The sequence below is a fragment of the Budorcas taxicolor genome, chromosome 25, assembly GCF_023091745.1.
Source record: "Budorcas taxicolor isolate Tak-1 chromosome 25, Takin1.1, whole genome shotgun sequence".
NCBI classification, from domain to species: Eukaryota; Metazoa; Chordata; class Mammalia; order Artiodactyla; family Bovidae; genus Budorcas; species Budorcas taxicolor.
The window spans coordinates 38,052,265-38,124,353 of NC_068934.1; the positions used below are offsets into that span (position 1 = coordinate 38,052,265).

Genomic DNA, 72,089 nt, shown 5'->3' on the forward strand with positions numbered 1-72,089 from the left:
AAGCAGGGGATATGAGAGTTCATCCAAAACCAAAGAGGGCCAAGATATGAGGTTGCCATGAGCAAGCGTGTGGGGTAGGCGAGGACTGGGAGTTGGGGAAACAGAGGAATGAAAAACAACAAAGTCCTCCTGTAGGGCATAAGGAACTATATTCAATATTAAGTGATAAATCCCATGAAAAAGAATATATATATTTTTTATGTTTATAACTGAGTCACATTGCTGTGCAGCAAACTTAACATGACATTGAAAATTAGCCACGCTTCATTATAATTTTTTCGAAAAGAACAAGTGTGTCCATAGCTCTCCTCACTCCCTGTTTTTTTCCTTCTGATTCCTGCTTCTTGTTTTCTCTGAAGAGAATGCTGGTTTTCCTCTTGCATCGCACAATCCATACTTTATTAAAAAAATTATTTTGTATTGGAGTATAACTGATTAACAGTATTCTGAGTTTCAGGAGGACAATCAAAGGACTCAACTGTATGTATCCGGGTATCCTGGTCCCAAAGACGCCCCTCCCATGCAGGCTGTCATATAACTGAGTGGAGTTCCCTGTGCTATACAGCACCTCATTGTTGGTTATCCATCTTAAATATAGCAGTGCCCACAACACTTTATTGAAGACTTAACTCTGGAACCTGCAAAGCCTCCTTTAGCCCACACTCACTCTCTTAGGCCACTCCAGGCTTGGTTGGGTAAAGTACTCTTTTCCCCATCCCCACTGGTCAGGTCATAGACCTCATCACTCCTAGTAAGTCCCCAGTGCTCCAATGCAGAGCACCTTGGGATTCCATTTGCATGGAATCTAGTGCAGTTTTGCCTAGAACCTAGCAACCCTCCATATGGTTCAATGAGTTTGTCAATTTAGAATTCCTGAAATTCCCTCTCTTCCTCAAAGCCTTCTTTGAGTCCATCAGCCTGCCCTGAACTCCTGCTGGGAGCTGACATGAAGCCTCCACCCAGTGCCGGGGTGAGCAGTCACAGTGCACCCTTTATTCACATTGGCATCCATCCTCCCCACAGAGGGGTCGGGTACCCCAACTCACAAAGGAGTCACCTGGCTGAAGCAAGGGGAAGATGCAGCTGAGAACTAGGCTAACCATGTAATTTATCATCCAAATCAGGAAAACTTTGAGAAGGGAAGGGAGACTGTTAACTTATGCTGGGACATCACACTGGGAGTGTCCCCAGCCATTCTCCTTGTAACATGGCATATTTCAGGGACTGCTAGTGCTGAGTTTCATGTTCATGCACCTAAGGGTTCAGATTGAATTGAAGCTCTTTGAGGACTGAGGACCTTAGTGTTCCCCTCTCCTTGATTCACACCATGCCATATGGTGTGGCCTCTCCACATGTATTTCAGGAAGATCAGTGTCCCACACGGCCCTTTACTCTCAAGTGATTGGTTTTGTGGGAGGCACTGGCCCAGCCACAGGGCCCAGCAGCATCTGTAATGGTTTGACATGGCCTCCAGAGGGCGCACCCTCCCAGCAGCAGCCCAAAGGTTCCTGCAAGCTCCAGTTTGAGAACCAACCCTCAGTATTGTCCCCTCACCTTGAGAATGTAGCCTCAAGCTGGGAGTGGGTAGTTGATGCCATTGATGGTGAAGATAATAGAGGGCAGAGTACTGACCACAGAACATGAAATGTAGTGCTGTTAGAGAGAAAGGGTGAGAGATTGGCCCTGGTTATCCTTGTTGTGTGTGTAGACTGGGAGTGACCCCGGGGCATGACCCTTTACCTTGGAACCCCGTGGCGTGGCGCCGATGAGATTCTGTATGTTATTGATCACTGTTCTTAGGCCTTCGATGCATGTTGCCCTGGTGTCAACTATGGCCTTTCAGCCTCCAGAACAAGCAATAACCTTTCTTTTCATGGTGATGCTGAGAGAGAAAGGAAGAAAGTAGGCATCAAGGTCACTGTGAGTCTCCCCAGACTTGTCCCCTTCCCGACTGTCTCCTAAATAGCCTTTTGTCTCTCACCCTCTTTTCCTTTGCTCTTGACACAGCACCTTTCTTGACAACCTCGAATGCATTATTTGAATACACCAGGATCTTTTGTACCTTGACACAAGCTGGTCTTCCTTCCTAAAAGGCTCCACTCCACTTTGACAAGCAAATTTCTTGTCATCTCCCAGATTCCACCTTAATAGAATTGTTTTTGGGAAGTCTCTCCCGCGGTGTTTATCAGTCTCCTGTCTTGGTCACTCCCTGTAGACCCTTCCTCATGTCCACTGCTGCTGCTGCTGCTGCTGCTAACTCACTTCAGTAGTGTCCGACTCTGTGTGACCTCACAGAGGGCAACCCACCAGGTTCCACCGTCCCTGGGATTGTCCAGGCAAGAGTACTGGAGTGGGTTGCCAGTGCCTTCTCTTCTTCATGTCTAGCATGTACCAAAGTCACAATTCACTATGTGGGCAAGTTACTTCATGTACATCTGCCTTCTTAGATGTGAGAGCGAGTTTTATTCTCCTTGCCCCCTTAAAGTGCCTGGCACACAGCAGATGCCCAATGCTTGTCTGTTCAATGAGTGAATGAAAACTTAGAAAACAAAAAGAAACCTCCAGAGAGCTGTATCCGATGAGGAACAAATAACGGGTCACACACAAAGTGAAGATGGAGATTCGCAGGGGCAGCAGATTCTCATAGTAGGGGGAGAGAGGGTCTCCTCTGGGAGAGGGTGTCTCCCAGCACTGCTCCTACAACCAGCTCAGACCCTGAGACCATGGCCAGGAAATACATGACTAGCCCATAGAAACTCCAAAGGACAAGTCAGCTTTTGTCTGAGGATATCACACAGAATCCTATCAATTATGCCTCTTGTCCTCTGGTCACTGCTGTATCCCACCTTCCTGATTCTCTGTAATAGCCCCTGTCCCACTGTGTGCTCAAGAACTTGGCGTGTCTTTTTTTTAGTTGCTTTCACATCTTAAGACTACAGCAAACCTCTCTTCACTGCTGGGTAGCTGCTCCCTAAGAAGAACAGTTTTCCCCATTTTCTCAGGACTGTCCCTGTTCTTAAATTGACATTTATCTGTACTGAGAACTTCCTATGTCCTTGGTAGCCCTGGACAGTCGGTCATCTTATCATAAGTCTGTTCAGGCTGGAGAAATTCTCCCTGATTCTTGGTTCACCACACTGTAGAGTCCTCTAACCATGCTCCCCACCTCAAAGGGCAGTGGGTGCAGCATTCTCCCAGCAGCAAAGAACTCTCTGGTGCCTTTTAGGACACTGGTCAGAGCCATGCTCAGAAGGCCTGGGGATTAATATCCCATGGGGTTTTTGTGTATCTATGTGCTTGTTTCTTTGTTTGTATGTGTGTTTGCTTGTGTCTCTGTGTGTGCTTGTGTTTCTCTGACTAGCTATGCATGTTTTTTATGTGTTAATGAGTATGTTAATCTGTGCCGGCTTGTGTGTTTCCACGTGTTTGTTTGTCTGTCTCTGTCACTGAAGGTGGTGTATGTCTGTGTGACTGTGTGTCTGAGAATGCATATGTGTGTGTCTGCTGTGTCCACATACAGTAGTGGGAGCATCACTTGGGCTGACCCTTAGAGGGAGAGGCTTACCAGTCCATATGTGCAATCTAGTCACCCTCTTGGATCTATGGTACCCAGTTGAGCTCTCCCTTGTAGTAGCGGTGGCCCACCCCACCAAACATCACCACACTGCCCTCCCACTTGTCTGTGTAGAGAGAAGTGAGGGGGGGAATCTTTGGAGGACAGTAACAACAGCACTGTTTGAGAGCTGTGCTTGTCCAACCATCAACGCCCTAAACGTCCCCATGTACATATGCAGAAATAGCGTCTAGGAGAGATAGAGATCCAGACTGAGGTCTGTTACTGTCTCATGAGTGGCACAGAGGAGGTTAGAAGCTGAAATACTTGTCTGAGCTCCACCCACTATGTCTTCTGAAGATTCCCTGGACCTTCAGTGACCTGAGTGCTCAGACGTCCTCAGAGGACATGGTGCTGAAGTATTTGGCTTTCCCATTGTCCATCTTGTCAGTTTTCAGGAAAATCAAAGCCTGGGACTTCTAATGGTGTGGGTTCATGCTGGGAGCCAGCATGAGGAAATCCACCCTTGGCAAAGGTCATGAGGAAGTCCACCCTTGGCAAAGGTCATGAGGAAGGAGGCTCGGTATATGCAAAGGCAGGATCAAGCCTCAGGAAACCCCCTGATCCCGAGCATCTACTCCCAAAACCAGAGTCTATTTTATGCTCTCACCTATACCTCTGACTTTACAGGGGGCTCTCCCCCATCACCATTTCTCTCAGAGAAGGAGTTAACTTATAGCTCCAGTTAATAAAAATTTCTGGGCGTGACAAGAGTGTTTCAACTTACAAACTCTTTAAAAGGTTTTCTAGCCTACCTGAACAGGTTCATCCAGCCACATGTGATTGTTTACAGCCTTCCAACCATGAGAGGCATGAGATGCTTTGAACTTTCTAAATATAGACTCTTTTGAGAAGTTAGAAAATTATTAGTATAGTATAGTACATTGATTAGAAATTATATTGATAATGGGTTTTTCATTTGTTGAGCCAATATTTGCTGCTAAATCTCCATATTCCCTGCCCTTAAAATGAATATAACTAGCATATAGGAGAAATAAGTATTACCCTTTAAGATTAATCATGTTAAACCTTAGGCTAAGTAAATTCCTTTCTTGATTGTAACACAATACCCCCTCACCCTATAGGAATGCAACTTTATTTGGAGCATGGCGTGTGGTTTAAGAAAAAAATCATAACTGGAAAAAATAAGTGTTCTGGTTGACTGACCATTATCAGAAAGGACCATAAAATGTCAGCAGGCCTCATGGCCAGAAGATGATGTAAAACCCCTAAGACCTTTGTGTAATTTCATATGAAGCACCTGATTGTGACAAGGGTCAGGTCTGCTGACCCCCACGTGACTCTGTATTCATCCCTATGTATAACAAAAAGTATATAAGCAAATCTGAAAAATAAAGAAATAGGATCAGTTTCTGGAAAGACTGATTCCCCTGTGTCATTCTTTCTTGCTCCCCAGTTTTCTGGCTGAATTCCCATTTGATACGAGGGTATTCACCAAGCCTGTTAATTTTGCCTAGGCTTCTAAGATCGGACCGGGGAGGCCTCAGTGCCTCCTCTCCTTCGGGATAATGGAAAGACGCCTGTGGCTTACATAGGTGGTGATTGGTATTCCACATAAACCAAGTTATTCAGCCTCTTTTTCTCCACTTATTTTCCTACTACACTATCCGTTTCTAACCTCTCTCTATCTGTGATTAAATAAGTTTTTTTCCTAGGATGCCTACTCCATCTCCCCTTTGAATTACCCTGGATCCACCGGGGCTGTACCCTGAAAGGTTCAGGTCACCCAGAGTTGGCTCCACTGGCCTGTGACCTCCACTGTCCAAAGGGCTCCACACTCAGAAGGGACCCCACCTCTGCTCTCCGCGCCTTCATATGCCTAATATTTCCTGAACGAGGGGGTCCCACACTTTTCTGTCCCACACTTTCATTTTTCACTGGCTCCAAAAATGGGGTAGCTGTTCCTGGGCTCTGTTTTAAATGCTAATGAGGAAGGAAAGATATCCACCATCCGTCTCCTTCCTTCCTTATCAAATTCATAAGCAAATTGTATTGTTTTTTCCTCCAACTTATTTCCTGTTGCCTTCCATTAGCCTCCCTCATAACTAACCCAGGTAGACTAAGTTACTGGTCTTGAGCCCAGGAGTAGGGTTGTGTTTCAATAAAATTTTATTTATAAAAGCCAGTGGTGAAGCCAGGTAAGGCCCTGGGGCCATAGTTATCCTTGCTTATATTACTCTCAGGATACTTCTTTATCAAGTGTTCTATAATTTTTGTGCAACTGAAAGCATCTTACAGCTAATTTGGAGAGAGGAATTGTCCATCTCAGACTTACTTGCTCAAGTAGAAGACAAAAACAGGCTCAGAAATGGCACCTTCATTCTTCAGCTTGCCAAAGACGGGGATGGCTCCAGAGAAGGATATGTTGTGATAGTTCAAGCACAAGGCACCATCAAATCGTCTGTCTTCAAACTTGTATTCTGCCACGCTTAGACTGAACGGCTGGTCAGTATTTACAAGGTCCCCAATCTGTGGGAGGGAAGAGTGTTCCCACTTACAGATACATGAAGTGGGGCTAGGACTGGGCTGGGTTGCATTGCCATTAGATCTTCAGAGAAGAATTGAGGCTGGGCTCTGTCTTTGTTTGCCCACAGACGATTAGAGCAAGGTGGAAAGGGAATTTGGGTTTCATTTGAGACAGAGTGTGAATTTTAAAACATTTGCCCCTCTGAAAAACACCACCTGAGTGAGTCAAATTGGCCTCGTGGCTTCTGTCCAGGTGGGGCAACCAAGAGTCAGGCCAGGTCCCATTGGTGCCACCTTATGGACAAAACAATTGAGAGCAAGATAGCCTTCTCTTTGGCATCACTGTGACTTAATGACAGGAATGAACTATATTCTCTGTAATATACTGCAGATTCTCCATCTATCCAAGAAGACAAGCCGAAAATACAATTTGCTTGCAGGGTTCTATGAAATTACTGCCTGGGGAATTCATTTTTGGGGATATGTGTATATTTCTATGAGTAAGTATGAGAGAGCAAGAGAGAGAGGGGAAATACTCAAGTATTTTGGGGGAGACAGGACATAGGTTCATTAGACTCTGAAGTATCCTCTAGAGTGAGAACTCATTTATCAGGCCCCTTGACTTCTCAGGCCTCCAGTTTCCCTCTCTGGATACCTGAAGCCCTCATCTGCCCCCAGGGTCCCCAGATCAGTTTTACCCTGTCCCCAAACACCCCACAGCAACTTCAGTCCACAAAAGCCAGCCTAATTCCACCCTTTGCCACATGTATGCTCTCAGCAATGCCCTTGCTGTCTGAACCTCAGTTTCCTCATATGTCTCATGAGCTAATCAGAGTAACTGCTTTGTGGGGTTGTTGCAGAATTAAACCAGTTATTACCTGAAAATGGCTGGAACAGTCTGTGAATATAAAAGTGGATGCTTTTTTCCTGTCTTCTTGCTCCCAGCAAAATGAATCTTGAACTGCTCATGGGCAAAGGAGCTGCAAGTCTACACCTCTAGCCACTCCCTGGGTTAGCCAATACATTTGCTCGTGTGTCACTGCAGGCACTGCCTCCCCAGGGACAGGATCCTGTGGGTAAGATGGTCAATGTCTATGTCAGTTAGGCCTGGATGGGTCCTGCCAATTGGTCCTGCATCTGTTTTGCAAGCAGGGGTCACTCCATGGCCAGTCCTAACTCAGCTTCTCTTTACACAATAACCAAATGTTGTCATAAGCAAGATATCCCTTCATGCTCCCAGATCCATAGGTGATCCTGAAGGTCTTTTGGGTAGGCTGGAAGGTGGAAGACTTGTAATGTCTGAATCTAACTTGTGTAGCTCCAGACCCAAGAGATGAGTGTCATCAGGTGCCAAAGGTGGAAACAGGGTGGCAGGGCAAGTGAAGGACGGTCCGGGTACGGGGTGTCTGTACTCACAATAGGCTGGAAGGGTCAAAAGAGGGAGGGCACACACAAGTCAGATGAGCCTGTGTCAAAGATAACCTGGAATTCCGGAGGGGGTTCCAGTGGTGATGTTACCCACGTAGAGCATCTACATGGAGAAGGAGGGAGTGGGTTAATGCAGAACTGGTTACCCTCTGTTCCCACACTGATGTCTCCCTCTGGGTTCATATATCTCTTGAGATCACTTTCCAACCACTGTGAAGCTCACAGCCTTTGATCACAGAGGTGCTTGCATTTGATTTTTTTTTTTTTTCCTGTGCTACATTATATGCAGGATATTGATTCTATGACCAGGCGTTGAAATGGTACCTCCTGCATTGGAAGCACAAAGGCATAACCACTGGACCTCCAGGAACATTGGACAGCCAGGGAAGTCCTGGTGCCTTCATTTGAGAAATTTTGTAGTCTTTTCAAATGCAGCCTTAGCACCCCCTTCTCCAGGTGGTCCTTCTTGGTAAACCCCAGGCACTAACTCTAAAATCAGACCACATTCAAGCAACACCACATAAGTGACGCTTTCATTTGACATGTATTTACTGTTTGCCTATCTCTCAGGCTGACATGGGCATTCTTGAAGACAAATAAGCCCCCTTTCTAATCTAAAAACAGTAAGCATTGTGTTAGATTCTTATGGCCTTACACAGAATACGGGTTCAGTAACTTTTTCCTGCTGTGGTTCTTGCATCTGTGGAAACTGAATTCCTCTACCTGGTTGCTTTGCAGTTAGTTCTACCTTCTGATAAGAGAGGGTTCATTCTTCCACTGTAACTAGTTGACTCCCTTAGTTCAGAAGGAGCTGCTGCTGCTGCTGCTGCTAAGTCACTTCAGTCATGTCCGATTCTGTGCAACCCCATAAACAGCAACTGACCATGCTTCACTGTCCCTGGGATTCTCCAGGGAAGAACACTTGAGTGGGTTGCCATTTTCTTCTCCAATTCAGGAAAGTGAAAAGTGAAAGTGAAGTTGCTCAGTCGTGTCCGACTCTTAGTGACCCCATGGACTACAGCCTACCAGGCCTCTCCGTTTTGGGGTTTTTCCAGGCAAGAGAACTGTAGTGGGTCATCATTGCCTTCTGCTCAGAAGGAACAGTCTCCCTTAAACTAATGACACATATTTGACACAGAAATGGATGTTAACCTGCCACCTGGTAATTTCTGGGCCCAGTCACCAAAACCAACAGTTGGAGATGAGACTGTCCTCCTCTGTGTGGGGCCCCTTTTGCCCAGTGTTTCTGCCTCCTGCAGGAGCCCCAACCCCAACATCGCACGTGGCATCTCCAGATGAGCCCCAGTGCTAGGCTAGAGCATCAGGTGGCACTGTGGATTACCATCCTCCCAAAACACTCACATCCATGATATTCCTCAGGGGGTGAATACCTTAGAGATATTCTTTCACCGAACATTTGAGAAAGAAAACAAGAAAGAGATGCTACAATTAGCTGTCAGTGTTAAGGTATAACTGTCTTACTAATGGCACTGTGTACTTTCCACTCATTTTTATGAGTCACCTTATTATAAGAATTTTATGCATATTCCATGGCAAAGATGTAGGTTTGAATAAAGCTTCTGTTCTGTAATGTTGGGTAAGCCATATGACCACGTGTGGTCTCAGTCTCCTCTTCGGTATAATGGTGGAATGTAATGATTCGAACACTTCAAATAAGTGAAGGGGATAAGTGAAATGATCGATATAAGGTGCCTGATAAATAGGAAGTCTCAACAATGACAACCACTAGCATTGCTGTTGCCACCCCACTGTACCCTTCTCATAGAAGCTCAGGGAATGAGGTAGAAGGGGGATTCCTATCCTCTTTTACAAGGGAGGAATTTGAAATGCAAGAGGCTTGTGAATTGGCTGTGGTCACACTGCTTGTCAGATATAAAACAGTGTATAAATAGCTCTCCCTATCTTTCTCCAAGTTGAAAGAGAAGGAGAGTTGAAAGAAGAATCCAGGAGATAGGGCACAAGTTCAGGAAATGTAGAAAATTAAAAGAAAAATTAAAAGAAAACACCACAGAGAGAAATACACTCACAGAGACTTCCAAAGGGATGGAGAGATAAACGATAGTGATACAGACATGCAGACATAGAGATATACACACGGAAGTAGAGAGGGAACAAAGAATATGCTAAATAAAACCTAGAAAAGTTCTATTCCCCAGGACCACACCTACATCTGACTGACTGTGCACTGAACAATTGCAAGGAGTTCCAAGTTCAATAGGTCATGACATGACTGGACCCCAGAGTTGTGCAACTATGCAAATCTACACCAAGACCTTGGATCCCACAGTTCCTATAGCAAGGTACTTATCAATATTTAAGGGCTGAACTTTAAGATTGTCAGGGAAATATTCCATTCTGTTCTAAACCTGATGAGTAGAAGAATAATCAGATGAAAAGAAAAATCATAGAAAGAAAGATGATGTGACTTACAGTCTCCATACTTACATGAGTCTGCAATCTGAGAAGGCCACCAGGTCGAGGAGCACAAGCCACTTCATGCTTCTTTCCTGGTTCCAAGTATTCAGGGAAGTTCATGTTCTTAGCATCTAGTGGTGACCGGGAGCCCCTAGTGATATATATGCTCTGACATGCCCTAGTTTAGTCCTTTGGGCCAAGAGTAGGTCTGAAAAAAACACAAAGGTCTTGATAAAATCTTTAACTTCATCAGCGTCCTTGCTGAGTGGATTTTGAAGCTTCACAGAATACAGAGAATTGAACTGTAATCTCTTCCTTGAAGGTTGACTGGAAAATCATACTGATCTGCATGGACATCTCAGATGATGGAGAACCTTGCCTAGTTGGAGAAAATGCTGCTAAGAACATCATAAAAATGGATATTAAGGGCCAAGCTCGACATTCGTGGTTTCATGTCATCTTCCTAGCCACTTCATGAGATATGCATTGCTGTCTTCTTTGGCGAGGAGATTGCTAGGAGGATAAGTTGTCAAATGGCAAAGTGAAGACTTCAGGGACAGCCCAGGGACATACAACTGGCTTTAGGTAGTGGGTTAACGGCAGACATCATGGGCGCCTATGATGCCAGGCTGCATCAAAGATTTAGGACAGAACAGTACTTCAATTGCATGGCTTCAATATTGGAAGAAATGTCATATGCATCCACAAGATATTTTATAGCATCCAACAAACGTACAAGGAAGAACTGTGTGCTAGGTTCTGGGTTAAAGGCTTCAAAGTCAAAGTTGATGAAGAGAAAAGTAGTCTTTATCTTAAGAGAGGTAGCAGTTTAGCTCTCACAAAGTCATGGCCCCTGGGGGCAGGAGATATGATACTAGGACTAGGTTGCCATGTTGAACCCTGGGCCACACAGGCCTTAGCACTGGGAGCAGCCTTTCCTCCACTTAACCCATGCTGAAAAGCAGGCTACTTGGCCATGTTTTCAAGAGAACTGGAAGTTTGGATATTTATCTACAGTCTACTGATTTTAATGTTAGCAACTAATTTTTTCCCCAAAAAACAGTGGAACAATCTCCACAGCGATGTGCTGGAATCAGCCTTCAGTCTCTGCAGGTTTTTATTTCTCACCTAGTGTTGGGGAGTGCAGTGGGGACAGAGAGGAATTTAATTCATGTCTATTGATTTAAAAAGAGACTGAATGCATACTGAACATGTGTGTTTCCTTTCTATTTATAAAGATCATCAGGGACATACAAACCAACAAAATTTTACTGCTGAAGATAAATGGATATATTTCTGATATAATTTCCCTGTAGGGTCTATGTTATGAAAAATTTTGTGTGCCAAACCAAACATACAAAAAATAATTTTGAAATGGCTTCCCAATCAAAGAAGACAAAACTACTGTGGCAGCCAAAGTAAAGACAATCGTGTTTAATGATTCAGCCAACCCTCCAGGGCCTATTCCTGCATGAGATCTATCCATGCCTGTCCTTTGAGTAAAACAAGAGCCTCTCCGTTTGCCAGGTGTGTTTAGATGGGGCACTGTGACTTAATCCTCATTTTTGCATGTTGTTTAAATTCAGTTCTGGTGGTTAAATCCCAACAGGGGGAATGTGACGTCACTGACAAATAACACACATATGTGCCCTTTGATCTATGGTTTTGGAGAAGACTCTTGAGAGTCCCTTGGACTGCAAGGAGATCAAAGCAGTCCATCCCCAAAAAAAATCAGTCCTGAATATTCACTGGATGAACTGATAGTGAAGCTGAAGCTCCAGTTATTTGCTGAACTGATAGGAACAACTGACTCATTGGAAAAGACCCTGAAGTTAGGAAAGATTGAAGGCAGGAAGAGAAGTGGAAGACAGAATGAGATGGTTGGATGGTATCACCAAGTCGATGGACATGAGCTTGAGTAAGCTCCGAGAGTTGGTGATGGATAGGGAAGCCTGGCATGCTGCAGTCCATGGCATTGCAAAGAGACGGACACCACTGAAAGGACCGAACTGAACTGAACAAATGAGAACAAAGAGACTGATAAATCTAATTGCAGCAAGTTGGTGGCTTGCTGCCCATATCAACACATTACTTAAGTAGCTTTAAAATTCAGAATTATGACTATATTCAGAGTGGAATATCTTCTAAAGAAAAATAAAAATACTGCCCATCCAAAACAAAACCAAAGAAAATTAAAAGAAAAACAGGAAAGAAATCTGAAACTTTATTCAACAACTAATTGTTTCTCATAACTTCTGTTATTGTGACAGAATAATATGCATGTTAACAGGTAAAAGCAAGACAATAATTAAAACTAATGGTATGAAGTAAGCCTTTCAGTGGCTAGAAAAAGAGGTTCACAGGTAATGGAAAAAAGTTTAATTCAAACCCTGCTGTCTTAAATCTAGAACTGAAAGCATAAGTTTGTACCAACTAATTATATTCCTTTTTACTTTATTTTTTTAAGGAAAATGTGTACTTTCTACTCTGACCAATGTAAAGCCTACAATCAATGACAACTTGATATCAGTGACTATTCTGAGGTCTATCATGTATCTTCTAAATACATTTCCCGTCCAACAATGCATGGATTCTTAAAGAGACGGCTGATTTCAGGACTGTGTAAAGAAATACACAAATGATCTTGGGAATCGTGAAGGACCAGAAAGCTAAGGCACTTCGAAGCCCAATGGGGACTGGACAGAAAGTTTAAGAATCCAAATGAAAAGACTAAACATCTAACAGTTTGTTGGGCAGAGTGATGTTTCTGCTTCTCAACACACTGTTTATGTTTCTCATAGCTTTCCTGCCAAGAAGCAAACATCCTCCGATTTCATGGCTGCAGGCACCATCCACAGTGGTTTTGGAAGACAAGATGAAGAAATCTGTCACTGCTTCCACGTTTTCTCCTTCTGTTTATCATGAAGGATGGGGCTGGATCCCATGATCTTAGTTTTTTTAATATTGAATTTTAAGCTGGCCAAGTGTTTGTTAATAGGCAACATTTTATTTGGCTCTGTGATAGATTGCTAGGGCACCAACTCACCATTCTGAGTGCTGATAAAGGAAAATAATCATCAATATTTATGTTATTTTGTTCCTATTAAGCATAGGTTATGTAACTACAGACAGTTCCAGGAAAACAAGCTAGACTGTCGATTCTGGGAGTGATGAGAGTGATTGGGAGCGGCTACAATACAGATGAAGCCTCACTCACTGGCCTGCAGCTCACTTCCTTCTGTAGAGGTCTGGTTCCTAATAGACCAAGGACTGGTACTGGTCCTGACCCACTGTGCTGATATTGTGGACTCCTGCTCTAAACCCAATAGTGGGACATTCTGTAAGACAATCCACCCTGCTTCCACCCAGTTTCTGAACAAATGAATGGCATTAAAATTGAGAGAGGAACAGTTATTTCATCTTAAAGGAGAACAACCAAGTGCAACATATGACTACATTCTTTCAATAAACTGTGAAAACTGCTTTTTGAGCATCAGGGAAATTTGTACATGGACTGGATATTAGATGTTAATTTTATTGGGAACAAAGTGCATTTTTTTAAACATCCTATTATTTTACCCCAAATACTCATTATGTACATTTTGTGAATTTTTCATCTAGTCCCTAAAATACTTCAGGAAAAATGAATAAGAAGTAAAAGAGAGAATGAAATGAGTGTCTGTCTTGATTTAAAAACAGATCTGCGTAGCTGCTATGGGTTGAATTGTGTCCACTCTTTATTCCCAATGTGATGGTATTAGGAAGTAGGGCATTTGGGAGGTACCCAGGTTGATATGGGTTTTTGATGGTGGCCCCTCATGATGGGATTAGCCTCTCCCTATTTTTCTCTCTTATTCTCCCTCTTCCTCCTTTCCTTCAACCACCACATGTGAGAAGATAGCAAGAAGAGAAAGACTGATGCATGTCAAAAATGTCTCCGCTGGGAACTCAATTGGCCACCACCTTGATGTTGCATAGTCTCCAGTCAATGACAACCGGTGGGACTAAGAGGTTAGTTTTGTCCTTATTGATGCCAAAATGATAAAATATAGCCTTTATGACACTCTTCTTTATTATATTTGCTATGTTTTAAATAATTTTGTAGTAAGTTTATAGAAAGCCCATTTTGAAATTTCTGTCTTAGAGATAGCCTGAGGAGTACAAGAAAGCAGATTCAGGAAGGTCCCCAGTGAATGAGTGGTTGAAGGACCACATCCTCCTTACTCCAACTCATCTCTTGTCATCTGAAAACCGTCCCCCACACCTGACAATCTTACCACCCCCACCCCCGCCATCTGCATTTCCATTACCCTGCTAAGCTGAGTCATCTAGCTGGAGATGTTAGTGATTCAGAACAGGGTCTAGAAGCAGAAGGAATGCGAGCATTTTTAGAAAGAATGAGCTGGGCAGACCCGTCCTTGGTTTTCCCTTCTTTAGTGCCATCTGCATGTGAGGGATTGGGCCTGGGTAGAGAGGAAGCCACAAGTGGGACTGCATGGATATTTGCAAGAGAAGGGAGGAGGAATTGAGGACCCAGGAATCTGGATGTGGGCAGCTTGCACAGGACGCAGAAGGGAAGGAAGAAGCACTGGGAAAAAAATAGTGCTTACCTGAGGGCCAGACCTACCTGAGTCTTCCGGTTAAACTTGGAGGTCACGTCCATCCTGCTGGAATTCCTGCTCCAGATGTGGAAGGGAGAGAGCCGTACTCACTCCTACTGAGTCACAGGGAGAGGTACAGCCTCCCACAGGAGCCCTTTGATTCCACTCTAACTGTGGGTATCATCCCAAGCCAGAGACCAAATGGCAGGTCATCCAAAAGATGACCTACTTTAAATAATATTTAAAATACTACAAAAAAATTTGTCTAAGAGTTCTGGCATATCTAGGTCTCCGAGTTTTTTAGCAGAGATGATTCATCAGCCTAATTTGGGTTTCTGCTGAGGAATCTACAAACATCCCTATGGGTAACTTCTGACTTTTAGGTACCTGATCTCATCCCACAGAACCTAAATGATGGTAAGTTCCAGTGGGCAATGCCTCTAAGGTCGTCGGTGTCACAGCAGCTGTGTGCCAAGTGATCTACCACTCCCAGTTCTGATCCCAGGACCCTTGAACATCACCAGACAGTTACAGCCCCCTGCCCACAAGAGGCAGCCTCAGCATCCTCAGCAACAGGCACCTTTGAGCCTCTTGTCCACTGATTGGCACTGAGCTTCAGCCTGGAACAAGTGTTCTGGAGCAAGTCCAGTCTCCCTCATCCAAGAGGTGGGAAACTGAACCCTGGGTTGTATGACTCACTCTAAAGCTGCAGGTATGTTAGTGAAGACTTGGGACCCAGGAACTCCGGTTCTCAGACTAGGAGACTTCCAGGAAGGGAAAGATGAGAGAAAACTCCGTTGCATCCACTGTTGGGCAGCTCTCAGATATCTGTAGGCACCAGAATGGAAATCCTTTCCCATTGGCCCTCAAGTCTGGTTCTGAATTTATCAGCAAACCTACCTTCTTGTAGCAGCAAGAAAGCAATACTGCATGCTGTTTCTTCTGTGTTCCAGGCACAGTGGGGGAGCCCCAGCTGTAGTGACCCTAGGAGGCCGTCGTGCAGGTGGTGACTGACTCACTCCCAACTCAGAATCCCCAGAGCTCCCTATCCTCATTCAGACAACACAGACCTTTTGGTGACTGGATAACATGAATCTGGATTCACAGTGAGAAGCTTTCTCTTCTCAGCCTTCTGGCAACTTAGATAAGTGTCTTATGTTTCCTCAGGGAACCCCTGGCTGAGGGAGGCTGAGGTCTGAGACTAGCCTGGATGCAGGGGAATATGTTCTGTCTTTGATAGGCCAAATAGACCTTGGAGATTCAAAGACCTTGAGAGAACTACCATCACCCTTATGTTTTTTAGGGACTTTGCTTTATGAATCTGGTTGAAGAAAAAGGACAGAAACTCAGGACAAGGCTGGGCATCTCTGGGTCCCAGCTGATTGTGAGTTGAGTTCTAGCCACCAGGCTTCACAGTCAGGTGCTGATGTTATTCACAAGCCACCTTTGAGGAAGCAAAAGAGGAAAGAGTTTTTGGGCAGAGAGCAGTGTGGTCAAAGGGCCATGGGAATCACACGGGGTCAGATAAAACAAGAGGCATTATTTGTTTCTTTGCTCTATCAGTTCCTTGGCATTTCTACTTCTGAGAACAAGTACATGAAGATAGTCAGAGGCATTGGTGGTGCCCCTGGCACCTGATGCTCCTTCTGATAACCAGTTTGTGGACACATCCTTGAGTCCAGAGCATATTCAGCCTCGTGATAACCCAGGTTCTCCCTTCTTGGGAAAGCTGGCATGGCTCATTGCTGCTAACTCACAACTGAAGCACAGGATGAGGTCATGGTGGTTGACCTGTAGGCCAAGTTCCAAGGATGGAAGGAAGGTTGGCAGTGGAACAGTAGCCATTCATTAAACTTGGTTACATTGGTCCTTAGCAGGGGCTACTTCCCACATCTAGAATGTTTTTCTCCCAGCTTTTTGCATGGCGAGGTCCTTCTCAACATTTAGCATCATCTCAAAGGAGTCTCTCTCAGGCTTGCTTTCCCTGGCTACTCCACTCTCACAAGCACAGACCCTGAACCAAAAAGTGCCTAGACACTTCCCTCCATCAAAACAATAATTATAGTTCCTAATGTGGAAAGGTGGGAGAGGGATAAATTGAGAGTTTCAGATTAATATATGTATACTTCTTTATTTAATAGGTAGTCAACAAAGACCTACTGTTTGCACAGGAATTCTGTTCAGTAGTCTGTAATATCCTGTATGGAGAGAATGGATACATGTGTATGTATAAGGGAATTAATTTCTCATACAACAAATATTAATACAATGCTGTAAATCAACTATACTACTATATAGATTAAAAGCTGATTAATTTCTCATACAACTAATATTAATACAATGCTGTAAATCAATTATACTATTATATAGATTAAAAGCTAATTTTTTTTTTAATGCTTACATGTAGAGACCCATGGATTTATTTAGACTGCAGGATTTAGATATGATGCTGGATATGGGTGAACTCCGGGAGTTGGTAATGGACAGGTAGGCCTGGCGTGCTGTGATTCACAGGGTCACAAAGAGTCGGACACGACTGAGCGACTGAACTGAACTGAACTGAACTGATGCCAGAATGAGTGCAGAAATCTAGACGTTTTCTGAGGTTATATTTTCCTGAGCTTTGGTGTCTTTTGCCTCTAGTGTCACCTTTGATTTGTCTTTGGAGGATCTAATACAAGGGCTTGGAGACACCGACAGGGTGTTAGTTGAAGGATGAGAGGGAGGTGCTAGTGGGAGAGTGAAATCCCAGCTCCCTAGCCTTAGGTTGGGACTACGTTTGAGGCACAACTTACATCCCAAGTTCCCTGTGAAAACAGGCTCTTGCTTCCCTCTCCATCGCTTGCATGATATCTGACCCAGACTGGTTTCATCCTTTCTCATGTCCTGCTTTCCCTGAGACCTCACTGGTTTCTCAGCAAGAAATTTTTTTTTTTTTTAAGTTTGGGTGGCAGTAGGTCTTCATTGCTGCTCAGGACTTCTATATTTACAGGGAGCAGGGGCTCCTCTGTAATTGCAGTGCACTGGTTTTCTTTTTCCTTTTTCCTTTTTTTTTTAAATTTAATTTTTATTTTTACTTTATTTTACTTTACAATACTGTATTGGTTTTGCCATACATTGACATGAATCCACCACGGGTGTACATGCGATCACAAACATGAACCCCTCTCCCACCTCCCTCCCCATAACATCCCTCTGGGTCATCCCCTTGCACCAGCCCCAAGCATGCTGTATCCTGCATTGGACATAGACTGGTGATTTGATTCTTACATGATAGTATACATGTTTCAATGCCATTCTCCCAAATCATCCCACCCTCTCCCTCTCCCTCTGAGTCCAAAAGTCCGCTATACACATCTGTGTCTTTATGCTGTCTTGCATACAGGGTCATCATTGCCATCTTTCTAAATTCCATATATATGTGTTAGTATACTGTATTGGTGTTTTTCTTTCTGGCTTACTTCACTCTGTATAATTGGCTCCAGTTTCATCCATCTCATCAGAACTGATCCAAATGTATTCTTTTTAACGGCTGAGTAATACTCCTTTGAGTGCACTGGTTTTCAGTCCTGTGATTCTCCTGATGTAGATCAGTCTCTAGGGCACTCAGGCTCAGTAGTTTTGGCCCTCCGGGTTAGTTGCCCTGGGGCATTTGCGATCTTCCCAAAGCAGGTCTCAAACGCATATCTTAAGCACTGGATCAGAAGGGAAAACACTCTGGAAGGAATTTGAAATAACTTACTTTTACATGAAACTTGGCTCCATGGCCTATTTATGAGGAGACTGAGAGAGGGTTGTCCCTGCTTCAAGCAACATCCTGAGATCAGGACTGATTGAGGTTCCCCTCCCAAGGGTTCCTACAGGATCTTGAAACTGTCCTGCCATGTGGCTTTGTTCTTTCTTCAGTTTCTGAATCCCACACTAGAGCACAGCTTCCAGAGGGCAGGGCTGTCACTTGACCCACTTCTAAGTATACATCAGTAGATACTGTCTCATTCAGATCCTAATGTCAAGACAAGGCTAACACAAAGATCAGTTATTCTAATATGACTGTTAGGTTACAGGTTCAATGACTGTAATCAAACCCTAAATAACATTATCTTAAATACAATACCATTTCAACTGTCTTTCATATAATGTTAGTGCAGGTCTCTCCACAGAGATGAGGGTCCACTTCCTGTCATATCTTCCACCTGTGCTACTTACTTCTGGTCTAACATGGCTGCTCCAGGTGCTGTCATTACATCTGCATTCCAGCTAGTGGGACAGAAAAAAATACTTCAGTTTGGAAGTGACATATCACCTCTACTCAAATTCCACTGGTCAAAGTATCTTCCATGTTCATGGAAAACTTGGGGGTTGTGAGCACACAGAAGAGCAGGGGAATGTGATCCTACTTCAGAACAGTCATGAGGAGTAACCAGGGCCACCACCCTTCATTCATATCCCTGTATTCATTCTTGTTTGGTTCTCCCCACAGAGCTCTTGGTCTGTTTTGGCCTGCAGATATGGATATGGATGAGGTTAACAGAGAGGACATGATCCAGGCTGTACCAATATGGAGAAAAGAAGAAAGGAAAGAAGATAAGAAAGTATAAAAATTCAAATTCTAAAAGAGAGCATGCTTATAATCATAATTTTGCATTTATACAATTTAGGTATAATGGTTGATGAATCAATTTATTAAATAAAAAATAGAGAAATGTAAAACATAAATTTATTCACTAAACCCAACAAAATAATAAGGCTATATCGTATTAAACACATAGTAGTATCAGGATAAAGTTTGGATGCACATTGCAAAAAACTAAAAGAACTATAACTTTTGCAAGATAAACTTGATTTTTCTCTCCCACTGAAGCAAACCTGGAGGTGAGCCAGCCAGAGCTTGGGTGGTATCCATCTCCTAGGTTACATGATTGTCCAGTACAACTGCAGGAGTTTCAGCCATCACAACTAAAATCCAGATAACAGATAGGAAGAAAGTAGGGAAGAGAAGAGTCCCATCTCTCAGCTAAATCAGCTCCTTGAAAGAAGTCTTTAAAGAAATCCCTCTTAAAGATCTGCTTGCCTTTTAGTCAGCAGTCATTACTAAGAGCCTGGCTGGGTAGGAAATGCAGTCCTGTAGTTACTGAGCTCATGGCTATATAACAAACTATTTTCAGTTTTGAAAGAGAAGCAGAGAATAGATCATTTTGTAGGTAGCCTGCATCACCTGCCTAAAAGAACAAACCTTTTCTGAATGGATTAGGCTGAACGGCTGGGCACAGTGTGGAAGCCAGGAGAAAGGAACAGCAATGAGAAACAGCTAGATGGACCTGAACTGTGCCTCAGAAAAAAAGAGGCAGACTGGTCAGTAGAGATCTTCTAAGGACTGAAGTGAGGATTGTACACACCACACGACCCAATTTAATTTGAAAACTTCTTTTCCAACTGAGGTCCCAAATCTCTCCCAATTTTTCAGCTTCTAAATACCTTGTCTTTGTTACCTCACATTCTGACCTACCTGTCTCACCTTCCTTATTTCTATTCACATCACTTCTCCATCTAGTCCACCAGCATTGCCACCTCCAGAACTGAGGAGTTAGCAATACTTTCTCAAAGTGGGTAGAAACACAATGACTATTTCTCCTTTAATATTTGTCCTTATCAAGGTCTTTTGAAGGACTGAGATGGCTAGAATTATGGAGATCTCACGTTTGAGGCCTGGTAAAAGACATTTATTGTTATATTGGTTGTTGGTGGTGATGCAGTCTCATAGTTGATATACATCTGAGAATGCATTTTATCTTGTTTTTGATATGTATTTTTCTTGGGTATGGAATTCTGAGTCAATTATATTTCTCTCAGCATTTTAAGATGTGGTGCCAGTGCTCTCTGGCTAACATTGTCTCATTTGCCTAATTTTCTGTCTTTTCCATTTTTGTTCTATTGTATCTGTTTTTCCTTCTGGTTACATTTCTTTGGTTGATTGTTTGAAACAATGAATTATCATGCACCTTTGAATAGTTGTCCTATTTCTTGTCCTTGCATTAATTGAACTTCTGTGTTAATGGGTTTAAAGCTTTCATCATATCTGGAAAATTTTCAGCCAGTAATTAGGAAGTTCTTTTCTCTATTCTCCTTCTTTCACTTCCTGTGGGATTCCATTTACATATATTTCAGTATTCCTAAAGTTGTTTCAAATCTCTGTGATGCACAATTAATTGTTTCCCACAGTCTTTTCATTCCTATTTTCCATGTCTCTATTTAACATACTCAATGTTCAAAACTCTAAATATTATTATTCTAGGAAGCATTTTAATGTCCTTCCCTGCTAATTATGTAATGTCTATTTTAACAGTGATTTTACTAATTGATTTTCCCCTCATTTTGAATATTTTCTTGCTTCTTTAAACATTGGAATTTTTTTTTACTTCTTTAATTTATTTATTTATCTTAATTAGAAAATAATTAATTTACAATATTTTGATTGATGTAGGACAAATATTTTCACAATTGATATGGAAATTTTAAGTTGGATATTGGATATGGCAATTTTTACCCTTTGGATGCTGGATATTCTTAATTTTTATAAATTGTTCATGGCACTGTTTGCAGACACTGTTAATTTCTTGGAAACAACTGTATTTATTGAAGGCTTGCTGTTCAGGTTTTTTAGCTGATATAAGACCAGCCTTTAGACCAGGTTTACTATTCCCCACTAGTAAGGCAGTATTGTCTTCAGGGCTATATTGATGTCATGGGAATTATGAGTAATTTCCATGCTGGTGGGTGGGGACACCATTAGACTTGGTGCAATTTGAGACTCAAGGATTGTTCCCTATAATCCTGACCAGTACTATCAACTCTCTGCTGTAAACTGGAAGGGTATCACCTGTACACTCACACAGTTATCTGTATGTAGCTCTCTCCAGTGAACTCTAACTATCTAGAGTCTCAAATCTTTCTTCTTGGGAGACTGTTTGTCTCTGCCTAGATAGTCCTTGCATGTATGTGTTAGAAACTATTTCTAGAGTTGTGGCAATTGTAGAACTCACCTTGCTTGCTCCCCGCCTCAGGAATCCATACTCTGCTGCCTGACATTGGATGTAAAAAACTGCTTTCATTTATCTCTTCTATTTTCAAGTTGTTTGAGACAGGAGGATAAATGTGTCCTTTGCTCCTCTATGTCCACCAAAATGGAGGTCCCCCTGCAATCAGAACTCACTGAATGCCTTATGAAAGCTAGGCAGTGACTTCTGTGCATGGGTGCAGACAAACTATGGATATGGGGAGCCCCATCTTGCTGGAGAAATCTGACAGTTACAAGTAGCATTTGCTATGGGGTATGTTCAGTTCAGTTCAGTCGCTCAGTCATGTTTGACTCTTTGTAACCCCATGGACTGCAGCACGCTAGCCTTCTCTGTCCTTCATCAACTCCTAGATCTTGCTCAAACTCATGTCATCGAGTTGGTGATGCCATCCAACCATCTCATCCTCTGTCATCCTCTTTTCCTCTTGCCTTAAATCTTTCCCAGTAATAGGGTATTTTCTAATGAGTAAGTTCTTCACATCAGTTGGCCAAAGTATTGGAGTTTCAGCTTCAGCATCTGTCCTTCCAATGAATATTCAAGATTGATTTCCTTTAGGATGGGCTTGTTGGATCTCCTTGTAGTCCAAGGGACTCTGAAGAGTCTTGTCCAACACCACATTTCAAAACCTTCAATTCTTCATTACTCACCATTCTTCATGCCTCAACTGTCACATCTATACATGACAACTGGAAAAATAGCTTTGATTATACTGAAATTTTGCAGCAAAGTAATGTCTTTGTTTTTAAAAGTCCGGCTGGCTTGTCATAACTTTTCTTCAAACAAGCAAGCATCTTTTAATTTCATGATGGCAGGCATCATCTGCGGTGATTTTGGAGCCCCTAAAAATAAAGTCTCTTACTGTTTCCATTGTTTCCCCATCTATTTGCCATGAAGTGATGAGACGAAATGCAAAGATCTTCATTTTTTGAATGTGGAATTTAAGCCAGATGTTTCACTCTCCCCTTTCACTTTCATCAAGAGGCTCATTAGTTTCTCTTCACGTTCTTCCATGAGAGTGGTCTCTTCTGCATATCTGAGGTTATTGATATTTCTCCCACCAACCGTGATTCCAGCTTGTGTTTCATTCAGTTGGGCTCTTCACATGATGTACTCAGCATATAATTTAAATAAGCAGGGTGACAATATACAGCCTTTACTTACTTCTTTCCTGATTTGGAACCAGTCTGCTCTTCCATGTTCAGTTCTAACTATTGCTTCCTGACCTGCATACAGATTTCTCAGAAGGCAGGCACGATGGTCTGGTATGCCAATCTCAGTAAGTTTTCCACAGTTTGTTGTGATCTGCACTGTCAAAGACTTTTATACGGTCAATAAAGCAGAAGTAGTATATTTCTGGAATTCTCTCGCTTTTTCTATGATCCAATGGATGATGGCAATTTGATCTCTGGTTCCTCTGCCTTTTCTAAATCCAGCTTGAACATATGGGATTTCACAGTTCATGTACTGTTGAAGACTTGCTTGGAGAAATTACTTTGGTAGTATGTGAGATGAGGGCAAGTGTTTGTAGTTGAACATTCTTTGAAATCGCCTTTCTTTGGGATTGCAATGAAAACAACCCTTCCAATCCCGTGGCCACTACTGAGTTTTCCAAATTTGCTAGAGTATTAAGTAAGCACTTTAACAGCATCGTCTTTTAGGATTTGAAATAGTTCAACTGCAATTCTATCACAACCACTAGCTTTACTTGTAGTGATGCTTCTAAAGGCCCTCTTGATTTCACATTTCAGGATGTCTAGCTCTAGGTGAGTGATCACACCATCGTGGTTATCTGGATCATTAATATTCTTTTTGTATAGTTCTTCTATATATTCTTTCAACCTCTTCTTAACATATTCTGCTTCTCTTACGTCCATGCCATTTCTGTCTTTTATTTGGCCCATCTTTGCATGAAGCGATCCTTCTCTACCTCTAATTTTCTTGAGCAGATCTCTGATCTTTCCCATTCTGTTGTTTTCCTCTATATCTATGCACTGATCACTTAGGAAGGCTTTTCTAAAATCTCTTCTTGCTATCTTTGGAACTCTGCATTCAGATTTGCATGTGTTTCTTTCCCCTCTTGCCTATGCTCCTCTTTTTTTCTAACTTACTTCTAAGGCATCATCAGACAATCATTTTGCCTTTTTGCAATTATTTTTCTGTGGGATGGTCTTGATTAGGTACGTACAGATCAAAAAACGAAGATTACTGCATCCAGTTCCATTATTTCAAGGCAAATACATGGAGAAACAATGAACACAGTGACAGAGTTTATTTCCCTGGGCTCCAAAATAACTGCAGATAGTGACTGCAGCTATGGAAAAAAAAATACACTTGGTCCTTGGAAGAAAAGCTATGAAAAACCTTGACAGAATACTAAAAAGCATAGACATTACTTTACCAGTAAAGATCTGTAGAGTCAAAGCTATGGTTTTTCCAGAAGTCCTGAGTGGATGTGAGAGATGGACCATAAAGATAGCTGAGTACTAAAGAACTGATGTTTTTTCACTGTGTGCTGGACAAGACTCTCGAGAGTCCCTTGGAATGCAAGGAAATCCAACCAGTGCATCTTAAAGGAAATCAGTCCTGAATATTCATTGGAAGGACCGATGCTGAAGCTGAACCGCTATTATTTTGGCCAATTGATGGATAGAACTAACTCATTATAAAAGACCCTGATGGTGAAAAGATTAAAAGCAGGAGACAAAGGGGAAGACAGAAGATGAAATTGTTGGGTGGCATGATCAACTTGATGAACATGAGTTCGAGCAAGCTCTGGGAGTTTGTGGTGGACAGGGAAGCCTGGCATGCTGCACCCCGTGATATAGCAAAGAGTGGACATGACTGAAAGATTGAACTGAACTGATGTACAGAGGACAATCAGGGAGCAGACAGACGTATTTAAGGAAGGAGGAAGGAACAATTACTGGATAGTTAACAATTTTGGGTCAGCAGGCCATTTCAAGCTGGAGAAGCTGTAGGGAAGCAATTCAATGCCAGGTGGAGAGAATGGTAAGAGAAAGGCAGGGCGGCAGTGCTGGGATTTTCCAGAGGACCAGATCCCACTTCTATTAAACTTTATCAACGTTCAATATTGTTAGATGATTGGAAACATGAGTTTTGTTTTGGAAGTGGTAGAGCAATATTCAATGGAAGGACTGATGATGAAGATGAAGCTCCAACACTTAGGCCAATGATGTCAAGACCCAGTTCTTTGGAAGAGACCCTGAAGCTGGGAAAGATTGTGGGCAGAAAGAGAGAGATATGAGTATGAGATGGCATTGCTTACGCAAAGACATGAGTTTGAGGAAACTACACGAAATAGTGAAAGACAGGGAGGCCTGTTTTGCTGCTGAACATGTAATCAGAAAGAGTCAGACATGGCTTAGCAACTGAACGATACCAATGAGGACATAGGGCCCATTGAAGACTCTGGTCCTGGTTGGAGTGGAGAAAGATTTAGTTGGAAGGGGAGGCTTCCCATCCTCTGGTGCAGGTCCTTGAATCCAAGGTAAGGAGCACAAGATTTTGAATGTTTTACCAAAAATTGTGTTCTAAAAAAAACAAAAAACTGTTTTCTTCAGGAGAGAGAGCTTTGACTGGGTTTGTTCTCTAGATTTTGCTGATGGATGTTGAAGGGATCTGGAGTGGGCTGAGCCTGCAAAAACCAGGTGCCTGGCTGCTGGAGGGCGAGGCTTGTTGTAGACATCTGGCACTAGGTGCAAAACGGATCCAGAAAAAGTGTCCCTTCTGGAGTGTACATGCCAATTTATCACATTGTTTCAGCAGATCACTTCAAAGTTGTTTGGGGGCAAGCAAGAAATGGATGGGTGGTTTGTTTTTGTCAATTCCTGTGGCTAGATGATTAAATGTCTGGTTACTTCATTGCATGGTTGGAATCATACTTGGGAAAGAAGACTAGATCAAGTCTGCACATATATGTTAGTTAAACAGCAAGCATAGGAAGGTTTCTAAGGCAACTGTAGGTAATTTAAACATGAGTGACCAAATGGGGACAGTTTCATTAAACAGTCTGAGATTGACTGTACAGGTTGCCATACTTGTTGCCATGAAAAGAAGCCATAACAGCTACTTGTTGCTACACTGGAGGTGTGGGAAACCGAAAAGAGACCAACAGCCTTACAACTCTCCTTGCAGTGTAATTTCAGGCTAGAATTAGTTGACAAGGAAACGCTGACTGGTAAGCCTGGGAAGGGAGGAATCTGAGCCAGTAATGATTCGCTCTTGTTGGGACCCAGAAAACAGAAGCATCGGCTCAGTCAGAGTTCTGAGTCAGGTTCAGAGACAGATGTCATTTGGCTTGAATCAGTATTTAGCTTTGGGGATGGCAGGCATACCCTCCAAACAGAAGATTTCCATCTCCCCAGGTGGCAGAATAATTCATATTTTTTCCAGACTCAGGAACTCAGTAAGCCCTCTCAGGGCCACCTCTTCTTAGCAGGCACACATGCATCTAGAGGTGGAATTATCATCATCATGCCCATTGACCAGATGAGCAAACTGAGGTTAAGGCACTTGATCAAGGTCATACAGATAAGCACATGAAAAGCCAAGCACAAACCCATGGTAAAAGTCCTCAAATTGTGTGGTTTTGCTCCACACCCACTGGGAGTGGTGGGTGGTGATCTGGCAACAATGTTTAGGCAGAAGCAAGCAGTATTCAGGCTTTAATTGAGGTAAGTAAGGAAAACCAGTAGAACATTCAGCTATGACCCAAATCAAATACCTTATGATTTTATAGTGGAGATGAAAAATAGATTCAAGGGATTAGGTCTGGAAGCCTGAAGATCTATGGATGGAGGTTTGTAACATTGTACAGGAGGTGGTCACAGAAACCATTCCCAAGAAAAACAAATGTGAGAAGGAAAGGGGGTTACCTGAGGAGGCCTTAGAAAAACAAATGTGAGAAGGAAAGGGGGTTACCTGAGGAGGCCTTAGAAACAGCTGAGAAAATAAGAGAAGTGAAAGGCAAAGGAGAAAGGGAAAGATATACTAAATGGAATGCAGATTTCCAGAGAATGGCAAGGGGATATAAGAAAGTCCTCATATTGAACACTGTAAGAATTAGGGGAAAATAATAGAAATGTAAAGAGTTTAGATCACTTCAGGAAAATTGGAGCTACCAGAGGAACACTTCATGCAAGGATGGCCACAATAAAGGGCAGAAAAGTCAAACAGCTAACAGAAGCAGATGAGATTAAGAAGAGGTGGCAAGAATGCACTGAAGAACTGTACAAAAACAAAAGATTGGGATAGGGATGATGCTTGTGTCACTCATGTAAAGCCAGATATACTGGAGTATGAAGTCAAGTGGGCCTTAGGAAGCATTACTACAAACAATGATAGGAGAGGTGATGGAATTCCAGTTGAGCTATTTAAAAATCCTAAAGAATGAGGCTGCAAAAGTGCTGCATTCAATATGACAGCAAATTTGGAAAATTCAGCAGTGGCCACAGTGCTGGAAAAGGTCAATTTTCATTCCAATCCAAAAGAAAGGCAATTCCAATGAATGTTCAAATTATCATGCAATTTCACTCATCTCACTTGCTAGCAAGGTAATGTTCAAAATCCTTCAAGCTAAGCTTCAACACTACATTAACTGAGAACTTTCAGATGTACAGACTGGTTTCAGGAACCAGAGATCAAATTGGCAACATCCACTGGACCATAGAGAAAGCAAGGGAATCCCAGAAAACATTTCTGTCTGCTTCACTGATTATGCCAAAGCCTTTCACAAAAAGGACCACAACAAACTGTGGAAAATTCTTAAGGAAATGGGAGTACCAGATCACCTTACCTGTCTCCTGAAAAGTCTGTATGTAGGTCAAAAAGCGACAGTTAGAATCATATGCAGAACAACTGGAAAATTTAAAACTGGGAAAGAAGCATGACAAGGTGTACATTCTCACTCTGGTTATTTAACTTCTATATAGGATACATCATTCAATATGATGGACTGCATAAATCCCAAGCTGGAATAAAGACTGCTGGGAGAAATATCAACATCCACAGATATGAAGATGACACTGCCCTAATGGCAGAAAGCAAAGAAGAAATAAAGTCCTCTTGATGAGGAGAGGAGATGCAAAAACTGGCTTAAAACTCAACATTCAAAAAACTCTTCACAAAAATATACTCAACATTCATGGCATCTGGTCCCACCACATCATGCCATATAGATGAGTGAAACATGGAAACAGTGGCAAATTTTATATTCTTGGGCTTCAAAACCACAATGGACCTTGACTGCAGCCCAAAATTAAAAGACACTTACTTCTTGGAAGGAAGAAAGGCTATGAAAAACTTGCATAGTGTATTAAAAAGCAGAGCCTCACTTTGCTACAGAGGTCTGTAGTGTCAAAGCTATGATATTTCAGTAATCATGTACAGATGAGTGATCTAGACCATAAGAAAGTGTGAATGCTGAAGAATCAAGCTTTTGAACTGTGGTGCTTGAGAAGATTCTTGAGAGTCCCTTATACAACAAGGAGATCAAACCAGTCAATCTGAAAGAAAATCAACTTATGACGCCTGCTGACTCAGCTGAGGCATCTACTGAGGGCCTCCAGGTGGAAAGAATGGATTCTTCCACTGCAAAAGAGCCTAACCATGGCAGCTCCAAGCAAATACTTTGTAGCTCCACCCCTGGAGGAAGGTCAGAAAGGCTGAAGGCTCTATGTACCTTGGGTTCCCTGATGCAGGCGTTGCATTTTCCCCAACAGCACTGGAGGCCAAGGAAGGGGCATTCTGGGCCCTGGAAGAGGCGGATGGCTCAGGGATCCACTGGGACCACCACTTACCAGGTAGGACTGGAAAGGACAGAGCAGGCATATGTGGCAGAGAGCTGGTGACTGGGGTGTTGGAAAAAGAGGGAACCAGCTTTGAATGAAGCACCTCACTCAACATCCCTTGGAGGAGAAGCCCAGTGATAAGTTCGTCTGAGATGGGATGAAGAGAGTCTATTTCATCACCCCTTATAATTCCTCTGAATGAGGAGGCGGTGGAGTTTATGTGTCATCACAAACTCTTCCATGGCCTAGACCATCTGCCAGTTGCTATCCTTGGGGCCGCCTCTCTCCAGCTACAGTCATGTAGTTCTGGAGGAAATTAACAATCATGTTGCTGCTGAGTCAGGGCCAAAGACAATGTAAAGCCAATCATAAGACACCATGTCCCTGACAGGATGGCTGATCTGGGGCTGTACATGTGAACTGAGGTGGGTCATTCAGAGAACACCCTTGAACTCTGATGTCTGCAATCCTTTTTCCTTACTAGGAGATGCCTTCAGGATTTAACACCTTAGGGCAGGTAGCTTGAACTCCCTCACTAGGTGTAGAAGCCTTAAGGAAAAATGTTGCCAGGCTAAGACCATCGAAAAAGAGTGAAGGGAAATAGCGAGGGTGAAAGAGAATTGATGACTTCTGATTTCTTGGTTCCAGTCACTGAGACCTTTGTATTTGCTCTGAGTCTTGTATCCTGGATTCGCAGAATCATTTCAATGAGTCTCCCTTTTCCTTGAAGCCAGTTGGAGTGGGGCTCCTCTCAATTTTGATTCAGACTTGGCTCTAGATCCTTCACATCCAGACACAAACAGAGGCAACATTTGCTTCAACACCATTAAGAGTGAAACCCTTTATTCTTTACTGAGAATAGGGTGTACAGAACACCAAATACAGTTCACCAGCATCCTGGGCAGGAGTGCCCAAACTGTGAGTGAGTGTGTGTTAGGAACAGCCTTACTGATTCCTGAACCACTCCAGTCTTTTACACTGCCGGTGCCAGGCCAATCCTGTCATTTCTTCGATCAAAGACCGAGAAATAAAGCCTCAGGAAGACGTCACCCAGGACCCAGGACTCTGTAGATGTCCTCACTCTTTTCGCTCTAAAGGCGGTATAGCAGCGGCCTCTGGAATCCTGGGGGAGTCAGAGACACACACCAGTCAGCATGAGCCCTTACCAGTGACTCCCTCCAATATCCAGACCCAGCAAAATTCTTTATTTTATTTCCCTCTTTTGGTAAGTATCAAGGGGTTTTCTCAGCAGCAGGGTATATGAGAGTTCATCCAAAACCAACGAGGGCCAAGACATCAGGTTGTCATGAGGAAGGGTGTGGTGAGTGGAGGACTGGGAAGTGGGGAAACAGAGGAATGTAAAACAACAAAGTCCTACTATAGAGCACAAGGAACTATATTCAATATTCAGCGATAAATCACTTGAAAAAGAATAAGGAAAAACATTTTTATAGTATAACTGAGTCACATTGTTGTGCACCAGAACTTAATGCAACAAGAAGATCAGTCACACTTCAATATAATTATTTAGAAAAGAACAAGTGTGTCCATAGTTCCCCTCACTCCCTGTTTCTTTCCTTCTGACTTCCGCTCCTTGTTTCTCTGTGGAGAATGCTGGTTCTACTCCTGAATCTAAGAAAAAACCTTTATTTTGTATTGGAGTGTAGCTGATTAACCGCAATGGTGTGACATGGCCGCCACCCGCGTGCTCCTCCCAGCAGCAGCCCAAGGGTCCCTGCAACCTCCAGTTTGAGAACCAACCCTCAGTATTGTCCCCTCACCTTGAGGATGTAGGCTCGACCTGGCACTGGGTAGTTGATGCCATTGATGGTGAAGATAATAGAGGGCAGAGTATTGACCGCAGAACATGAAACATAGTGCTGTTATTGAGAGAATGTGAGAGGTTGACTATGGAGATCCTTCTTATATGCGGAGACTGGGAGTGACCCTGGGGCATGACCCGTCACCTTGGAACCCCGTTGCTTGGCGCCAATGAGCTTTTGTACGTTATCGACCAGTCTTCCTGGGCCTTGGATATGTGATGCCCCGGTGTCCACCATGGCCGCGCAGGCATCAGAACAAGCAATAACCTCTCTTTTCATGGTGATGCTGAGAGACAATGGAAGAAAGGGGGCAACAAGGTCACTGTGAGTCTCCACAGAGTTGCTCCCTTCCTGACTGTCTTGTAAACAGCTCTTCATCTCTCGCCCTCTTTTCCTTTGCCCTCAACACAGCACCTTTCTTGACATCCTCGAATGCAGTACTTGAAAACACCAGGATATTTTGTACCTTGACACAAGCTGGCCTTCATTCCTAGAAGACTCCACTCCCCTTTGACTAGCTAATTTTTTCTCATCTCCCAGATTCCCATTTAATTGTCATTGATTCAGGGAAGTCTTTCCCCTGGTGTTTATCAGTCTCCTGTCTTGGTCACTCTCTGTAGACCCTTCCTCATGTCTGCTGCTGCTGGTGATGCTAATTCACTTCAGTCGTGTCCGACTCTATGCAGCCTCATAAAGAGCAGCCCACCAAGCTCTGCCGTCCCTGGGATTGTTCAGGCAAGGTACTTTGGTGAGTTGCCAGTGCCTTCTCCTCCTCATGTCTAGCATGTACCAAAGTCACAATTCACTATGTGGGTGAGTTACTTCATGTACATCTGCCTTCTTAGATGTGAGGGCGAGTTTTATTCTCCTTGCATCCCTAAAGTGCCTGGCACACAGTAGATGCCCAATGCTTGTCTGTTCAATGAGTGAATGAGACTGAGAAAACAATAAGAAACCTCCAGAGAGCTGTATCTGGTGGGAAACAAATAACATGTTGCACACAGAGTGAAGATGGAGATTCACAGGGGCAGCAGATTCTTATAGTAGGGGGAGAGAGGGGCTCCTCTGGGAGAGGGTATCTCCCAGCATTGCTCCTACAACCAGCTCAGACTCTGAGACCCTGGCCAGGAAATACATGACTAGCCCACACAAACTCCAAAGGATAAGTCAGCTTTTGTATTCGGGTGTCACACAGAACCATATGAATTATGCTTCTGTCCTCAGGACACTCCTGGATCCCTCCTTCCTGATTCTCTGTTATAGCCACTGCCCCACTGTGTGCCCATGAACACTGCTTTCACATCTTAAGACTGCAGCCAACCTCTATCCACTGCTGGGTAGCTGCTCCCTAAGAAGACCAGTTTCTCCATTTTCTCAGTAGTGTCCCTGTTTTTAAAATGACATTTATCTGTACTGAGAACTTCCTACGTCCTAGGTAGCCCTGGACAGTTGGTCATCTTATCATAACTCTGTTCAGGCTGGTAAATTTTTCCCTGATCCTCTGTTCACCACACTATAGAGTCCTCTACCATGCTTCCCACCTCAAAGCGTAGTGGGTGCAGCCCTATCCCAGCTGCACAGACCTCTCTGGATCCTTTTAGCACCCTGGCAGAGCCTTGCTCAGAAGTCCTGGGCATTATGAACCCATGGGTTGTTTGTGTATCTATGTGCTTGTGTGTTTGTTTGTATGTGTGTTTGTACGTGTCTCTGTGAGTGCTTGTGTGTCTCTGACTAGCTATGTATGTTTTTATGTGTCTCTGTGTAGGTTTATATATGTCTGCTTGTATGTTTCCAAGTGTCTCTGTGTCTGTGTCGTTGTGGGTGGTGTACATGTCTGTGTGACTGTGTGTCTGAGAATGCATGTGTGTGTGTCTGCCTCTGTCCATGTACATTAGCAGGAGCATCACTTGGGCTGACCCTCAGAGGGAGAGGCTTACCGGTCTACAGGTATAGTCCAGTCACTTGCTTGGATCAATGGTACCCAGTTGAGCTCTCCCTTGTAGTAGTGGTGGTCCACCCCACCAAACATCACCACACTGCCCTCCTGCTCGTCTCTGTAGAGAGAAGTGAGGGGGGATCCTTGGAGGCCAGTAACAACAGCACTGTCTGAGAGCTGTGCTGGTCCAACCATCAAGGCCCTAATAAGTTCTCCATGTACAGATGCAGAAATCGAGTCCAGAAGAGATAGAGATCCAGACTGAGGTCTGTTACTGTCTCATGAGCGGCACAGCGAAGCTTAGAAGCTGAATCACTTGTCTGAGCTCCACCCACTATGTCTTCTGAAGACACGCTGGACCTTCAGCGACCTGAGTGCTCAGACACCCTCAGAGGACATGGCGCTGAAATGTTTTGGCTTTTCCTGTGTCCACCTTATCTTTTTTCAGGAAAATCAAGGCCTGGGAGTTCTAAGGGTGTGTGTTCAGGTCACCCAGAGTTGGCGCCACTGGCCTGTGACCTACAATGTCCAAAGGGCCCCACACTCAGAAGGGATCCCACCTCTGCTCTCTCTGTCTTGAAATGCCTAATATTTCTTGAATGAGGGGTCCCACACTTTTGTGTCCCACACTTTCATGTCTCTCTGGCTCCACAAATTGGGGAGCTATTCCTGGGCTCTCTTTTAAATGCTAATGAGGAAGGAAAGATATCCACCATCCTTCTCTTTCCTTCCTTATCAAAATCATAAGCAAATTGTAATGCTTTTTCCTCCAACTTGTTTCCTGTTGTCTTCCTTTTGCCTCCCTCATGACTCACCCCCTAGACCAAGTTACTGGTCTTGAGCCCAGGAGTAGGGTTGTGTTCCAATAAAATTTTATTTATAAAAGCCAGTGGTGAAGCCAGGTATAGTTATCCTTGCTTATATTACTCTCAGGATACTTCTTTATCAAGTGTTCTATAATTTCTGTGCAACTGAAAGCATCTTACAGCTAATTTGGAGAAAGGAATTGTCCATCTCAGACTTACTTGCTCAAGTAGAAGGCAAAAACAGGCTCAGAAATGGCACCTTCATTCTTCAGCTTGTCAAAGATGGGGATGGTTCTAGACCAGGATTGCTTTGGGTAATTCAAGCCCAAGATGCCATCAGATCTTCCGCCCTGAAACCCGTATTCTGCCACGCTTAGACCGAATGGCTGGTCAGTACTTACTAGGTCCCCAATCTGTGGGAGAGAAGAGTGTTCCCACTTACAGATACATGAAGTGGGGCTAGGACTGGACTGGGGTGCATTGCCATTAGATCTTCAGAGAAGAATTAAGGCTGGGCTCTGTCTTTGGTTGCCCACAGACAGAGCAAGGTGGAAGGGGAATTGGGATTCCATTTGAGAGATGCTGTGAATTTTAAAACATCTGCCCCTCTGAAAAACACCACCTGAGTGAGTCAAATTGGCCTCATGGCTTCTGTCCAGGTGGGGCAACCAAGAGTCAGGCCAGGTCCCATTGGTGCCACCTTATGGACAACACAATCGAGAGCAAGATAGCCTTCTCTTTGGCATCACTGTGACCTAATGACAGGAATGGACTGCATTCTCTGTAAGGTACTGTGGATTCTGCATCTGTCCAGGAAGACAGAAACAAAAGCACAATCTTGCTTGCAGGGTTCTATGAAATTACTATCTGGGGAATTCACGTTGGGGGATATGTGTATATTTCTGTGAGCATGTATGAGAGAAAAAGAGAGAGAGGGGAACTACTCAAGTATTTTGGGGGAGGCAAGCCATAGATTTATTAGATTCTCAAGGGTCCTCTAGAGTGAGAACTCATTTATCAGGCCCCTTGACTTCTCAGGCCTCCAGTTTCCCATTCTGGATACCTGAAGCCCTTGACTGCCCCAAGGGTCCCCAGATCAGTTTTATCCTGTCCCCAAACACCCCACCACAACTTCAGTCCTGAATAGCCAGCCTAACTCCACCCTTTACCGCATGTGTCCTCTCAGCAAGGCCCTTGCTGTCTGGACCTCAGTTTCCTGATATGTCTCATGAGCTAATCAGAGTAACTGCTTTGTGGGGTTGTTGCAGAATTAAACCAGTTATCACCTGAAAGTGGCTGGAACAGTCTGCTAATATAAAAGTGGCTGCTTTTATCCCTTCTTGCTCCAAGCGAAATGAACCTTGAACTGCTCATGGGCAGAGGAGCTGAAGTCCACACCTCAAGCCACACTCTGGGTTAGCTAATCTGTTTGCTCCTGTGTCACCATGGGCACTGCCACCCCAGAGACATGATCCTGTGAATAAGATGGCCAATATCTATGGGAGTTAGGCTAGGAAGTGTCCTGCCACATGGTCCTGCATCTGTTTTGCAAGCAGTGGTCACCACATATCCAGTCCTGACTCAGCATTTTTTACAATGTTACCCGAACTGTGTCATAAGCAACAACTCCTTTCATTGTCCCAGCTCCATAGATGATCCTGAACGTCTTATTGGTAGGCCGGAAGGTGGAAGACTGAAGATGTCTGAACCTAATGTGTGTAGCTGCAGACACAAGAGATGAGTGTCATCAGGTGCCAAGGGTGGAAAAAAGGGTGGCAGGGCAAGGGAAAGATGGTCTGGGTAAGGTGTGTCTGTACTCACAACAGGCTGAGCTGTTGCAATAGTCGGAGGGCACCCACAAGTCAGATGAGCCTGTGTCAAAGACAACCTGGAATTCTTGAGGGGGTGTTCCAATGGTGATATTACCCACATAGAGTATCTACAGGGAGAAGGAGGGAGTGGGTTAGTGCAGAACTGGCTACCCTCTGTTCCCACACTGATGACTCCCTCTGGTGTCACATATCTCTTGAGAACACTTTCTAACCACCGTTCAATTCACAGACTTTGGTCACAGAATTATCTGCATTTGATATATATTTCCTGTGCTACATTGTAAGCAAGATATTGACTCTATGAACAGGCGTTGAAGTGGTACCTCCTGCATGGGAAGCCCAGAGGCATAACCACTGGACCTCCAGGACTGCTGGACACCCAGGGAAGTCCTTGGGCCTTCATTTGAGAAGCTCTGTAGTCTCTTCAAACCAAGCCTTAGGACCCCCTTCTCCAGGAGGTCCTTCTTGATCAACTCCAGTCACTCCCTCTAAACTCAGACCACATCCAATCAACACCACACAGGTGACCCTTTCATTTGACAGGTATTTACTCTTTGCCTATCTCTCAGGCTGGCGTGGGCATTTTTGAAGACAAAATAAGCCCTTTTCTAATCGAAAAACAGTGAGCACTGTGTTAGATTCTTATGGCCATACACGGAATACAGGTTCAGTAAATTTTTCCTGCTGTTCTTGCATCTGTGGAAACCAAATTCCTCTACCTGGGGATTCACAATTGCTTTGCAGTGGATTCTACCTTTTAATCACTGATGGCTCACTCTTCATCTGTATCTGAGTGGCTCACCTAGTTCCTAAGGAACAACCACCCTCAAACTAATGACACATGTTTGACAAAGAAATGGATATTTATTTCCCTGCCACCTGGTAATGGCCAGGCCCAGTCACAAAGACCAACAGTTGAGGATGAGAATGCCTTCTCCTCTGGGTGGGGTTCCTGTTTTCCAGTGTCTCGGCCTCCTGCAGGAACCCCAACCCCAACATCCCACCTGGCACCTCCAGATGAGCCCCATGCTAAGCTAGAGCACCAGGGAGCACTGTGGAGCACCATCATCCCAAAATACTCACATCTCTGATGTTTCTCAGTGGGTGAATAGTTAGATTTGAACCACGAAAAGAAATCTGGGGCAGTCTGTAAGCATGCTCCCTCAAGACATCGTTCAGCATGTTTTTACCACTGAGGGTTTTTCTCATGGTCTTCACTCTCCTTAGAGGTATTCTTTCACCGAGCATTTGACAAAGAAAACAAAGAAGATGCTACAATTAGCTGTCAGTGTTAAGGTATAACTGTCATTGTAATGGCCCTGTGTGTTTTCTAATCATTTTTATGAGGCACATTATTATCAGAATATTATGCATATACCATGGCAAAGACATAGATTTGAATACAGGTTCTCTCTGCCATCTTATGTAAGCCATATGACCATGAGGTGCCTCGGTGTCCCCTTCAGCAAAATGGTGAAATGTAACAGTACAAACCCTCCAAATAGAATATCTTGGGGATAATTGAAGTAATGGATATTAGGAACCTGATAAATAGGAAGTGTCAACAATGACAGCCATTAGCATTGCTGTTGCCATCCCACTCATTCCTTCTCAAAGAACCTCAAGAAGAGAAGTAGAAGGGGGACTTTTATTCTATTTTACAAGGGAGAAACTTGAAATGCAAGAGTTTTCTGAGTTGGATGTTGTCACACTGCTTGTCAGATATATGACAGTTTATCTTTCTCCAAGTTGAAGGAGAAGAGAGAGTTGGAAGAAGAATCCAAGATGTAGGGTACAAGAAAGGGAAATTCAGAGGCTTTAGAAGGAAGTAAGAGTCAAATGAAAAATTAAAAGCAAACAACACAAAGAGAAATAGACTCTCAGTGACTTCCAAAGAGATGGAGAGATAAATGACAGTGATACAGAGATGCAGATATAGGCATATACACACTGAAGTAGACAGGGAAAAAAGAGGACATGTTGAGCAAAATGTAGAGAAGTGCTATTCCATAGGACCACATCACCATTTGCATAGACTGGGCACTGAACAGTTGCAAGGAGTTGCATTTTCAACAGGTCATGACCTGACTAGACCCCAAGTGTTGTGCAACCCTAGTCTACACAAAGACCTTGGGATCCACAGTTCCTATAGCAAGTTACTTATCAATAAGTCAGAGTTGAACTTTAAGACTCTTAGGGAAATATTCCATTCCCTTCTAAACCTGATGGGTGGAAGAATAATCAGATGAAAATAAAAATCAGATAAAGGAATATGATGTGACATACAGTCCCCATACTTACTTGACTATGCACTCTGAGAAGGCCACCAGCCCAAGGAGCACAAGCCACTTCATGCTTCTTTTCTGGCTCCAAGTACTCAGGGAAGTTTAGGTTCTTAGTGTGTAGTGGTGACTGGGAGCCCCTAGTTATATATGCTCTGACCTACCCTAGTTTTCCCCTTCAGGCCATTAAAGATCTGAAAAAAACACAAAGGTTTCGATAAAAACTTTACCTTCTTCAGTGTCCTTGGCGAATGGACTTTGAAGCTTTTCAGAATACAGAGAATTGAGCTGTAATCTCTTCCTTGAATCTTGGCTCAAAAATCAAGCTGATCTGCATGGACATCTAAGAAGATCGAAAACCAGGCTACTGGGAGAAAAAACTGCTAACAACATCATGAAAATGGATATTAGGGGCCATGCTCGACATGTGTGGTTTCATGTGATCTTCCTAGCTACTTTGTGAGATATGCATTGCTGACTTTGTGAGATATGCATTGCCCTCTTCTTTGCTGAGGACATTGCTAGGATGATAAGTTGTCAAATGGCAAAGTGAAGACTTCAGGGACAGCCCAGGGACATACAACTGGGTTTAGGTAGTTGGTCTAATGGCAGACTTAGGGGCACTTATGATGCCAGGCTGCATCAAAGATTTAGGGCAGAGCAGTACTTCAGTTGCATGGTTTCTGTATTGGAAGAAATGTCAGATGCATCCACAAGCTATTTTATAGCATCCAACAACTGTACAAGGAAGAACTGTGTGCTAGGTTCTGGGTTAAAGGCTTCAAAGTCAAAGTTGATCAAGACAAAAGTAGTCTTTATCTTAATAGAGCTAGAAGTCTAGTTCTAACAAAGTCATGGCCCCAGGAGGCAGGAGATATGATACTAGGACTAGGTGGCCATGTTGGAATATGGGCAGCACAGGCCTTACCTCTGTTAGCAGCCTTTCTTCCACTTCACCCATGCTCGAAAGCAGGCCAGTTGGCCATGTTTTCAAGAAAATCAGAAGTTTGGATATTTATGTACAATCTTCTAATTTTAATGTGAGCAACTAATTTTATTTTCCTGAAAAAAACAGTGGGAACATAATCTCTACAGTGATGTGCTGGAATCAGCCTTTAGTCTGCAGGGTTGTTTCTGGCCTAGAGTTGGGAGTGCAGTAGGGACAGAAAGGAATTTAATTCATGTTGGTTGATTTTAAAAGAGAGTGAATGCATAGTAAACATGCTGACTCATTGGAAAAGACCCTGATATTAGGAAAAATTGAAGTCAAGAAAAAGAAGCGGAAGACAGATGATGAGATGGTTGGATAGCACCACCAAGTCGATGGACAGGAGCTTGAGAAAGCTCCAGGAGTTGGTGATGGATAGGGAAGCCTTGCCTGTTGTAGTCTATGGCGTTGCAAAGAGACGGACACAACTGAAGTACTGAACTGAACTGAACAAATTGAAAACAAACAAACAAACAAAAGACTAATAAATCTAATTGCATCAAGATGTTGACTATCTACCTATAACAACACATTACTTAAGTGGCTTTAAAATTCAGACTTATGACTCTACATTCAGAGTGGAATATCTTCTAAGGAAAAAGAAAATCCTGCCCATCAAAAACAAAACCAAAGAAAACCAAAAGAAAAAGGGGAAAGAAATCTGACACTATATTCATCAGCTTCAGTTCAGTTCAGTTGCTCAGTCATGTTCAACTCTTGTGAGCCCATGAATGGCAGCACACAAGGCCTCCTTGTCCATCATCAACCTGGAGTCCACACATATTCATGTCCCTTGAGTTGACGATGCCATCCAACCATCTCATCCTCTGTCATCCCCTTCTCCTCCTGCCCTCAAACTTTACCATCATCAGGGATTTGTCAAATGAGTCAGCTCTTTGCATCAGGTGGCCAAGGATTGGAGTTTTAGCTTCAGCATCAGTCCTTCCAGTGAACATTCAGGACTGATTTCCTTTAGGATGACTGGCTGCATCTCCTTGCAGTCCAAGGGACACTCAAGATTCTTCTTCAACACCACCATTTAAAAGTCCAGTTCTAACTACTGTTTCCTGACCTGCATACAGGTTCCTCAAGAGGCAATTCAGGTGGTCTGGCATTCCCATCACTTTCAGAATTTTCCACATTTTATTGTGATCCACACAGTCAAAGACTTTGGCATAGTCAGTAGCACAGAAGTAGGTGTTTTTCTGGAATTTCTTGCTTTTTTAATAATCCATCAGATGTTGGCAATACGATCTCTGGTTCCTCTGCCTTTTCTACAACCAGCTTGATCATCTGGAAGTTCATGATTCATGTATTGCTGAAGCCTGGCTTGGAGAATTTTTAGCATTACTTTACTAGTGTGTAACATGAATGCAACTGTGTGGTAGTTAGAGCAATCTTTGGCACTGCCTTTCTGTGGGATTGCAATGAAAACTGACGTTGTCTAGTTCTGTGGCCACTGCAGAGTTTTCCAAATTTGCTAGCATATTGAGTGCAGCATTTTCACAGCATCATCTTTCAGGATTTGAAATAGTTCAACTGGAATTCCATCACCTCCACTAGCTTTGTTCATAGTGATGCTTCCTAAGGCCCATTGACTTCACATTCTAGGATGTCTGGCTCTTGGTGAGTGATTACACCATCGTTATATCTGGGTCATGAAGATCTTTTCTGTACAATTCCTCTGTGTACTCTTGCCACCTCTTCTTAATATCTTCTGCTTCTGTTAGGTCCATATCATTTCTGTCCTTTATTGAGCTCATCTTTGCATGACATATTCCCATGGTATCTCTACTTTTCTTTAAGTGATCTATAGTCTTTCCCATTCTGTTGATTTCCTCTATTTCTTTGCATTGATCGCTGAGGAAGGGTTTCTTATCTCTCCTTGCTATTTTTCATAACTCTGCATTCAAATGGGTAAATCTTTGATTTTCTCCTTTGCTTTTTGCTTCCCTTCTTTTCATAGCTATCTGTAAGGCCTCCTCAGACAGCCATTTGGCTTTTTGGATTTCTTTTCCTTGGGGGTGGTCTTGATTCCTGTCTCCTGTACAATGTCATGGACCTCTATCCATCGTTCATCAGGCACTCTGTCTATTAGATCTACTCCCTTAAATCTATTTCTCACTTCCACTGTATAGTCCTAAGGGATTTGATTTAGGTCATACCTGAATGGTCTAGTGCTTTTCTCCACTTTCTTCAATTTCAGTCTGAATTTGGCATAAGGAGTTCATGATCTGAGCCACCAAGAGCTCCCAGTCTTGTTTTTGCTGACTGTATAGAACTTCTCCCTCTTTGGCTGCAAAAAATATAATCAATCTGATTTTGATGCCAACCATCTGGTGATGTCCATGTGTAGAGTCTTCTCTTGTGTTGTTGAAAGAGGGTATGTGCTATGACCTTGCATTCTCTTGGCAGAATGCCTTTGCCCTGCTTCATTCTGTACTCCAAGCCCAAATTTGCATGTTACTCCTGGTGTTTCTTGACTCCTACTTTTGTATTCCAGTCCCCTACAATGAAAATGACATATTTTTTGGGTGTTTTTTCTAGAAGGCCTTGTAGGTCTTCATAGAACTGTTGAGCTTCAACTTCTTCAGCCTTACTCATCGGGACATAGACTTGGATTACTGTGATATTGAATGGCTTGCCTTGGAAATGAACAGAGATCATACTATCGTTTTTGAGACTACATCCAAGTACTGCATTTCAGACCCTTTTGTTGACCATGATGTCTACTCCATTTCTTCTAAGGGATTCCTGCCCGCAGTAGTAGATATAATGGTCATCTGAGTTAAATTCACCCATTCCAGTCCATCTAAGTTCGCTGATTCCTAGAATGTCTGTGTTCTCTCTTGTCATCTCCTGTTTGACCACTTCCAGTTTGCCTTGATTCATGGACCTAACAATCCAGGTTCTTATGCAATATTGCTCTCTACAGCATCAAATCTTGCTTTTATCACCAGTCCCACCGCTTTGTGTTGTCTTTGCTTTGGTTCCATCCCTTCATTCTTTCTGGAGTTATTTCTCCATTGATCTCCTTATTGGGCACCTACTGACCTGGGGAGTTCATCTTTCAGTGTTCTATCTTTTTGTTTATCATACTGTTCTTGGGGTTCTCAAGGCAAGAATACTGAAATGGTTTGCCATTCCCTTCTCCAGTGGACCACATTCTGTCAGACCTCTCCACCATGACCCATCCATCTAGGGTGGCCCCACACGGCATGGCTTAGTTTCACTGAGTTAGACAAGGCTGTGGTCCGCATGCCAGATTGGCTAGTTGTCTGCGCATGTGGTTTCAGTCTGTCTGCCCTCTGATGCCCTCTCTCAGCACCTACCATCTTATTTGGGTTTCTCTTACCTTGGACGTGGGGTATCATTTCACTGCTCTCCAACAAATTACAGCCTCTGCTCTTTACCTTGGAAGTAGAGTAGCTGCTCTTGTTTGCTGCCCCTGATTTGGACGTGAGGTTATTCCTCTCCGCCACACTTCTGTACTGCAGTTGTTGCCATCATGCATCTGCACAACCATCACAGCAGAGGCGAGCAAAAATTGAACCACTTATTGTTCTTCATATTGTTTCTGTTATTGTGACAGAATCGCATGTATGTTAACAAGTAAAAGCAAGATGATAATTAAAACTAATGTTTTAAAGTAAGCCTTTCAGTGGCGAGAAGAAAAGGTTCACACATAACATATACAAGTTTAATTCAAACCCTGCTATCTTAAAACTTGAACTGAAAGCATAAGTTTGTACCAACTAATTATATTTATTTTCATTTTAATTTTTAAGGAAAATGGGTACTTCCTCCTCCAACTTCTGTAAAGCCTAGAAGTAGTAACAACTTGATGACAGTGCCTATTCTGAGGTCTAACATGTAGCTTCTAGATATATTTCCCATCAGAAGATCTTAAAAAGATGGCTGATTACTGGACTGGGTAGAGAAATGCACAAAATAATCTTGGGAATCATGAAGGACCAGAAAACTGAGGGACTTCAAAGACCAGTGGGGACTGGGCAGAATGTTTAGGAATCTGAATGAAAAGGCATGACATCTACCAGTTTGTTGGGCAGAGTGATGTTTCTGCTTCTCAACACACTATTTATGTTTCTCATAGCTTTCCTGCCAAGAAACTAATGTCTTCTGATTTCATGGCTGCAGGCACCATCCACAGTGGTTTTAGAAGCTAAGATGAAGAAATCTGTCAGTGCTTCGACATTTTCTCCTTCTATTTGCCATGAAGGGTGGGGCTGGATCCCACAAACTTAGTTTCTTAATATTGAATTTTAAGGTGACTGAATGTGTCCAAATGTTAATAGGAAACATCTAATTTGTCACTGTGATAGACTGCTAGGACACCAACTCACCCTTCTGAGCACTGAGAGAGGAAAATAATCATCAATATTTAAGCTGTTTTTGTTTCTATTAAGCATAGGTTATGTAACTACAAAGAGTTCCAGGAAAACAAGCTAGACTCCCTCTTCTGTGGGTGATGAGAAAGTGATGGGGAGCAGCTATAATACAGTTGAAGCCTCACTCAGTGGCCTGCAGCTCACCTCCTGCTGTGGAGGTCTGGTTCCTAATAGACCAAAGACTGGTACTGGTCCTGACCCACTGTGCTGGTATTGTGGACTCCTGCTCTAAAACCAATAGTGGGACATTCTGTAAGACAAACCACCATGCTTCCGCCCATTTTTTAAACAAATGAATGGCATTAAAATTGGGAGAGGAACAGTTATTTAGTCCTAAAGGAGAACAACCAAGTGCAACATATGACTACATTCTTTCAATAAACTGTGAAAAGACATCTGCTTTTTGAGCATCAGGGTAATTTGCACATGGACTGGATATAAAATGTTCATTTTTGGGGGGGAACAAAAGAGCTTTTTTTTTTTTTTCATATCCTATCATTCTACCACAGATACTCATTATGTAGATGTGGTGAAATGTTCATCTTGTCCCTAAAATACTTCAGGGAAAATGAATAAGCATTAAAACAGAGAACGAAACAATGGTTTGTCTTGATTTAAAAACAGATAGCTGCTATGCATAGCTGCTATGGATTGAATTGTGTTTACCCTTGACTGCCAATGTGATGGTATTAGGAAGTAGGGCATTTGGGAAGTACCCAGGTTGACATGAAGTTTTGATGGTGGTCCCTCATGATGGGAGTAGCCTCTGCTTCGTTTTCTCTCTTATTCTCCCTCTTCCTTCCCTTCCACCACCACATGTGAGAACATAGCAAGAAGAGAAAGACTGATGCAAGTCAAGAATGTCTTCGCTGGGAACCCAATTGGCCACCACCTTGATGTTGCATAGTCTTCAGTCTATGACAACCTGTGGGACTAAGAAGTTAGTTTTGTAGTTATTGATGCCAAATGATGAAACATAGGGTTCATGACACTCTTCTTTCTTATATTTGTTATGTTTGAATTTTTTCTGCAGTAAGAGGTTTATGGAAAGTCCATTTTGAAGGTTCTGTCTTAGTGATACCCTGAGGAGTCCAAGAATACAGATTTAGGCAGGTCCCAAATGAATGAGTGATTGGAGGGCCACATGCTCCTTACTCCAACTCATCTCTTGTCATCTGAAAACTGTCCCCCACTTCTGACACCCTTACCACCCCCTTCCCCAATCTGCATCTCCATTCCTCTCCTAAGCTCAGTCATCTAGCTGAAGATGTTGATGACTCAGGACAGTGTCTGGAAGCAGAAGGAATGTGGACATTTTTAGGAAGAATGAACTGGGAAGACCCGTCTTGGTTTTCCCTCCTTTAGTGCGATTTGCAGGTGAGGGATTGGGCCTGGGTAGGGAGGGAGCCACAAGTGAGACTGCCTAGATATCTACAATTGAAGGGCAGAAAAATTCAGAACCCAGTAACCAGGAGGTGGGAAGTGTGCACAGGACCCAGGAGGGAAGGAAGAAATACTGGGAAAAGAATAGTGCCTACAGGAGGGCGAGACCTTCTTGAGACTTCCGGTTAAACTTGGAAGTCATGTCCTTCCTGCTGGAATTGCTGCTCCACATGTGGAGGGGAGAGAGCTCTACTCACTCCTAATGAGTCAAAGGGAGAGGGACAGTGTCCCCCAGAGGCCCTTTGATTTCACTCTAACTGTGGGTATCATCCCAAGCCAGAGACCAAATGGCAGGTCATCCTAAAGATGACCTACTTTAAAAAGTATTTAAAATACTACAAAATTTGTCTAAGAGTCCTGGCATATCTAGTTCCCAGAGTTTTTTTGGAGAGATGATTCATCACCCTAATTTGGGATTCTGCTGAGGAATCTACATGCTTCCCCTTTGGTAACTTCTGAATTATAACTACCTGATCTCATCCCACAGAACCCAAATGACAATAAGTTCCAGAGAGCAAGGCCTCTAAGGTCCTTGATGGCACAGCAGCTGTGTGCCAAGTGGTCTACCACTCTCAGTGCTGAGACCAGAAGCCATGAACATCACCAGACAGTTACATCCCCCTGCCCACCAGAGGCAACCTCATCATCCTCAGCAACAGCCACCTCTGAGCCACTTGTCCACTGATTGGCATTGAGCCTCATTCTGGAACAAGTGTTCTGGAGCATGTCCAGACTCCCTCATCCAAAAAATGGGAAACTGAGCCCTGGGGTGTATGACTCACCTTAGCTGTAGGTAGGTTAGTGAAGACATGGAACCCAGGAACTCCAGTTCCCAGGCTGGGAGACTTCCAGGAAGGGAAAGATGAGAGAAAACTCATTGCATTCACTGCTGGGTAGCTCTCAGATGTCTGCAAGCATCAGAGTGAAAGTTTCTTTCACGTTGCCCCTCAAGTCTGGTTCCAATTTTATTAGCAGACCTGCCTCCCTGTAGCAGCAGGAATGCAATATTCAGAGCTGTTTCATCTGGGTTCCAGGCACACTGGGAGAGCCCCAGCTGTAGTGACCCTAGGAGGCCGTCATGCAGGTGGTGACTGACTGACTTCCAACTCAGAATCCCCAGAGCTCACAATCCTCATTGAGACAACACAGACCTTTGGTTGACTGGGTAACATGAAGTTGCATTCACAGCGAGAAGCATTTTTTTCTCAGCCTTAACTTATATATGTGCCTTATGTTTCCTCAGGGAACCACTGGCTGAGCGAGGTCGGGGTCTGAGACTAGCCTGGATGCAGGGGATGTGTTCCCACTTTGATGCTCCAAATAGACCTTGGAGATTCTAAGGCCTTGAGAGAATTACAATCACCCTTATATTTTGTAGGGACTTTGCTTTATGAATCTGGTTGGAGAAAAAGGACAGAACCACAGGACAAGGCTGGACATCTCTGGGTCCCAGCTGACTATGATTAGAGTTCCAGCTACCAGGCTTCACAGTCACGTGCTAAAGTTATTCACAAGCCACCTTTGAAGAAGCAAAAGAGGAAAGAGTTTTTGGGCACAGAGCATTGTGGTCAAGGGACTATGGGAATCCCATGGGGGCAAGATGAAACAAGAGTCATTACTTGTTTCTTTGCTCTATCAGTTCCTTGGCGTTTCTACTCCTGAGAACAAGTACATGGAGATAGTCAGAGCATTGGTGGTGCCCCTGGCACCTGATGCTCCTTCTGATAACCAGTTTGTGGACAAGTCCCTGAGTCCAGAGCATATTCAGCCTCGTGATAGCCCCAGGTTCTCCCATCTTGGGAAGGCTGACATGGCTCATTCCTGCTAACTCACAACTGAAGCATGGGATGAGGTCATGGTGGTTTACCTGTGGGTCAATTCCAAGCATGGTAGGAAGATTGGGAGTGGAAGGGTAGCCATTTATTAAACTTGGTTACCTTAGTCCTTAGCAGGGGCTACTTCCCATATCTAGAATGTTTTTCTCCCAGATTTTTGCATGGCCAGGTCCTTGTCCACATTCAGCATCATCTCAAATGAGTCTCTCTCAGGCTTGCTTTCCCTGGCCACTCCACTCTCACAAGCAGAGACCGTGATACAATAAGTGCCTATAGACACTTCCCTCCATCAAAATAATAATTATAGCTACCAATGTGGAAAGGTGGCAGAGGGATAAATTGAGAGTTTGAGATTAATATATGTATACTGTTTTATTTAATAAAGAATCACCTGTACAGCACAGGAATTCTGCTCAGTAGTCTGTAATATCCTTTATTGGAAAAGACTCTAAGAAACAATGGATACATGTGCATGTATAAGGAAATTAATTTCCCATACAACTAAGATTAATGCAATGTTGCAAATCAACTACACTCCTATATAAATTAAAACCTGAATTAAAAAAAATGCTTACATGTAGAGACCTATGGAGTTCTTTAGACTCGCAGGAATCCAGATGTGATGTTGGAGATGGCAGAATGGGTGCAGAAATCTAGACATTATCTGAGTTTGCATTTTCCTGAGCTTTGGTGTCTTTTGCTTCAAGTGTCAACTTTGATTTGTCTTTGGAGGATCTGATACAAAGGCTTGGAGACAACAGCTGGGTGTTAGCTGAAGGAGCAGAGGGAGGCACTAGTGGGAGAGTGAAATCTCTGTAGCTCTGTAGCCTTGGGTTGGGGCATGTTTGAAGCACAACTTATATCCCAAGTTCCCTGTGAAAACAGGCTGTAACTTCCCTCTCCATGACTTGCATGATATCAGACCCAGACTGGTTTCATCCTTTCTCATGTCCTGCTTCCCGTGAGACCTCACTGGTTTCTCTGGGAGAATCGTTTTTTGTTTTTTTGTTATTTTTTTTTTTTTCTTTTGCCAGCACTAGGTCTTCATTGTGGAGAAGGCAATGGCACCCCACTCCAATACTCTTGTCTGGAAAATCCCATGAACGGAGTAGCCTGAAAGGCTGTGGAGCATGAGGTCGCAGAGGATCAGGCACGAAGGAACGACTTCACTTTCATGCACTGGAGAAGGAAATGGCAACTCACTCCACTGTTCTTGCCTGGAGAACCCCAGGGACGGGGGAGCCTGGTGGGCTGCCGTTTATGGGGACTCACAGAGTCAGACACAACTAAAGTGACTTAGCAGCAGCAGCTGGTCTTCATTGCTGCTCAGGACTTCTATATTGTCAGCGAGCAGGGTCTACTCTGGAATTGCAGTGCACTGGCTTTTTAATCCTGTGATTCCCCTGATGTAGAACACAGGCTCTAGGGCACTCAGGCTCAGTAGCTGCGGGTCACCAGCTTAGTTGCCCTGCAGCATTTGAAATCTTCCCCAGCCAGGTCTCAAACGCACATCTTAAGCACTGGATCAAAAGGGAAAACACTCTGGAAGGAATTTGAAATAAATCACTTTTACGTGAAACTTGGCACCATGGTCTATTTATGAGGAGACTGAGAGAAGATTGTCTCTGCTTCAAGCAACCTCCTGAGATCAGGATTGATTGAGGTTCCCCTCCCAAGGGTTCCTACAGGATCATGAATCTCTCCTTCCATGTGGCTTTGTTCTTGCTTCAGTTTCTGGATCCCACACTAAAGCAAAGCTTCCAGAGGGCAGGGCTGTCACTTGACTCACTTCTAAGTACACATCAAGAGATATTGTCTCATTCAGACCCTAATGTCAAGACAAGGCTAACACAAAGATCAGTTATTCTAATATGACTGTTAGGTTACAGGTTCAACGACTGTAATCAAATCCTAAATAACATTGTCTTACATACAATACAATTTCAATTCTCTGTCATATAATGTTAGTACAGGTCTCTCCACAGAGATGAGGGCCCACTTCTTTTTTGTCACATCTTACACCTGTGCTGCTTACCTTTGGTCTAACATGGCTACTCCAGTCCTGTCATTATATCTGCATCCCAGCTAGTGGGACAGAAAATAATACTTCCATTTGGAAGTGACATATCACACCTACTCAAATTCCTCTGGCTGAAGTATCTTCCATGATCATGGCAAACCTGGGGCTGGTGGGCACACAGAAGGGCAGGGAATGTAATCATCGTACTGAAGAACATTCATGATGAGTAACAAGGGCCACCATCCTTCATTTATGTCTCTGTAATTCATCCTTTTTTGGTTCTCCCCACACAGCTCTCAGTCTGTTTTAGCCTGCAGATATGGATATGGATGAGGTTATAAGAGAGGACATGGCCCAGGCAGTACAAATATAGAGAAAACAAGAATGGAAAGAAGATAAGAAAGTACAAAAATTAAAAATCCAAAGGAAAGCATGCTTATAATCATAATTTTGCATTTATACAACTTAGGTATAATGGCTGATGAATCTATTTATAAAATGAAAAATTACAGAAATGTAAAACATAAATATATTCACTAAAGCCAATAAAATAATAAGGCTATATCATATTAAACACATAGTAGTATCAGGATTAAGTTTGGATGCACACTGCAAAAAACTAAAACAACTATAACTTTAGCAAGATAAACTTGATTTTTCTCTCCCTCTGAAACAAAGGTGGGGTTGGGCCAGCCAGAGCTTGGGTGGTATCCATATCCAAGGTTACATGATTGTGCAATACAACTTCAGGAGTTCCATCCATCACAAGTAAAATCCAGACATCAGTTATGAAGAAAGTAAGGAAGGGAAAAGTCCCATCTTTCAGCTAAATCAGCTCCTTGAATGCAGTCTTCCAAGAAATCCCTCTTACAGATCTTCTTGCCTCTCTAAGTCACCAGTCATGACTAAGGCACGGGTGTATAGGAAGGGCAGTCCTGTAGCTACTAGGCACATGGCTATATAACAAACTATTTTCAGTTTTGAAAGAGAAGCAGAGAATTAATCATTTTGTAGGTAGCCTGCAGCACCTGCCTTAAAGAACAACAACAACAAAAATGAATGGAATAGGCTGAACGGCTGCCCACAGTGTGGGAGCCAGGAGAAAGGAGCAGCAACGAGAAACAGCTGGATGGATCTGAACTGTGCTCCAGAAAATAGAGGCAGACCGGTCTGTAGAAATCTTCTAAGGGATGAAGTGAGGATTACACATACCACATGACCCAATTTGTTTTGCAAACTGCTTTTCCAACTCAGGTCCCAAATCTCTCTCAATTCTTCAGCTTCTAAATATCTTGTCTTTGTTACCTCACATTCTGACCTACCTGTCTCACCTTCCTTATTTTTGTTCACATCACTTCTCCAATAGTCCACCAGCATTACAAGATCCAGTATTGAAAACTTAGCAACACTTTCTCGAAATGGGTAGAAACACAATGACTATTTCTACTTTAGTATTTGTTTGTCCTGATCAAGGTTGTTTGAAAGGACTGAGATGGCTACAATTGTGGAGATTTCACGTTTCCTCTAAAATCCCAACCAAGAATGTGACTTCCTTGGACCTGGAGGGGATGCGTTCACTTTTGGATCCACAGGTTTTAGCAGAACAGTAAGTCCCCTGTATATGAACAAGTTCCATTTGAAAGGGTGATCAATAATCACAATTTCTTCATAAATCTAGCAAAGTTGCTTAGGTAGCCAACTAAGACAATTGGCTATATATTACTGTTTTTAATAGCTTTATGATACTTTTCACACAAGTAATACATAAAAAACAAACACAAACAATAAAAGAAACATTTTAAATCTTGTGTACCTGGATAGGGCATGGCAACCCACTGCAGTATTCTTGTCTGGAGAATCTCAATGGCAAGAGGAGCCTGGAATACTGCAGTCCATATATTGAAAATTCAGACACAGCTGAACAACTAAGCACACCTTTAAAAATAGAATAGTAGTAGCATCTCCATTACCATTGCATTTATGCTTCCTTTCAGACAGTGTAGGCTTGAAATAAAAGTCCTGCACTATTGTACTCCATACAGTTCTGTACAGTAAAATACACAAATTCACACCAAATTGTCTTGGATGTGTCCATGACAATGGGTGTCAGATCTGTGAATTAACTGATGTGATTGCACTTGCAAATGCACTTTTACATGTTTGAATGTTTTCAACTTAAACGTCTGTATGTAACAAACTTGCTACACAGGTTTTCAGTGAATGTATGTAATGAAGGAACAAGAGGGGAGAGTAAGGAGCTGCCTGTTCTTTCCCTTTTTGCATGTATTATGGCCACTCTGAATAGGAATTTCTTTGGGTGTAATTGAGGCCCGGTGTATGGGAACATGGCTGCAAATGATGGAGGACCAAGATCCCAGGAGGTAGGACAAGAGCCGTGCTTGGTTGAAAAGAGCCAAGAGTGTGAAATAGGAGGAAACAAGTTTTCACAGGTTTATGTGAAAGACGCGGCAAATATCATCTGGCTTTGTGTGTAGTGATTGAGCTGTGGTTTAGAGGAGCAGTCCCTGTTGCCCAGGATGAGCAAGAGAGGAGACTGAACCGTGAAAATCAAACATGTATGTCTAGTATTGTCTATGTATGTCAAGTATGTCTAGTATTGAATAGATATAAGTCCTGTAATTTATTTGCTCCTTCCTGGGCAGAATTAGTGTTGTAAAAGTGGGAAGGTCTGCACTATGCTAGCACCTTCTTCTTCTGTCCAGTGAACATTGATTTCTAATGCCATTTCTTTATGAACAGAGGTTATACTTTGTATGATTGAAGTCTTCTTAATTACTGTTCCTTATAAACTTTTGATGCTGTTCTGTGCCCAGGCACAAGGGGCCCTGGTGCCTGGCAGGCTCTGTTTCAGCTGCAGAGTGCAGTGTATGGGGATCTCTGTCATCTGCAGCCTGCGGTGTATCTTCATTTTGGGTTCACATCTGAGGGATTAACTCTAGTTGGGTTTAATTTGACCATCTTGCTCTTTATCTTCAGTTTGTCCCACGTTCTTTTTTCCCATGTCTCTTTATCCCTGACTTCTGTGTGACTGAGTAGGTTTTCGGATTCCCTTCTATATCCTTTGTCACTTTACTCACTGTAACTGTTTTTTAAGTAGTTTTAAGATCCATGGTATGCATCTTTAACTTGACAGTCTATCATTATTAATTATGATAATTATTACATTATTTATTCATTTATCATTTCTTTGTCTGTACTGGGTCTTAATGTGCCATGCAGGATCTTCCTTGTGGTAGGGACTCTCTATTTGAGGAGGGCAAGCTCAGTACTTGCAGCGTGTAAACTCTATTTGAGACAGGCAGGCATAGTTGCTCAGTGGCATGTGGCATCTTAGTTCTCTGGCAAAGGAACAAAACTTTTCCATTTGCAAATGCATTGCATTGCAAAGCAGATCCGTAACCACTGGACCACCAAGGAAGTCCCTATATTTACCTTTTAATACATATTACATGTTTATCATTTTGGGTACTGTTCATTCCTCCTGTAGATCCAGATTTTCACTTTGTTTAAATTCCTTCTGACTTGAGAACTGTTGAAAAAACATTTATTACATTGGTCTGTTGGTGGTGATGCAGTCTTGTAGTTGTTGTCTCTCTGAGAAAGTATTCTATCTTGTTTTTGATATGTATTTTTCTTGGGTATAGAATTCTGAGTCAATTATGTTTCTCTCAGCAATTAAGATGTGGCGCCAGTGTACCCTGGCTAACATTGTTTCTTTTGCCTAATCTGCTGTCATCCCCATTTTTTGTTCTACTATGTTTGCTTTTCCTTCTGGTTACATTTCTCTGGTTGATTATCTTAAACCATGAATTATGATGTGCCTTTGTAGAGTTGTCATATTTTTTGTCCTCGAGTTAAATGAGTTTCTGTGTTAATGTCTTTAAAGCTTTCATCATACCTGGAAATTTTTCAGCCAGTAATTATGAAGTTCTTTGCTTTATTCTCCTGTCTTTCACTTCCTGTGTGGTTCGATTTACATATATTTTAGCACTCTTAAAGTTGCTTCACAAGTCTGTGATGCACAATTAATTTTTCCCCAGAGTCTTTGCATTTCTATTTCACCTGTGTCTATTTAACATACTCAATATTCTTCGGCTTCATGAATATAAGGATTATTGATGTAGTAAGCATTTTAATGTCCTTCCTTGCTAATTATGTAACATATATCTTACTTGTGTTTTTACTAATTGATTTTGCCCTGGTTATGGATATTTTCTTGCTTCTTTATGCATCTGGATTTTTTTCTTTTAAAATTTATTTATTTGTCTTAATCAGAGAATAATTACCTTACAATATTGAGATGAAACTAGGACAAATATGTTGACAATTTATATGGAAATTTTTAATTGGATTGTGGATGTGGTCACTTTACATTTGGATGCTGGATATTTTTTAATTTTTATAAATTATTCCTTTCACTGTTTGCAAACACTGTTAATTTCTTGGAAACAATTGCATTTTTTGAAGGTTTGCTGTAAATTTTTTTAGGCTGAGATGAAACCAGTCTTTAGACCAGGTTTACTATTCCCCACTAGCAAGGCAGTATTGTCTTTGGGGCCCTATTGAGCTCATGGGAATTATGAGTAATTTCGGGGACAGTCCTAACATGGTGGAGGAATAGGACAGGGAGAACACTTTCTCCTCAAAAGATTCATCAAAAGAACATTTGAACGCACAGTAAATTCAACAAAACTACTTCTGAATGCAGGCAGAGAATATCAGGCACCCAGAAAAGCAGCCCATTGTCTTTGAAAGGAGGTAGGAAAAAATGTAACAGGTAAAAAGAGAGGCAAAGGAGGTAGAGATGGAGATCTGTCCCGGGAAGGGAGTCTTAAAAAATAGAGACGCTTCCAAACACCAGGAAACACTCTCACTGGCGAGTCTGTGGTGAGCCTTGGAACCTCAGAGGGCAACATAGTGGGAGGAAAAATAAATAAATAATTGAAACCCACAGATTACATGCCCAATGGTAACTCCCAGCAGAGAAGCAGTGCAGACGCCCTCATCTGCCACTAGCAAGTGGGGACTGGGCAGGGGGTTGCGGGCTGCATTGCTTAGAATAAGGACCGGGCCTGAATGCCCCGAGGGCAATCTGAGATAACTAACTTGAGATAGCAAGCCATCTGGGATAGCTCCCCTGGTGAAAAGCCTTAAACTAAGACACCTCCTGGCCTGCTCACAGTCAAAGGAGTGAGCAGAGGTAGCCGGCTGTGGACAGGCCCATCCCCTGCCAGGGACAAGGAAGCAAGGGAAGCCAGAGCTGGAAGGGGGCAATCGTGGCCCCATATAGTCATCATCTACCAAACTGCAAGCAGCTACTGCTGCTGCTAAGTCGCTTCAGTCATGTCCGAGTCTGTGCGATTCCTTAGATGGCAGCCCACCAGGCTTGTCTGTCCCTGGGATTCTCCAGGCGAGAATACTGCAAACAGGCTTCGTTACTAACCAAGTCTTCTTGGGATTCTGGATGGTCAGTATCCTCCTGAGAAGGTATGCTGGTTGTACACGCAGAAAACTGAGCAGCAGGGACAGGAGAGGCAATAAGTAGGAGCGACCACGCTCGCCAAACACCTGGTCATGGTCACCTGAGCGGCTTGGACCTGGGAAGGGCACAAAACACAGGCCCAACCGAGTCTGCGCTTTTGAGGAGTACCCAAGTGAATGAACCTGAACAGCTTAGACGTGGGAAGTGCATGCAACCCAGGGCTCGCCTCAGACAGTTCTCAGCAGAGCAACCTAGAGCCTGAACAATGTAGACTGGGAAAGCACACATGCCATGAGCAGGGGCAAACCCAGTGTGCCTGAGACACTGGGAGCACTCTCCACACACGTCAGTGATATTTGTTTGCAGTGTTCCTCCCTCCCCATAGCACGAGTGAACAAGTGAGCCTAAAAAATTGTCCACCACCAACCCCTTTGGTCAGGGCAGAAATTAGACACTGAAGAGACCAGCAAACAGAAGAAGGTACAACAGAGGGAACCACCCTGGAAGTGACAGGTGCAATAGATTAAAACCCTGCAGTTAGCACCAACTACATAGGAAGGGGCGTATAGATCTTGAGGGGTATAAGCTGGATCAAGGAACTATCTGAAAGTGAACTGACCCACACTGTCCACAACAACACCAGAGAAAGTTCTAGATATATTTTTACTATTTTCATTCTTTGAATTTATTTTTTTTTAATTTTTAAGTCCTCTACTACTCCTTTAAATTTCATTTGTATAACCTACTATTACGTTGAAAAAAAAAAAAGAAGACCCTATTTCTTAAAGCAAACTATATATATATATATATATATATATATATATATATATATATATATACACACATATATATATAATAACTTTTGTGAGGTTTTTTTTTTTTTCTTTAATATCGTATTTTTGAGAATCCAACCTCTACTCTACATTTTTAATCTTTGCTTTTTGGTATTTGTTATCAGTTTTGTACCTTTAAGAACCCGATCTTCAGTAACCATTTTTACTTGGGAGCAAGATCACCAGCCTGATTGCTGTCTCCCCCTTTGGATCTCCTTTTTCTCCACCAGGTCCCCTTTATCTCCTCCCTCACCCTTCTCTTCTCTACCCAACTCTGTGAATCACTTTGAGTGTTCCAGACGGCTGAGAACACTTAGGGAATTGATTACTGGCTGGATCTGTCTTACTCCTTTTGATTCCCCTCTTTATACCCCCTGGACACCTCTGTTTCCTTCCTCCCTCTTCTCTTCTTTGTGTAACTCTGTGAACATCTCTGAGGGATCCAGACTGTGGAGAGCACATAAGGAAGTGACTACTGGCTAGCTTGCTCTCTCCTCTTCTGATTCCCCTTCTTCTACCCCTGGTCACCTCTACCTCCCTTCCTCCCTCTTCTCTTCTCCATGTAACTTTGTGAACCTCTCTGGATGTCCCTCACTGTGGAGAAACTTTTCATCTTTTACCTAGATGTTTTATCATTGCTGCTGTGTAGATGGAGAAGTCTTGAGGCTACTGTAAAAATAAGACTGAAACCTAGAGGCAGGAGGCTTAAGTCCAAATCCTGACAACACCATAGAACTCCTGAATCCAGGGAACACTAATCAATAGGAAGTCATCAAATGCCTCCATACCTACACTGAAACCAAGCACCACCCAAGGGCCAACAAGTTCCAGAGAAAGACATACCATGCTAATTCTCCAGCAACACAGGAACATATCCATGAACTTCAATATACAGGCTGCCCAAACTCACTCCAAACCCATGGACATCTCATAACTCATTACTGGACACTTCATTGCACTACAGAGGGAAGAAAGCCAGCTCCACCCACAAGAACGCCAAGACAAGCTTGCCTAACCAGGATACCTTGACAAGCCATCCATCCAAACCCACCCACAGTGAGGAAACTCCACAATAAAAAGAACTCCACAAACTGCCAGAATACGAAAAGGCGACCACAAAGACAGCAATATAAACAAGAAGAAGAGGCAGAGAAATACCCAGCAGGTAAAGGAACAGAATAAATGTCCACCAAACCAAACAAAAGAGGAAGAGATAGGGAATCTACCTGATAAAGAATTTGAAATAATGATAGTGAAAATGATCCAAAATCTTGAAATCAATAAGGAAATCCAGATAAATAGCCTGGAGACAAGGATTGAGAGGATGCAAGAAAGGTTTAACAAGGACATAGATGAAATAAAAAATAGTCAATATATAATGAATAATGCAATAAATGAGATTAAAAAACACTCTGGTGGGACCCAACAGTAGAATAATGGAGGTAGAAAATAGAATGGCAGAAATCAATGAAACAGAGAGGAAAAAGAAAAAGAAATAGAAAGAAATGAGGACAATCTCAGAGACCTTTGGGACAGTGTTAAACACCCCAACATAAGAATCACAGGAGTCCCAGAAGAACAAGACAAAAAGAAAGACCTTGAGAAAATACTTGAGATAATAGTTGAAAACTTCCCTAAATTGGGGAAGGAAATAATCACGCAAGTCCAAGAAATCGAGAGAGTCCCAAACAGGATAAACCCAAGGCCAAACACCCCAAGACACATATTAATCAAATTAACAAAGATCAAACACACAGAACAAATATTGAAAGCAGCAAGTAAAAAACAACAAATACCACACAAGGGGATTCCCATAAGGAAAACAGCTTATCTTTCAATAGAAACACTTCAGCCCAGGAGGGAATGGCAGGGCATACTAAAAGTGATTAAAGAAAACACCTACTGCCCAGATTACTGTACCCAGCAAGGATCTCCTTCAAATATGAAGGAGAAATCAAAAGTATTAGAGACAAGCAAAAGCTGAGAGAATTTAGCACCACCAATCCAGCTCTCCAACAAATGCTAAAGGATCTTGTCTAGACAGGAAACACAGAAAAGGTGTAGAAACTCAAACCCAAAACAATAAAGTAAATGGCAATGGGATCATACTTATCAATAATTACCTTAAATGTAAATGGATAGAATGCCCCAAACAAAAGGCAAAGACTGGTTGAATGGATACAAAAACAAGACCCTTATGTATGTTGTCTACAAGAGACCCACTTTGAAACAAGGGACACATACAGACTGAAAGTGAAGGGCTGGAAAAAGATATTCCATGCAAATAGAGACCAAAAGAAAGCAGGAGTAGCAATACTCATATTAGATAAAATAGACTTTTAAAAAAAGGCTACAAAGAAGGACGCTACATAATGATCAAAACATCAGTCCAAGAAAAAAAGAAATAAAAGGAATCCAAATTGGAAGAGAAGTAAAACTCTCACTGTTTGCAGAGGACATGATCCTCTACATAGAAAACCTGAAAGATTCCACCAGAAAATTACTAGAGGTAAACAATGAATATGGTAAATTTGCAGGATATAAAATCAACACACAGAAATCCCTTGCATTCCTATATACTAATAATGAGAAAATAGAAAGAGAAATTAATGAAATAATTCCATTCACCATTGCAATGAATGATTAAAATACTTAGGACTATATCTACCTAAAGAAACTAAATGCCCATATATAGAAAACTATAAAACATTGGTTAAAGAAATCAAAGAGGACACTAACAGATGGAGAAATATACCATGTTCATGGATCAAAAAAATCAATATAGTGAAAGTGAGTATACTACCCAAAACAATCTATAGATCCAATAGAAACCCTATCAATGGTATTTTTCACAGAGCTAGAACAAATAATTTCACAATTTGTATGGAAATACAAAAAACCTCGAATAGCCAAAGCAATCTTGAGAAAGAAGAATGAAACTGGAGGAATCAGCCTGCCTGACTTCAGGCTCTACTACAAAGCCACAGTCATCAAGACAGTATGGTACTGGCACAAAGACAGAAATATAGATCAATGGAATGAAATAGCCCAAAGATAAATCCACTCACCATTGGACACCTTATCTTTGACAAAGGAGGCAAGAATATACAATGGAGAAAAGACAATCTCTTTAATGAGTGTTGCTGGGAAAACTGGCCAACCACCTGTAAAAGAATGAAATTAGAACACTTTCTAACACCATACACAAAAATAAACTCAAAATGTATTAAAAATCTAAGTGTACAACCAGAAACTATAAAGCTCCTACAGTAGAACATAGGTAAAACACTCTGTGACATAAATCACAGCAGGATCCTCTGTGACCGACCTCCCAGAATATTGGAAATAAAAGCAAAAAGAAAACAAATGGGACCTAATTAAAATTGACAGCTTCTGCCTAACAAAGGAAACTATAAGCAAGGTGGAAATACTGCCTTCAGAATGGGAGAAAATATTAACAAATGAAGCAACTGACAAAGAATTAATCTCAAAAATATACAAGCAACTCCTGCAGCTCAATTCCAGAAAAATAAATGACACATACAAAATTGGGCCAAAGATCTAAACAGACATTTCTCCAAAGAAACATACAGATGGCTAACAAACACATGAAAAGATGCTCAACATCACTCTTTATCAGAGAAATGCAAATCAAAACCACACAATGAGGTACCATTTCATGTCAGTCAGAATGGCTGCTATCCAAAAGTCTACAAGCAATAAATGCTGGAGAGGGTGTGGAGAAAAAGGAACCCTCTTACACTGTTGGTGGGAATGCGCACTAGTACAGCCACTCTGGAGAACAGTCTGGAGATTCCTTAAAAAACTGGAAATTGAACTGCCATATGACCCAGTAATTCCACTGTTGGGCATACACACCAGGGAAACCAGAATTGAAAGACACACAGGTTCATTAGCCATCTGTATGTCCTTTGGAGAAATATCTGTTTAGTTCTTTGGCCCATTTTTTGATTGGGTCATATTTTATCTGGAATTGAGAAGCAGGAGTTGCTTGTATATTTTTGAGATTAGTTCTTTTCAGTTGTTTCATTTGCTATTATTTTCTCCCATTCTGAAGGCTGTCTTTTCACCTTGCTTATAGTTTCTTTTGTTGTGAAGAAGTTTTTAATTTTAATTAGGTCCCATTTGGTTATTTTTGCTTTTATTTCCAGTATTCTGGGAGGTGGGTCATAGAGGATTCTGCTGTGATGTATGTTGTAGAGTGTTTTGTCTATGTTTTCCTCTAGGAGTTTTATAGTTTCTGGTTGTATGTTTAGATCTTTAATCCATTTTATTTTTGTGTATGATGTTAGAAAGTGTTCTAGTTTCATTCTTTTACAGGAGGTTGTCCAGTTTTCCAGCACCACTTGTTAAAGAGATTGTCTTTTCTCCATTGGATATTCTTGCCTCCTTTGTCAAAGATAAGGTACTGGGGTCCAGCCCCGGTTGGATCCAGGGTATCCAAAGTGTGACAGGATTGGCGACTGAGATTTATTTAGAGATACAGAGAGAGATAAGGAAAGAATATTGCAGTTAAGAAAATAGAGGAGAGAAAGAGGCTGATATTCCTTGATTTATGCAGAAAGCCAATAAAGCCCGAGCATAGGCCTTGTTCTCTTCACATAGGCCACAGGCGCCCTCCCGAATAGCAGAGGGTGCCCCACCTTGGGAACCCTCTCGAGTGGGTCTTAGAAGCCCAGGCAGAGAAGTGAACTCAGAGGGACCCTGCGCTTCAGGGAGTCAGCCTGAAAAGGAAAGAAAGAATGACACGGGGTGACCAAGCTTCTGTGAGCAAGGCCCGCAACTTTTAAAGAGATTGTCTTTTCTCCATTGTATATTCTTGCCTCCTTTGTCAAAGATAAGGTGACCATTGATGCGTGGATTTATCTCTGGGCTTTCTATTTTGTTCCATTGATCTATATTTATGTCTTTGTGCCAGTACCATACTGTCTTGATGACTATCGGTTTGTAGTAGAGCCTGAAGTCAGGTAGGTTGATTCCTCCAGTTTCATTCTTCTTTCTCAAGATTGCTTTGGCTATTCAAGGGTTTTTTGTATTTCCATACAAAGTGTGAAATTATTTGTTCTAGCTCTGTGAAAAATACCGTTGGTAGCTTGATAGGGATTGCATTGAATCTAACAAATACATGAAAATATGTTCAACATCACTCATTATCAGGGAAATGCAAATCAAAACCAAATGAGATTCCATTTCACATCAGTCAGAATAGCTGCTATCCAAAAGTTTAGAAGTAAGAAATGCTGGAGAAGGTGTGGAGAAAAGGAAAATCTCTTACACTGTTAGTGTGAATGCAAACTAGTACAGCCACTATGGAGAGCAGTGTGGAGATTCCTTAAAAAACTGGAAATAGAACTGCCTTATGAGTCAGCAATCCCACTACTGGGCATACACACCAAGGAAACCAGAATTGAAAGAGACGTGTACCCCAATCTTCATTGCACCACTGTTTTTAATAGCCAGGACATGGAAGCAACCTAGATGTCCCTCAGCAGATGAATGGATAAGAAAGCTGTTGTACATATACGCAATGGATATTACTCAGCCATTAAAAAAATACATTTGAATCCATTCTAATGAGGTGGATGAAACTGGAGAATGTTATACAGAGTGAAGTAAGCCAGAAAGAAAAACACCAATACAGTATACTAACTCATATATATGTAATTTAGAAGGATGGTAATGATAACCCTGTATGTTGCTGCTGCTGCTAAGTCACTTCAGTCATGTCCAATGCCATAGATGGCAGCCCACCAGGCTCCCCTTTCCTTGGGATTCTCCAGGAAAGAACACTGGAGTGGGTTGCCATTTCCTTCTCCAATGCATGAAAGTGAAAATTGAAAGTGAAAAGTGAAAGTGAATTCGCTCAGTCGTGTCCCAGGCTTCTCCATCCATGAGATTCTCCAGGCAAGAGTACTGGAGTGGGGTGCCATTGCCTTCTCCAATAACCCTGTATGCAAGACACCAAAGGAGACACAGATGTATAGAACAGTCTTTTGGACTTTGGAGAGGGCGAGGGTGGGATGATTTGGGAGAATGGCATTGAAACATGTATATTATCATATGTGAAATGAATCGCCAGTCCAAGTTCGATGCATGATACAGGATGCTTGGGGCTGGTGCACTGGGATGACCCAGAGGGATGGTAAAGGGAGGGAGGTGGGAGGGGGTTTAGGATGAGAAACATGTGTACACCCGTGTTGGATTCATGTCAATGTATGGCAAACCAATACAATATTGTAAAGTAATTAGCTTTCAAATAAAATAAATTTATATTAAAAATGAGTAATTTACACGCTGGTGGGTGGGGACATAATTAGACTTGGTGCAATTTGAGGCTCAAGGATTGTTCCTTATAATTCAGACCAGTACTATCAACTCTCTGCAGAAGACTGGAAGGTTATCACCTGTACCTTCCTACAGTTCTCTGTATGTAGTTCTCTCCTGTGAACTCTAGTTATATAGAGTCATAAATCTCTCTTCTTGGGGAGACTGTTTGTCTCTACCTAGGTTCAACTTCCATGTATGTGTTGGAAACTATTTCTAGAGTTGGGGCAATTGTAGAACTTTCCTTGCTTGCTCCCGACCTCATGAATCCATTCTCTGCTGACAGACGTTTGATGTAAGACAATGCTCTTTCATTTGTCTTTCCTACTTAGGAGTCATTAGAGACAGGAGGATAAACGTGTTTTTTAATCCTTTATGTCGACTGAAATGGAGGTCCCCCTGCAATCAGAACTCACTGAATGGCTTGTGAATGCTAGGCACTGACTTCTGTGCATGGGTGCAGACTTGATTGGGGATATAGGTTGGGGCCATAGGGAGCTCCAGTCTTGCTGGAGAAACATGCCCATTACAAATAGTATTTGCTATGTGGTATGTTCAGTTCACTTCAGTCTCTCAGTCATGTCTGACTCTTTGCAACCCTGTGGACTGCAGCATGCCAGGGTTCGCTGTTCTTCACCAAATCCTGGAGCTTGTAAACTCATGTCCATCGAGTTGGTGATTCCATCCAACCATCTCATCCTCTGTCATCCTCTCTCCTCCTGCCTTCAATCTTGCCCAGTAACAGGGTCTTTTCTAATGAGTCAGTTCTTCACATCAGTTGGTCCAAAGTATTGGAGGTTCAGTTTCAGCAACAGTCATTCCAATGAATATTCAGGATTGATTTCCTTTAGGATGACTAGATGGATCTCCTTGCAGTCCAAGGGACTCTCAAGAGTCTTGTAAAACGCCACAGTTCAAAACCATCAGTTCTTCTTCACTCACCATTCTTTATGGTGCAACTGTCACATCCATACATGACAACTGGAAAAATAATAGCTTTGATTATACTGAACTTTTTCAGCAAAGTTGTCTCTACCTTAAAAAAAAATTGTATAGTTGTGTCATAGTTTTCCTTCAAACGAGCAAGCATCTTTTAATTTCATGACTGCAGTCATCATCTGCAGTGATTTTGGAGCCCCTGAAAATAAAGTCTCTCACTGTTTCCATTGTTTCCCCATCTCTTTGCCATGAAGTGATGGGGCCAAATGCCATGATCTTCATTTTCTGAATGTGAAGTTTAAACCAGATGTTTCACTCTCCTATTCCACGTTCATCAAGAGGCTCTTTAGTTCCCCTTCAATTTCTGCCATGAAGGTGGTGTCTTCTGCAAATCTGAAGTTCCTGATATTTCTCCCAGCAATCTTGATTCCAGCTTGTGCTTCATCCAGTTGGGCATTTCACATGATGTACTCTGCATATAAGTTATATAAGCAAGGTGACAATGTACAGCCTTTATGTACTCCTTTCCTGAATTGGAACCAGTTTATTGTTCCATGTTCAGCTCTAACTGTTGTTTCTTGACCTGCATACAGATTTCTCAGAAGGCAGGTAAGGTGGTCTGGTATTCCCTGCTCTGTAAGTTTTCCACAGTTTGTTGTGATCCACATAGTCAAAGGCTTTTGCATGGTCAATAGAGCAGAAGTAGGTGTTTTTCTAGAATCCTCTTGCTTTTTCTATCATCCAATGAATGTTGGCAGTTTGATCTCTGGTTCCTCTGTCTTTTCTAAATCCAGAAGAACATATGGAATTTCACAGTTCATGTTGTTGAAGACTTGCCTGGAGAAATTGCTTTGTTAGCATGTGAGATGAGTGCAACTGTGTGGTAGCTGAACATTCTTTAAAATCACCTTTCATGAGGATTCCAAGGAAAACGACCTTGCCAGTCCTGTGGCCACTGCTGAGTTTTCCACATTTGCTGGCATATTGAGTGCAGCACTTTAAAAGCATCATCTTTTAAGATCTGATATAGCTCTACTGCAATGCCATCACACCCACTAGATTTGCTCTAGTGATGCTTCTGAAGATGCATTTGACTTCGCATTTCAGAATTGTCTAGCTTTAGGTGAGTGTTCACAGCATCATGGTTATCGTGGTCATTAATATCTTCTTGTGCAGTTCTTCTATTTATTCTTTCAACCTCTTTTTAATATATTCTTCTGTTAGGTCTATCCTATGTCTCTCTTTTATTGTGCCCGTTTTTCCATGAAACATTCCCTCCCTATCTCTAATTATCTTGAAGAGATCTCGGTTTTTTACCATTTAATGTTTTCCTCTATTTACTTCACTGATCACTTAGGAAGGCTTTTTAAAAATTTCTTCTTGCTGTTCTTTGGAACTCTGCATTCAGATGGGTACATCTTTCTTTCCCCCTTTGCCTTTTGCTTCTCTTCTTTTCAAAGTTATTTGTAAGGCCTCCCCAGGCAACTGTTTTGCCTTTTTGCATTTATTTTTCTTTGGGATGGTCTTGATGTAATACGTACAGATCAAAAAATGAAGATCATGGCATCCAGTTCCATCACTTCGTGGCAAATACATGGAAAAACAATGAAAACAGTGACAGACTTTATTTACCTGGGCTCCAAAATCACTCTAGATAGTGCCCATAGTGGTGAGGAAAAAAAAAAAAAAGACGTTAGCTCCTTGGAAGAAAAGCTATGAAAAACCATACAGCACACTAAAAAGCAGGGACATTGCATTACCAGCAAATGTCCGTATAGTCAAAGCTATGGTTTTACCAGAAATCGTGAGTGGATGTGAGAGGTGGACCATAAAGAAAGCTGAGTACCAAAGAATTGATGCTTTTAAAATGTGGTGTTGGATAAGACTCTTGAGAGTCCTGTGGACTACAAGGAGATTCAACCAGTTCATGCTAAAGGAAATAAGTCCTGGATATTCACTGGAAGGACCAATGCTGAAGCTGAACCTCCAATACTTTGGCCAGTTGATGCGAAGAACTGACTCATGAGAAAAGACCCTGATGCAAGGAAAGATTAAAGACAGAAGGCAAAGGGGAAGACAGAAGATGAAACTGTTGGGTGGCATCACCGACCTGATGAACATGAGTCTGAGCAAGATCTGGGAGTTGGTGATGGACAAGGAAACCTGGAATACTGCATCCCATGATATAGAAAAGAGTTGCACATGACTGAGAGACTGAACTGAACTAATGTACAGAAAACTTCAGGGAGCAGGCAGAAGTCTTTGGGGTCCAGTCAAGCCTGCGGCCCTGGTGGGAGTGGTGAAAGATTTAGGTGGAAGGGGAGGCTTCCCATCCTCTGGTGCAGGTGCTTGAATCCAGGGCAAGGAGCACAAGATTCTGAATGTGTTACCAAATATTGTTTTCTTAAACAAACAAACAAACAAAAAACAAACATAAACAAACAACAAAAAAACTGCTTTCTTCAGGAGTGAGAACTTTGACTGAGTCTGTTCTCTAGATTTTACTGAGGGATGTGGAAGGAATCTGGAGTGGGCTGAGTCTGCAAAAATTAGGTGACCAGCTGCTGGAAGACCAGGCTTATGGTAGACATTCTGCATTAGGTGGAAAACAAATCCAGAGAAAAATTGTCCCTTCTGGAGTGTACATGCCAATGTATCACATTGTTTCAGTAGATCAGTTCAATGGTGTTTTGGGGCAAGCAAGAAATGCCTGATGGGTGGTTTGCTTTTGTCAATTCCTGTGGGTAGTTAGATGACTAAATGTTTGGTTACTTAACTGCATAGTTGGAATTATGCTTGGGAAAGAAAACTATATCAGGTCCACACATATTTTGACATTAAATAGCAAGCAAAGGAAGATTACTAAGGCAACTATAGGTAATTTAAACATGAGGGGCCAAATGGGGAAAGATTCACATAACAGGCTGAAATTGGATTGTACAGGTTGCCATAGTTGTTGCTATGAAGAGTAGCCATAACAGCTACTTGTTGCTACACTGTAGATGTGGGAAACTGATAAGAGAGCAAGAGCTTTTACAACTTTCCTTGCAGCGTAATTTCAGCGGAGAAGCCATTGACAAGGAAAGGCTGACTGGTAAGGCTGAGGAAGGGAGTAATCTGAGACAGTAATCATTAGCTCTCATGTGAGCCCAGAAAACAGAAGCATGGGCTCAGTCAGAGTTCTGGGTCAGGGTTCAGAAATATATGTCATTTGGCTTGAATCAATATTTAGCCTTGCGGATGGCAGCCATAACCTCTAAACAGGAGATTTCCTTCTCCCCAGGTGGCATAATAATTCATATTTGTTCCAGATTCAGGAACCCAGAAAGCCCTCTCAGGGCCACTTGCTCTTTGCAGGCACACATGCAATCTAGAAGGTGGAATTATCATCATAATGCCCATTTTCCAGATGAGAAAACATGTTAAGAGACTTGATCAAGCTCACACAGCTAAGCATGTGAAAAAGCCAACCACAAACCCAGGGTAACAGTCCTCAAATTGTGTGTTTTTGCTCCACACCCACTGGGAGTGATGAGTGGTGATCTGGAAGCAATGCTTAGGCAGAAGCAAACATTATTCATCTTTAAATTGAAGAAAGTAAGGAAAACCATCAGAACATTCAGCTATGACCTAAATCAAATCCCTTATGATTATATAGAGGGGATGAGAAATAGATTCAAGGGATTAGGTCTGTTAGCCTGAAAAACTATGGATGGAGGTTTGTAACATTGTATGGGAGGTGGTCATCATAACCATCCTCAAGAAAAATAAATGTGAGAAGGCAAAGTGGTTGCCTGAGGAGGCCTTAAAAATAGCTGAGAAAATAAGAGAAGTGAAAGGCAAAGGAGAAAGGGAAGGATATACCCAATGGAATGCAGACTTTCAGAGAATAGCAAGGAGAGATAAGAAAGTCTTCATAAGTGAATAGTGCAATAATTAGTGGAAAACAATAGAATTGTAAAGAGTATAGATCTCTTCAAGAAAAGTGGAGATACTAGAGGGACACTTCATGCAAAGATGGGCACAATAAAGGACAGAGAAGTCAAAGACCTAGCAGAAGCAGATGAGATTACAAGAGGTGGCAAGAAAGCACAGAAGAACTACACAAAAATGGTCATAATGACCAAGATAGGGATGTTGCTGGGTCACTCACATAAAGCCAGATACTGGAGTATGACATCAAGTGGGCTTGAGGAAGCATCACTACAAGAAATGCTAAGGAAGGTGATGAAATTCCAGCTGAGCTGTTTAAGGTTCCTATAGAATGAGGCTGTAAATGTGCTGCATTCAATATGTCAGCAAATTTGGAGAGCTCATCAGCGACCACAGTGCTAGTAAAGGTCAGTTTTTATTCCAATCCAAAAGAAAGGCAATTCCAAAGAATGTTCAACCTGTCATGCCATTGTGCTCATCTCACTTGCTACCAAGGTAATGCTCAATATCCTTCAAGCTAAGTTTCAACAGTACATGAACTGAGAACTTCTAGATATGCAAACTGGTTTGAGCAACCAGAGATCAAATTGCCAACATTCATTGGATCATAGAGAAAGCAAGGGAATCCCAGAAAAAACATTTCCTTGTGCTTCACTGACTATGCTAAAGCCTGTCACTGTGTGGACCACAGAAAACTGTGGAAAATTCTTAAGGAAATGGGAGTACCAGATCACCTTACCTTTCTCCTAACAAGTCTGTGTGTAGGTCAAAAAGCAGCAGTTAGAATCAGACACCGAAAAACTGAAAATTCAAAATTGAGACACTAGCATGACAAGGTGTACATTGTCACTCTGGTTATGTAATCTATATGTAAGATACATCATTCAATATGCTGTTCTGGATAAATCTCAAGCTGGAATCAAGATTGCTGGGAGAAGTATCAACATCCACAGTTATGAAGATGACACTACCCTAATAGCAGAAAGCAAAGAAAAACTAAAGAGCCTCGCGATAAGGAGACGAGATGAAAAAACTAGCTTAAGCTCAACATTCAAAAAACTATTCACAAAAAGATACTCAACATTCAGGCATCCAGTCCCACCACTTCATGGCATATAGATGAGGGAAAAGTGGAAACAGTGGCAGATTTTATTTTCTTGGGCTCCAAAATCACTATGGACCTTGACTGCAGCCACAAAATTAAAAGACACTTGCTCCTTGGAAGGAAGAAAGGCTATGAAAAACCTGCACAGTGTATTAAAAAGTGGAGATTCACTTTGCTACAGAGGTCTGTAGAGTGAAACCTATGGTTTTTCCAGTAATCAACTACAGATATGCGATCTGGGCCACAAGAAATGATGAATGCCAAAGAATTGAGCTTTTGAACTGTGGTGCTTGAGAAGATACTTGAGAGTCCCTTATACAACAAGGAGATCAAACTACTCAATCTGAAAGGAAATCAACCTCTGACCCCTGCTGACTCAGCTGAGGCATTTACTGAGGGCCTCCAGGTGGAAAGAACGGATGCTTCCACTGCAAAAAGCCTAACCATGGCAGGTCCAAGCAAACAGTTTGTAGCCCCACCCATGGAGAAGCTCAGAAAGGCTGAAGGCTCTGTGTTCCCTGGGTCTCCTGATACATGTGTTGCATTCTCCCCAGCAGCATTGGAGGCCAAGGAAGGGTCATTCTGGTCTCTGGAGGAGGGGGATGGCTCAGGGATCTACTGGGGCCATCACTTACCAAGTAGAACTGGAAAGAACAGAGCAGGCATATGTGGCAGAGAGCTGGTGACTGGGTGTGGGACAAAAGGGAACCAGCTCTCCATGAAGTACCTCACTCAAACTCCCCTGGAGGTGAAGCCCAGTGATAAGATCATCTGAGATGGGATGAAGAGAGTCTATTTCATTACCCCTTGTAGTTCCTCTGAATGAGGACGTGGTGGAGTTGGTGGGTCATCACAAACTCTTCCATGGCCTAGATTGTCTCCCAGTCACTTTCTTAGGGGCTGTCTCTCCCCAGCTTCAATCATGTAGTTCTGGAGGGAATCGACAATCATGCGTGCTGCTGGGTCAGACCCCAAGAGCATTTAAAGGCAGTCATAGAACCGCATGGTGCTGCCAGGTTGGCTGATCTAGGACTGCACATGTGATCTGAGGTGGGTCATTCAGAGAACACCCTTGAACTCTGATGTCTTCTATCTTTTCTGTCCTTATTGGAGATGCCTTCAGGATATAAAACCCTGGGGTAGGTAGCTTGGACTCCCTCACTAGGTATAGAAGCTTTAGGAAGATAGCTGTCAGCCTAATACCATCAAAGAAGAGGGAATGAAAGAGTGAGAGTGTGAAATAGAAGCTGATGACTTCTGATTTCTTGGGTCCAGTCACTGAGATCTTTGTATTTGCTCTGAGTATTGTGTCCTGGATTACCAGAATCATTTCAGAGAGTCTCCCTTTTCCTTGAAGCCAGTTGGAGGTGGGCTCCTCTCCACTGTGATTCAGACTTTGTTCTAGATCCTTCCCAATCATTGTACACCTCCCAGACACAAACGGAGGCACTTCTTTGTTTCAGCACCATTACGAGTGAAACCTTTTATTCTTTACTGAGAATTGGGTGTGCAAACCGACAAATACAGTTCACCAGCATCCTGTGCAGGAGTACCCTAAGTGTGATTTAAAGTTTGCTCGGAGCGCCCTTATTGATTTCTGAACCACACCAAGCATTTATACTGCCTGTGCCCGGCCAATCCTGTCATTTCCTCCATCAAAAACTGAGAAATACAGCCTCAGAAAGACGTCAAACAGGATCAAGTTCTCTCTAGATGTTCTCACTGTGTTCTCTTTAACCGTGGTATAGCAGTGGCCTCTAGAATCTTGGGGGAGTCAGAGACACACACCAGTCAGCCTGAGCCCCTATATTTGACTCCCACAAATATCTAGACCTAGCACTATTATTGATTTTATTTCCCTCTTTTGGTAAGTATCAAGGGAGTTTCTCCTTAGCAGGGGATATGAGAGTTCATCCACAACCAAAAAGGGCCAAGACATGAGGTTTCCATGAGGAAGGGTGTAGGGGAGGGGAGGACTGGGAGTTGGGGATACAGAGGAATGATAAACAACAAAGTCCTGCTGTAGAGCATAAGGAAATATATTAAGTATCCAGTCATAAACCACATGAAAAAGAATAAGAAAAAGAATATATATTTCTTCATGTGTATAACTGAGTCACATTGCTGTGCAACAGAACTTAACGCAACACTGAACAACAGCCACACTTCAATAAAATTTTAGTAAAGAAAAAGAGTGTCCATAGTTCTCCTCTCTCCCTGTTTCTTTCCTTCTGACTCCAGCTCTTTGTTTTCTCTTCAGAGAATGCTGGTTCTCCTCCTGCATCCCCACAATCCATACTTTATTAAACAATTTTATTTTGTATTGGTGGATATCTGATTAACAATATTCTGAGTTTCAGATGGACTGTAAACAGACTCAACCATATGTATCCATGTATCCTGGTCACCAAAATACCCCTCCCATCCAAGTTGTCATATAATTAAGTGGAGTTCCCTGTGCTACACAGAAACTCATTGTTGGTTATCCATCTTATACAGAGCTGTGCCCACAGCACGTTCTTGAAAGCTTAATTTAGGAATTCTGGGAATCCTCCTTTGGCCCGCACTCACCCTCCTTGGACCCTCCAGGTTTGGTTGGGTAATGTACTCTGGTTCCCCATCCCCACTGGTCAGTCTATAGCCCTCATCACCCCGAGTAAGTCCCCAGTGCCCCAGTGCAGAGCATCTTGGGATGTCATTTGCATGGAATCCAGTGCAGTTTTGCCTAGAACCAAGCAACCCTCCATATGGCTCCATGAGTTAGCAGTTTTAGAATTCCTGAAATTCCCTCCCTTCCTCAAAGTTTTCTTCGAGCCCATCAGCCAGCTCTGAACTCCCCTAGGGAGCTGACATGAATCCTCCACCCAGTGCCGGGGCTGAGCAGTCACTGTGAACCCTTTATTCTCATTAGTATCCAGCCTCCCTTCAGAGGGGTTGGATAGCCTGACTCACAAAGGGGGCACCTGGCCAGAGCTATGGGAAGATGGATCCGAGAACTAGGGTGACCTTGTAATTTATCATCCAAACCAGGAAAACTGCAAGAAGGGAAGGGAGACTGTTAATCCCTATGGTGAGACAGCACACTGGGACTGTCCCCAGCCGTTCTTCTTGTCACATGACTTATTCAGGGACTGCTAGAGCTGACCTTCCATGTTCATCCATCTGAGGGTTCAGATTGAACTGAAGCTGTTTGAACACTGAGGACCTGAGTGTTCCCCTCTCCTTGTGACTCCCACCATGCCAGCATGGAGTGGTGTCTCCACATTTATTTCAGGATGATCAGTGTCCCAGAGGGCCCTTTACTCTCAGGTTGTTCGTGTTGTGGGAGGCTCTGGCCCAACCCCAGGGCTCAGCAGCTTCTGCAATAGTGCGAGATGGCCTGCAGAGGGCGCCGTTCTCCCAGCAGCAGCCCAAGTGTTATTTCAAGTTCCTATTTGAGAACCACCCCTCAGGCTTCTCCCCTCACCTTGAAGATGTAGGCTTGAGCTGGGACTGGGTAGTTGATACCATTGATGGTAAGGATAATAGAGGACAGGGTATTGACTGCAAAAGATGAAACGTAGTGCTGTTAGAGAGAGAGGGAGAGAGGTTGGCCCTGGGGATCCTTCTTGTGAGTGGAGACTGGGAGTGACCCTGTGGCATGACCCTTCACCACGGAACCCCATGGCCGATGAGCTTCTGAATGTTTTTGACCAGTCTTCTTGGGCCAAGGATCAGTGATATCGCAGTATCCACAAGGGCTTCACAGCCGCCAAAACAAGCAAGGGCTTCACAGCTGCCAGAACAAGCAATAACCTTTCTTTCCATGGAGATGCTGAGAGACAGTGTGACAAAGCAGGCATCAAGATCACTCTGAGTCTCCCCAGAGGTGCCCCCTTCCTGACTGTCTCCTAAACAGCCTTTTGTCTCTTGCCCTCTTTCTCTTTGCTCCCGACATGGCACCTTCCTTGACATTCTTGAATGCAGTAGTTGAATGCACCAGGCTCTTTTGAACCTTGACTCAAGCTGGTCTTCCTTCCTAGAGGAGCCACCTCCCCTTTGACTAGCAAATTTCTTCTCATCTTCCAGATTCCAGCTTAATTGTCATGGTTTCAGGGAAGTCTTTCCCCCAGTGTTGATCAGTCTCCTTCCTTGATAGTCTCTGTAAACACTTCCTCATGTCTAGCATGTACCAAAGTCACAATTAATTATGTGTGTGTCTCATTTCCTGTGCATCTGCCTTCTTAGACTGAGGGCAAGTTTCATTATCATTGCCTCCCTAAAGTGTCTGGCACACAGTGGATGCCCAAGGCTTGTCTGTTTGGCTTGTGAATGAAGGCTGTGAGAATAATGAATGAGAAATACCCAGAGAGCCGTAACTGGTGGGGAACGAAAAATGGGTCAGTCGCAGAATGCAGATGGAGATTCGCGGGGGCAGTAGACTGTCATAATGGTGGGAGACAGGGGCTCCTCTGGGAGAGGGTTTCTGCCAGCACTGCTCCTACAACCAGCTCAGACCCTCAGTCCCTGGCCTGGAAATATATGACAAGTCCACAGACACTCCAAAGAATGGGTTGGCTTTTGTCTGAGGGTATCACACAGAATCCTATCAATTATGCCTCTTGTCCTCAAGTTACTCCTGGATCCTACCTTCCTGATTCTCTGTTACAGCCCCTGCCCCACTGTGAGCCCATGAACTTGGGGTGTCTTTTTTATTAGTTGCTTTTATGTCTTAAGACCAGCAAATCTCTCTACCCTGCTCAGTAGTTGCTCCCTTAGGAAACCAGTCTCCCCATTTGCTCAGGACTTTCCCTGTTTTTAAAATGACATTTATCTGTACTAAGAACTTCCTGTGTCCCAGGTAGCCCTGGACAGTTGGTCATCTTATGCTTCTGTTCACCACACTGTAGAGTCCTCTAACCATGCTCCACGCCTCACAGGGCGGTGGGTGCAATTCTCTCCCATCTGCACAAACTTCTCCAGACCCTTTTAGTACCCTGGTCAGAGCCCTGGTTAGAAGTCCTGGAGATTATGAACTCACTGGTTGTTTGCATATCTGTCTGCTTGTGTGTTTGTTTGTATATGTGTTTGTTTTTGTCTCTGTGAGTGCTTGTGTGTCTCTGACTAGCTATGCATGTTTATGTGTGTCTCTGTGCATGTTTATAGGTGTCTGCTTGTGTGTTTCCATGTGTCTGTGTGTCTGTCTGTGTTGTTGTGAGTGGTGTGTATTTTTGTGTGATTCTGTGTCTGAGAATGTATTTGCGTGTGTGTGCCTGTGCCCATGTACAGTAGCAGGAGCATCACTTGGGCTGACCCTCAGAGGGAGAGGCTTACAGGTCCATGTGTACATTCCAGTTGCCTGTGTGGATCAATGGTACCCAGTTGAGCACTCCCTGGTTGTAGAATTTATCCACCCCACCAAACGTCACCACACTGTGTTTCACCCTGCATGTGTAGAGAGCAGAGAGCGGGGGAGGGGAATCCTTGGAGGACAGTAACAACAGCACTGTCTGAGAGCTGTGCTAGTCCACCCACCCAGGCCCTAATAAGGTCCCTATATACAGTTGCAGAAATCGAGGTAGGAGCAATTGAGATCCAGACTGAGGTCAGTTACTGGCTAATGAGTGG

At 42.8% G+C, this 72,089-nt stretch overlaps 1 protein-coding gene across 1 annotated transcript; it reads right to left on the minus strand.

Moving 5' to 3' along the window:
• Window positions 1-29,423: 29,423 nt before the first annotated feature.
• On the minus strand, window positions 29,424-37,240 carry LOC128068974 (pregnancy-associated glycoprotein 4-like). The gene is made up of 9 exons (XM_052662253.1): window positions 37,149-37,240; window positions 35,931-36,081; window positions 34,837-34,954; window positions 34,619-34,737; window positions 33,235-33,428; window positions 32,211-32,327; window positions 30,418-30,559; window positions 30,232-30,330; window positions 29,424-29,573 (listed from the first exon to the last, which is right to left on the minus strand). The coding sequence occupies exons 1-9, from the start codon at window positions 37,199-37,201 to the stop codon at window positions 29,424-29,426; spliced, it is 1,143 nt and encodes a 380-aa protein (XP_052518213.1). The 5' UTR covers window positions 37,202-37,240.
• Window positions 37,241-72,089: the final 34,849 nt, after the last annotated feature.

What these genes read in the sequence shown, in the direction of transcription:
- LOC128068974 (XM_052662253.1), bottom strand. Translation starts at nt 37,201, where the DNA reads ATGAAGTGGCTTGTGCTCCTTGGGCTGGTGGCCTTCTCAGAGTGCATA. An exon ending in CACTGAGAAACATCAGAGAT is followed by an intron (nt 34,955 to 35,930) that starts GTGAGTATTTTG and finishes TTCTCCCTGTAG; the next exon opens with ATACTCTATGTGGGTAATAT. An exon ending in TGGACTATACCTGTAGACCG is followed by an intron (nt 30,560 to 32,210) that starts GTAAGCCTCTCC and finishes ATTGTCTCTCAG; the next exon opens with CATCACCATGAAAAGAGAGG.